The sequence below is a fragment of the Triticum aestivum genome, chromosome 7D, assembly GCF_018294505.1.
Source record: "Triticum aestivum cultivar Chinese Spring chromosome 7D, IWGSC CS RefSeq v2.1, whole genome shotgun sequence".
In the NCBI taxonomy this organism is placed as follows: domain Eukaryota; kingdom Viridiplantae; phylum Streptophyta; class Magnoliopsida; order Poales; family Poaceae; genus Triticum; species Triticum aestivum.
In genome coordinates, this window is record NC_057814.1 from 361,688,666 (window position 1) to 361,760,754 (window position 72,089).

Below are 72,089 nucleotides of genomic sequence, written 5' to 3' on the forward strand. Positions count from 1 at the left end.
TGGCCATGACCTTGTCGTCGCCGCCGGCCGCCCAACCGGCCCCCTCGTATGCCTGGAGGAAGCCTGCCAGATCTTCTGCGCCGTCGTAACGAGGCGGCATCTCCGACCTGAACTTGGGCGGCCACCGTACCTGCCGCAAGGCGGGAGTGAAGGCTTGGAGGCCCGCAAAGCTTCCGTGGGCGCTCGTCGGTCTGGTCAGGGGAGAGGCGGTGCTCGCCATGGCTGCAGGCTGGCGAGGCGAAGCGGGCGAAGAAGCGAAACTTCGACGCACCCCTACCTGGCACGCCAAATGTCGGATTCAGGGTTTCGCAGACCCTTGAGAGGTTGGAACTCTGGGGTGCGTGCGAAGAACTCCCTCTTCCCAGTCTGCCTGCTCAACTATTCCACAGCCTAGCTCGACAAACCCATGGGACAAGGGACACAACAGTTTATCCTGGTTCGGGTCACCTTGCGGTGTAATACCCTACTCTAGTTTTGTGGTGGATTGCCTCGAGGGGCTGAGGATGAACTAGTACAGTGGATGAACAACCTCATGAGGTGAAGTCTTCTTGAGCTTGATGAGCTGGTGAGGTGGTTTGGGAGGAATCGATCCCTCCTCCTCTATGGTGGTGGCTAAGTCCTATTTATAGTGGCCTTGGTCCTCTTCCCAAATGTAGGCGGGAAGGGATCCTACAATGGCCAAATTTGAAGGTGGACAACTAGTACAAGCTATCCTGACAAAAGTAGTCTTCGCCTGCAAAAGGCCCTGGTGGTGAAGCTGATGTGGGCTCCGTGATGACCTCCGTCCTGTCGTCCTGGCGGTCTTGGTCTTGTTGCACCGATATGGAAACCTTTAGTCGATTCCTCCGGACCATGTGCCTGCGCTTGCCTCCTTAGCACCAAAGACGAAACTGGTACACTGCGCCCGCTGGCGCCCGCTTGGCCTTGCTCGTCATGGCTCATGTCATATGAACCTCGCGAGGTGTACCTTGCATAGATATCTCCGCTCCTCGGGAGCCAGCCTAGTGAGGCCGCCCCTCGTGGAGGTCTTGGTGTCGTCCGCCTCGCGAGGCTTGGCCCCTCGTGAAGGTCTTGGGTTGTCGTTGCTGAAGCCGAGCCGTTGCCGGTGCCACGCCGTGGGCCACAGGCAGGCAAGTCTGGGTTCCTTCGAATAACACCGAGACGATGGCCTCGACCGACACCTTCGGGATCTTACGGCGAACTTGCGTGAAGTGTTGTATGTATTTGTGCAAGGTTTCGCCCGGCGGTTGCTTCACGCACCGCAGGTCGCCCACCGCAGGAGCGCGGTCACGAGTGCCCTGGAAGTCGGCGATGGAACACTTGCGAAGCTCATCCTAGGAGGAGATCGACCCCTCCGGGAGGTTGAGGAGCCAGAAGCATGTGCCTTCCTTGAGGGCCATGGGGAACCAGTTGGCCATAACCTTCTCGTCGCCGCTTTTCACTTCGATGCTCAGTGCGTAGAGCTGGAGAAATTCCGCGGGGTCGGGGGTAACATCGTAGCGCGGAGGCAGGTCTGGCTTGAACTTGCCGGGCCAGACGACACGGCGCAGCTCCAGGGTGAAGGCACGACAGCTTGCCAATCTCACAGGCGCAACGCGTACGGTGGGAGCTCGGTCTTGATGTCCACACGCCACAGGCTCCGGCGGCGCGAGGTCTTGGTGCTGGCGCTGGGAGTGCGCGCGCATTGGCCTGTGGTCGCTGCACCACCTGGCAGCTTGCTTCATCCCTTGCCGGCGCGCCGCGCCGTGGGTCACGCGGGGGCGTGTCGGGCCTGGGCTCCAGGTCCACGTCACGCCGAGGGGGCGGAGGAGGCGTGCCGTGGGCCACATCACCCGCCTGGGATGGAGGAGGGAGGAGCGAGCGGGACGGCGCAGGAGCCTCATCGGCGGTGTTGACGAGCTCAGCGATGCGGTCGAGCCACTCATCGTAGAGGTCGTTGGCGGGGAGACAACGCAGGAGCTCACGCGCCATGAGCAACGTAGCCTGCGCGTTCGCCGGCCCACGACGAGCATGGGAGGATGATGCCGTGGCCGGAGTGGGCGATGGAGTTGCGGTGCGGCCATCACGCCGCACAGAAGGTGGCATCGACGAATCCCGCTGCTCACAAGCAATAGGGCCAGTGGCGGCGTTAGCCATGGGGAGGGCAGAACAGTGAGGAGCGCTGTTGCCCGCGGGTGCCGTCTGGGCGACACGAGCAGCCCGGCGCTCGGCCCGGACGCGAGGAACATTGGCCATGGGAGCGAGTTAGCGGAGGCGAAGCGAACGATGGAAGAAGGACTTCGACGCGCCCCTACCTGGCGCGCCAAATGTTGGATTCAGGGCTCCATAGACCCAAGAAGGTTCGAACTCTGGGGCGTGTGCGAAGAACACAACCACTCAAGCCTGCCAACTCGTCGCCCAACAGCCTAGCCCGATTCGCGCTAGCAAGGAAGAAGATGAACACATCAGTTTACCCAGGTTCGGGCCACTTTGCGGTGTAAGACGCTACTCCTGCTTTGTGGTGGATTGGCCTCACGAGGGGCTGAGGATGACCTGGTACAGAGGATGAACTACCTCGCAAGGTTCAGTGCTGAGGGAATGGTCGACCCCCTCTAGGGTGGTGGCTAACCTATATTTATAGTGGCCTCGGCCCTCTTCCCCCAAAGCATAGGCGGGAAGGGATCCCAAAGTGGCCAATTTGAAAGGGGACAAGTACTACATCTTATCCGGACGAAAGGTGGTCTTCGGTTGCAAAGTTTCTAGTCTGACGCAGCAGTGGGCTTGGCGATGACATCCGTCCTGCCGTGCTGGTGGCCTTGGTCTTGCGGCACCGGAATCGAAACCTTTGCCAGATTCCTCGGGAACCCACGCCTGTCCTTGCCTCCTTAGCACCAAAGAGGAAACTGCCTCCTCTGCGCCCGCTGGCGCCCGCCTGTCTTGGTCATCATGCCTCTCGTCATGGCAGCCTCGTGAGGCTGGGTACCTGCATAGAAATCTCCGCTCCTCAGGAGGCCGCCTGGGGAGGCCGCTCCCTCGGGAGGTCTTGGTGTGATCCACCTCGCGAGGCTTCGCCCCTTGCGAGGGTCTTGTCTTGGCAGTTTTGCAGATGGGCTGTACCAGGCCGTCGAAGGAGCCATGCCCTGGGTAGCAGGCAGGCATGTCTGGGTACCCTGGTTCCAGAACACCCACAGTTCTTCTATAGACAGAGAAAATCACATCGCAAATGGAGTAAACTAGCGAACCCGTCGGTGATGATTTCATCAATCGCTGACAATTTTATACCAGTAATTGTTTGCCACAAAACACACGGCTTATTAGCAGCAATCGCCTGTGTTATTATCGGTCTTCTCACACATTTCTGATCATGGACCTATTTGCCACGTATCACACACATCTTGTTCAGTTGAACCGTTTCTACTGTCTTGGCTCAGCGCAAACAGTTCATCCGAGTGAACTGTATGCCCTGTATTGCACACACCTTGATCTGGCTGACCGTTTCCATTGTGTTGCCTAATTACAAACAGTTCATCCGAGTGAACTATATGTCGTATATCGCACACACCCTCATCTGGCTGACCGTTTCTTTTGTTATGCTCGTCGCAAACAGTTCGTATGGACCAACCATATGCCAGATATTGCGCACGCAACTCTGATATGAATTGTGTTTGATGTCTGGACCATCGCAAACAGTTCGTATCATTTTTGACGATTTTCTTACACCACCATTCGCGATTAATGCATCTCACACAGTTTCATCAAAGGGTCTCTGATTGTACTGTCGCATTAGGACCATCCTGTAGTAGTGAATGACAGTACTTGAATTTCAAAACATGTTATCATGAATGGAATAGGTACTGAAAATAGGAAGGCATGACATATTTACATGTATGATCAGCAGGCTAAGCACATGGAATTTCAACAGAGTAGATGCACTGCAGGACATTATATGCATGATGCTACCCATATCACGGGCCAAGTTAGAGAAAGGACCTTGTGGGGTGAATAGGATTCATCATCTTTCCGCAACTCTTCTGAAGAACTACATTTAACTGTTCCATCATACTGGATATCATTGACGACGATTTCGTTGGCCGTTACATTGCTCCACGAGGTTCTTGTGGATTTTTTCCGATATTCAATATCACTATGTGCAATTATATCTAACATGCATGGAAGACAACTAGTAGTGAGATTATGTAATAAGTGTCTCTAGGAGACGACTTAAATAGTACTCCCTCCGTCCGGGTGTATAAGTCATTTGCGTAGTTCTAGGTCATCGATTTGAGGAATTAAATATGTGTTATATGCCATGAAAAGTATATCACTAGATTTCCACGCGGATGTAGTTTCTAAATATATATTTTTTGTCACATATAATACATATTTAGATAGTTAAATTATCGACCTAGAACTACGCGAATGACTTATACACCGGGACGGAGGTAGTATGACTTGACTTAACTAGTAGCAACAGGTCTCAAAAACTAAAGAGAGAACACAAATGATATATGTCGAATATGTATGGTTTGCACTTGAGATTAATTAAAGTGGCACACAAAAGTATTAAAGAAGAACAACACAGGTAATATTAGAAGTGGTATAATCACCAGCCTATGGGATAGCATTCGCAGATGGATGATAACTATGGAACAATGTTAACTCCTCAACAAGTCTCTTATCTAAAGTAAGACTCTTAAGAGATCAACATGAATGTACAGTGAATGGTGATAATCTATTTTCCATGATTAGATGAATAACGAAGCCATAAATGTTGCACACAAGTAAGATCAGGGTACAATGTGTTGGGGAACGTTGCATGGGAAACAAAAAATTTCCTATGCTCACCAAGATTAATCTAGGATATGAACATATACGAGAGGAGAGATTGCATCTACATACCCTTGTCGATCACTAAGCGGTAGCGTTAAGAAACGCGGTTGATGTAGTTGAATGTCTTCGCGGTCCAATCACGATCCATCCACGAACTCCCGATCCAAGCGCCGAGCGGACGGCACCTTGATACGTCTCCATCGCATCTACTTTTCCAAACTCTTTTGCGCTTGTTTTGGACTCTAACTTGCATGATTTGAATGGAACTAACCCGGACTGGCACTGTTTTCAGCAGAATTGCCATGGTATTATTTTTGTGTAGAAATAGAAGTTCTCGGAATGACCTGAAACTTCACGAAGATCAGTTTTGGAATAAATAAAAAATATTGGCGAAACAATCAACCGAAGGGGGCCAACACCCTGGGCACAAGGGTGGAGGGCGCGCCCTCTGTCCTTGTGGGCCCCCTGGACCTTCACCGACCTCAACTCCAACTCCATATATTCACGTTTAGGGAGAAAACAAATCAGAGAGAAGGATTCATCGTGTTTTACGATACGGAGCCGCCGCCAAGCCCTGTTGTTCCTCGGGAGGGTAGATCTGGAGTCCGTTTTGGGCTCTGGAGAGGGGAAATCGTCGCCATCGTCATCATCAACCATCCTCCATCACCAATTTCATGATGCTCATCGCCGTGCGTGAGTAATCCATCGTAGGCTTGCCGGACGGGGATGGGTTGCATGAGATTTACCATGTAATCGAGTTAGTTTTGTTAGGGTTTGATCCCTAGTATCCACTATGTTCTAAGATTGATGTTGCTATGACTTTGCTATGCTTAATGCTTGTCACGAGGGCCCGAGTGCCATGATTTCAGATTTGAACCTATTATGCTTTCATGAATATATTTGTTTTCTTGATCCTATCTTGCAAGTTATAGTCACCTAATACGTGTTATGATCCGGCAACCCCGGAGTGACAATAGTTGGGACACTTCCCGGTAATGACCGTAGTTTGAGGAGTTCATGTATTCACTAAATGCTAATGCTTCCCGATAATGACGGGTAGTAGAGTTAAACTCTCTTTGTAGATTTGATGAAGGTGATATTCCTCATAATAAGTCTAGTCAATGCTTGGATGAGTTTGATAATTTCATTGTTAAACAAGAAAATTTCAATGCTTATGTTAGTACACAATTGAAACGTAATGCTTACATGCTTGACCACTTGGGCGATTATATGAGTAGAACTGTTAATGATCTTAAGCTCATTAGTAAACATGCTTCCATGGTTAGAACTCAAGTAGAACAAGTCTTGAAGGCACAGGATGATTTGCTCAATGATTTGAATAGTAAGAATAATGATAATGCTGTTAGGGTTATGACTAGAGGTGGTAAAATAACCCAGGAACCTTTGTATCCTGAGGGCCATCCTAAGAGGGTTAAGCAAGATTCTCAGAGAATTGATACTGATGCACCTAGTACAAGTAAGAAAAAGAAAAAGAAAACTGATAGGACTTTGCATGCTAATGAACATGCTATAGACACACTTGAGAATTCCAATGATATTTCAATTTCTGATGCTGAGACACAATCTGGTAATGAACATGAACCTAGTGATAATGTCAAGGATGATGTTCATGTTGATGCTCAACCTAGTAATGATAATGATGTAGAGATTGAACCTGCTGTTGATCTTGATAAGAGAGACTTTGTTGCTAGGAAACATGGTAAAGAAAGAGAACCATGGGTTCAGAAACCCATGCCCTTTCCTCCTAAGCCATCCATGAAAAAGGATGATGAGGATTTTGAGCGCTTTGCTGAAATGATTAGACCTATCTTTTTGCGTACGCATTTGACTGATATGCTTAAAATGCCTCCTTATGCTAAGTATATGAAAGATATTGTTACTACTAAAAGAAAGATATCGGAAGCTGAAATTTCCACCATGCTTGCTAATTATACTTTTAATGGTGGAATAGCAAAGAAACTTGGAGATCCAGGTGTACCAACTATACCATGCTCCATTAAAAGAAACTATGTTCAAACTGCTTTATGTGATCTTGGAGCCGGTGTTAGTGTTATGCCTTTCTCTTTGTATCGTAGACTTGAATTGAATAAGTTGACACCTACCGAAATTTCTTTGCAAATGCCTGATAAATCAACTGCTATACCATCGGTATTTGTGAGGATGTGCCTGTTGTGGTTGCAAACGTTACTATCTTAACGGACTTTGTTATTCTTGATATTCCTGAGGATGACGGTATGTCGATCATGCTGGGTAGACCCTTTTTGAATACTGTAGGGGCTGTTATTGATTGCAACAAAGGCAATGTCAGTTTTTGTGTTAATGGTAATGAGCATACGGTACACTTTTCAAAGAAACAACCTCAAGTTCATAGTATCAATTCTATTGGAAAAATTTCAACTATTACTATTGGAGGTTTTGAATTCCCTCTTCCTAAAGTCAAAAAGAAATATGATATTCTTATTGTTGGCGACATGCATATCCCCGTTGAAGTAACCTAGTGTTATTCAAAAATTCTCTGGTTTCATGTCATTTGGAAGAAGTTTGTTAATAAGACTTGATCAACCTTGTTACTGGATTTCTTTTGATGGGCATGAGATGGATGAATTTAGAAGGCACAATTCTCTATACCCATCTTTTACTTTCTGTTATTTAGATTAAATAAAGCAAAAATAGTATTTTCTGTCTGTTTTCTGAATTATCCATGAAATAAAAAATGTCCCAAAAATAAATGTTCTCCAAATGCCCTGAAAATTTAGTATGATTTTTTATAGAATATTTGAGAATTTCTGTCACTAAGAACACACCAGGGGGCCTCATCAGTGGGCCACAAGGATGGAGGGTGCGCCCCCCGACCTTGTTGGCCCCATGTGGCCCCCTCCATTTATTCCAGCACCCATCCACTTCGTCTTCCTCCAGAAAAAATCACTCCATAGCTCAAACTCGTGTTCTTGCTCGTTTTGCTACCATTTTTGATCTCCTTGCTCAAAGCTCCATTCACAAAACTGCTTTGGGGGATTTTTCTTCGGTATGTGACTCCTCCAATGGTCCAATTAGTGTTTGTTCTAGTGCTTTATTTATTTCAAAGTTTTGTTGCTGTGTTGACCTTCTTCTTGAGCTTGCATGTCAAATTTATATGGTCCAAAGTAGTTTTGATGCATGATATAGCCTCTAGGCACTTGTAAGAGTAGTTGCTATCAATTTTGTTGAGTTTGGTTCACTTTTATTTTTGAGTCACTAAAAGTTTCAGAAATTTTCAAAGGAAGGAAATGTTGAGGAGAATGTTGAGAGGTTCCTCAAGCCAGGGTTCGAAGGAAAAAGAAAATGAGGAGAAAGAGAAGCCCAAGTATAATCTTCCTCGCGTCGCGGAGATTCGGCCGTGTGAATGGCCATGTGATGCATTGTTACAGGCGGCCGAAATTTATGATGATTTCTATTATTTGGCTGAGAATGCAATCATCACCGACTTCCTCCTCGGCCAGTGTGATTAGTACATCCTACTCACTAATACTTTCATGCAAAATTTTCATTTTCATGCTAGGAGATCACCACCCATGGTAGACTTCTACTTATATGATGAGTACAAGGAAATGACTCTTTATGACTTTTGTGAGGTTTGTAAATTACCGTATGAGGGTAGCGTCGAAGAACCACGTCCTGGTGATGTGGAAGATTTTATTAATGAAGTTACCATAGGGGAAAGGAGAAGGGTGTCGGAAGCGAGCGTGCTTAGTTTACATTTTCTTGTTTTGCGCTACTACTTATTATTTGCTAGGAGATGTTTAATTGGTCGTGGGGAGAGTGGAGGCCTTAGTGCTCCTGACCTTGCCATTTTGCGCCATGCTTTACTTCGTGATAAAACTTTCAGTTTAGATGCGATGGTTGCTAAATGGTTGAGTTTAAACCGTACAAAGGGTCCAATTTTCGTAGGTATCTTCGCCTCCCTCCTTGCTAGACGCTTCGAGATACCCATTAGGCATTATGAGAAAGAGGAGAAGCTGCTACCTACTATATACTTAGATTATGAAAGCATGGTACCACATAAGTTTATTCGCTATGATGAGGAAAAGAGACTCATTTATATCTTGATATTTAGTGAGGATACTTTTTAGATTATTACCTTGCCTGCACCTACTTTGTTCGATATTCACTCAGGCAGGTACTTCGTTTTGCCCGCGGACATTCACACATACTGGGAGGGGACACGATCCCCAGCTCCTGAGCCAGAGCCGACACCTGATCCATACCAGGAGTCTCTTTATCAGTGGGATCCATAGGAGCTCGCTAACCAGTGGAATCCCCAGGATCTTCCTCAGTACACCGGAGAGGGGTACTTTGATCCATGGGCGTAGACCAACTTAGGCAAAAAGCCTAAGCTTGGGGGAGTGCGTATTTCTCACCGACATTACATTCATGTTCACACACCCATTTCAGTTGTCGGTGTTCATACTTTTTATTTGTATTATCCATGTTAGTTTATTTCTTTTTCCCGATTCCTTCTGGTGTGTTTCGAAAAATCTTAAGAAAAACCAAAAAAATTAGTTGTAGTTAGTTTACTTTATATGCATGCTTAGTTGTAATATTAAAGGAAAACTCAAAAAGATTTCCCGTTCTTCTTTTGCTTGTTGGGAGCTTTCCGTGTAAATAGTTTTTCTCATTCTTGTTTTACCTTCGTCATAAAAACAAAAACTCCAAAAATATTTCAATGTGTTTCTTTGAAATTCTTTTCTTTTCTTTGGGGATCTGCTACCTCTTGAGCACTGTGTTGGTTTTCCCTTGACGAGGAAAGGGTGATGCAGCAAAGTAGCGTAAGTATTTCCCTCGGTTTTTGAGAACCAAGGTATCAATCCAGTAGGAGGCTACGCGCGAGTCCCCCGTACCTACACAAAACAAATAAATCCTCGCAACCAACGCGATAAGGGGTTGTCAATCCCTTCACGGTCACTTACGAGAGTGAGATCTGATAGATATGATAGGATAATATTTTTGGTATTTTTGTGATAAAGATGCAAAGTAAAATAAAAGCAAAGGAAATAACTAAGTGTTGGAAGATTAATATGATGAAGATAGACCCGGGGGCCATATGTTTCACTAGTGGCTTCCCTCAAGAGCATAAGTATTTTACGGTGGGTGAACGAATTACTGTTGAGCAACTGACAGAATTTAGCATAGTTATGAGGATATCTAGGTATGATCATGTATATAGGAATCACGTCCGAAACAAGTAGACCGACTCCTGCCTGCATCTACTACTATTAGTCCACTCATCGACCGCTATCCAGCATGCATCTAGAGTATTAAGTTCATGAAAACAGAGTAATGCCTTAAGCAAGATGACATGATGTAGAGGGATAAATTCATGCAATACGATAAAAAAAACCATCTTGTTATCCTCGATGGCAACAATACAATACGTGCCTTGCTGCCCCTACTTTCACTGGGAAAGGACACTGCAAGATTGAACCAAAGCTAAGCACTTCTCCCATTGCAAGAAAGATCAATCTAGTAGGCCAAACCAAACTGATAATTCGAAGAGACTTGCAAAGATAAGCAATCATACATAAAAGAATTGAGAAGATTCAAATATTGTTCATAGATAAACTTGATTATAAACCCACAATTCATTGGTCTGAACAAACACACCGCAAAAGAAGATTACATCGAATAGATCTCCACGAGAGAGGGGGAGAACATTGTATTGAGATCCAAAAAGAGAGAAGAAGCCATCTAGCTACTAACTATGGACCCCAAGGTTTGAGGTAAACTACTCACACTTCATCTGAGAGGCTATGGTGATGATGTAGAAGCCCTCCGTGATGGATGCCCCCTCCGGCGGAGCTCCAGAACAGGCCCCAAGATGGGATCTCGTAGGTACAGAAGGTTGCGGCGGTGGAATTAGGTTTTTGGCTCCGTATCTGATCGTTTGCGGGTACATAGGTATATATAGGAGGAAGGAGTACGTCGATGGAGCAACAGGGGGCCCACGAGTGTGGAGGGCGCGCTCTGGGGGGTAGGCGCGCCCCCCTACCTCGTGGCCTCCTCTTTTGTTTCTTGACGTAGGGTCCAAGTCTCCTGGATCATATTCTTCCTAAAAATCACGTTCCCGAAGGTTTCATTCCGTCTGGACTCCGTTTGATATTCCTTTTCTATAAAACTCTGAAATAGGCCAAAAACAGCAATTCTGGGCTGGGCCTCTGGTTAAGAGGTTAGTCCCAAAAATAATATAAAAGTGGATAATAAAGCCCAATAATGTCCAAAACAGTAGATAATATATCATGGAGCAATCAAAAATTATAGATACGTTGGAGACGTATCAAGCATCCCCAAGCTTAATTCCTGCTCGTCCTCGAGTAGGTAAATGATAAAAATAGAATTTTTGATGCGGAGTGCTACTTGCCATAATTTCAACGTAATTCTTCTTAATTGTGGTATGAATATTCAGATCCAAAAGATTCAAGACAAAAGTTTAATATTGACATAAAAAATAATAATACTTCAAGCATACTAACAAAGCAATCATGTCTTCTCAAAATAACATGGCCAAAGAAAGTTATCCCTACAAAATCATATAGTCTGGCTATGCTCTATCTTCACCACACAAAGTATTTAAATCATGCACAACCCCAATGACAAGCCAAGCAATTGTTTCATACTTTTGACGTTCTTAAACTTTTTCAATCTTCACGCAATACATGAGCGTGAGCCATGGATATAGCACTATATGTGGAATAGAATGGTGGTTGTGGAGAAGACAAAAAAGGGAGAAGATAGTCTCACTTCAACTAGGCGTATCAACGGGCTATGGAGATGTCCATCAATAGATATCAATGTGAGTGAGTAGGGATTGCCATGCAACGGATGCACTAGAGCTATAAGTATATGAAAGCTCAACAAAAGAAACTAAGTGGGTGTGCATCCAACTCGCTTGCTCACGAAGACCTAGGGCATTTTGAGGAAGCCCATCATTGGAATATACAAACCAAGTTCTATAATGAAAAATTCCCACTAGTATATGAAACTGACAAAATGAGAGACTCTCTATCATGAAGATCATGGTGCTACTTTGAAGCACAAGTGTGGTAAAAGGATAGTAACATTGTCCCTTCTCTCTTTTTCTCTTTTTTTATTTGGGCCTTTTCTCTTTCTTTTTATGGCCTCTTTTTTTTCGTCCGGAGTCTCATCCCGACTTGTGGGGGAATCAGAGTCTCCATCATCCTTTTCCTCACTTGGGACAATGCTCTAAAAATGAAGATCATCACACTTTTATTTTCTTACAACTCAACAATTACAACTCAATACTTAGAACAAAATATGACTCTATATGAATGCCTCCGGCGTTATACCGGGATATGCAATGAATCAAGAGTGACATCTATGAAAGAATTATGAACGGTGGCTTTGCCACAGATACGATGTCAACTACATGATCATGCAAAGAAATATGACAATGATGGAGCGTGTCATAATAAATGGAACGGTGGAAAGTTGCATGGCAATATATCTCGGAATGGCTATGGAAATGCCATGATAGGTAGGTATGGTGGCTGTTTTGAGGAAGGTATATGGTGGGTTTATGATATCGGCAAAAAGTGTGCGGTATTAAAGAGGCTAGCAATGGTGGGAGGAAGAAGGGTGTGTATAATCCATGGACTCAACATTAGTCATAAAGAACTCATATACTTATTGCAAATATCTACAAGTTATCAAAGCAAAGTATTACGCGCATGCTCCTAGGGGATAGATTGGTAGGAAAAGACCATCGCTCGTCCCCGACCGCCACTCAAAAGGAAGACAATCAATAAATAAATCATGCTCCGACTTCATCGAATAACGGTTCACCATACGTGCATGCTACGGGAATCACAAACTTTAACACAAGTATTTCTCAAATTCACAACTACTCCACTAGCATGACTAATATCACCATCTTTATATCTCAAAACAATTATCAAGCATCAAACTTTTCTTAGCATTCAACACACTCATAAGAAAGTTTTTACTAATCTTGAATACCAAGCATATTAGGATTATTTAAGAAAATTACCATGATATTTAAGACTCTCAAAATAATCTAAGTGAATCATGAGAGATCAATAGTTTCTATAAAACAAATCCACCACCATGCTCTAAAAGATATAAGTGAAGTACTAGAGCAAAACTATATAACTCAAAAGATATAAGCAAAGCACACAGAGTATTCTAACAAATTCCAAATCATGTATGGCTCTCTCAAAAGGTGTGTATAGCAAGGATGATTGTGGTAAAATAAAAAGCAAAGACTCAAATCATACAAGACGCTCCAAGCAAAACACATGTCATGTGGTGAATAAAAATATAGCTCCAAGTAAAGTTACCGATGGAAGTAGACGAAAGAGGGGATGCCTTCCGGGGCATCCCCAAGCTTTGGCTTTATGGTGTCCTTAGATTATCTTGGGGGTGCCATGGGCATCCCCAAGCTTAGGCTCTTGCCACTCCTTGTTCCATAATAAATCAAAATCTTTCACCCAAAACTTGAAAACTTCACAACACAAAACTCAACAGAAAATCTCGTGAGCTCCGTTAGCGAAAGAAAACAAAAGACCACTTCAAGGTACTGTAATGAAATCATTCTTTATTTATATTGGTGTTAAACCTACTGTATTCCAACTTCTCTATGGTTTATAAACTATTTTACTAGCCATAGATCCATCAAAATAAGCAAACAACACACGAAAACAGAATCTGTCAAAAACAGAACAGTCTGTAGTAATCTGTAACTAACGCAAACTTATGGAACTCCAAAATATCAGCCCAAATAGGACGACCTAGCCAATTTTTTTATTGATCAGCAGCAATTGGAATCACTATTTTATCACGTTCTGGTAAGTTTTAACAATTATTTTTGTGAACAGAAAGTTTCTGGAAATTTCTGCAAGATCAAGTAACTATCATCCAAGAAGATCCTATAGGTTTAACTTGGCACAAACACTAATTAAAACATAAAAGCACATCTAACCAGAGGCTAGAACAAAGATTTATTCCTAAACAGAAGCAAAAGCAAAAAACTAAAAATAAAATTGGGTTGGCTCCCAACAAGCGCTATCGTTTAACGCCCCTAGCTAGGCATAAAAGCAAGGATAGATCTAGGTATTGCCATCTTTGGTAGGCAATCCATAAGTGGCTCTCATGATAGATTCATATGGTAATTTTATTTTCTTCCTAGGGAAGTGTTCCATGCCTTTCTTTAATGGAAATTGGAATCTAATATCCCCTTCCTTCATATCAATAATTGCACCAATCATTCTAAGGAAAGGTCTACCAAGAATAATAGGACATGAAGGATTGCAATCTATATCAAGAACGATAAAATCTACGGGCACATAATTCCTATTTTCAACAATAAGAACATCATTAATTCTTCCCATAGGTTTCTTAATAGTGGAATCTACAAGGTGCTAGTTTAGAGAGCAATCATCAAAATCACGGAAATCTAGCAAATCGCACAAAGTTTTGGGAATAGTGGAAACACTAGCACCTAAATCACATAAAGCATAGAACTCATGATCCTTAATCTTAATTTTAATAGTAGTCTCCCACTCATGATAAAGTTTTCTAGGAATAGAAACTTCCAACTCAAGCTTTTCTTCATAAGATTGCATCAAGGCATCAACGATATGTTTAGTAAACGCTTTATTTTGACTATAAGCATGAGGAGAATAGCACGGATTTCAACAAGGAAATACAATCTATCAAAGAGCAATTTTCATAATTAAATTCCTTGAAATCCAAAATAGTGGGTTTAGCAACATCTAGGGTTTTGATTTCTTCAATCCCACTTTTATCAATTTTAGCATCAAGATCTAAAAACTCCGAATTTTTTGAACGCCTTCTAGGTAAAGGTGGATCATATTCAGTCCCATCATTATCAAGATTCATATTGCAAAACAAAGATTTATTAGGGGACACATCAATAACTTTTAGATCTTCATCTTTATTTTCATACAAATTTGAAGAACACGCTTTCATAAAGCAATCTTTCTTAGCACGCATCCTAGTGGTTCTTTCTTTGCACTCATCAATGGAAATTCTCTTGGCTTTGAGAGACTCATTGATATCATGCTTATGAGGAATAGATCTAAGTTTTAAAGAATCAACATCAAGAGAAATTCTATCAACGTTCCTAGCCAATTCATCAACTTTAAGTAATTTATCTTCAAGCAAAGCATTGAAATTCTTTTGAGAATTCATAAACTCTTTAACACTAGTCTCAAATTCAGAGGGCATCTTACTAAATTTCCATAAGATTTGTTGTAGGAATTACCATAATTATTAGAGGAATTACTAGGATAAGGCCTAGGATTAAAGCTTCTTCTATACGCGTTGTTACCAAAATTATTCCTACCAACAAAATTCACATCCATAGATTCATTATTATTCTCAATCAAAGTAGACAAAGGCATATCATTAGGATCACAAGAAACACTCTTAGTAGCAAATAATTTCATAAGTTCATCCATCATTCCACTCAAAACATTAATTTCTTCTATCGCATGCACTTTTTTATTAGTAGATCTTTCAGTGTGCCATTGAGAATAATTAACCATAATATTATCGAGGAGTTTAGTAGCTTCTCCTAAAGTGATTTCCATAAAAGTGCCTCCCGCGGCCGAATCTAAAAGATTTCTAGAAGCAAAATTCAATCCGGCATAATTTTTTGTATAATCATCCACAAATTCAAACCATGAGTAGGGTAATTACGTATCATTAATTTCATACTCTCCCAAGCTTGTGCAACATGTTCATGATCAAGTTGCTTAAAATTCATAATATCGTTTCTAAGAGAGATGATCTTAGTGGGAGGAAAATACTTAGAGATAAAAGCATCTTTGCACTTGTTCCAAGAATCAATACTATTTTTAGGCAAAGACAAAAACCAAGCTTTAGCACGATCTCTAAGTGAAAAAGGAAATACCTTCAATTTAACAATATCCTTGTCAACATCTTTCTTCTTTTGCATATCACACAAATCAACGAAGCTATTTAGATGAGTAGCGGCATCTTCACTAGGAAGGCCGGCGAATTGATCTTTCCTGAGAAGATTCAACAAAGTAGCATTGATTTCACAAGATTCAGTATTGGTAAGAGGAGCAATGGGAGTGCTAAGGAAATCATTATTGTTGGTATTGGTAAAGTCACATAATTTGGTATTATCTTGAGCCATCGTGACAAACAAGCAATCCAACACACGAGCAAACAAAAAGCAAGCAAAAAGGAGGCGAACGAAAAAGAGAGGGCGAATAAAACGGCAAGGGTGAAGTGGAGGAGAGGAAAACGAGAGGCAAATGGCAAATAATGTAATGCAGGAGATAAGGGATTGTGATGGGTACTTGGTATGTTGTCTTTTGCGTAGACCTCCCCGGCAACGGCGCCAGAAATCCTTCTTGCTACCTCTTGAGCACTGCGTTGGTTTTCCCTTGAAGAGGAAAGGGTGATGCAGCAAAGTAGCGTAAGTATTTCCCTCAGTTATTGAGAACCAAGGTATCAATCCAGTAGGAGGCTACGCGCGAGTCCCTCGTACCTACACAAAACAAATAAATCCTCGCAACCAACGCGATAAGGGGTTGTCAATCCCTTCACGGTCACTTACGAGAGTGAGATCTGATAGATATGATAGGGTAATATTTTTGGTATTTTTGTGATAAAGATGCAAAGTAAAAGAAAAGCAAAGTAAAAAGCAAAGGAAATAACTAAGTGTTGGAAGATTAATATGATGAAGATAGACCCGGGGGCCATAGGTTTCACTAGTGGCTTCTCTCAAGAGCATAAGTATTTTACGGTGGGTGAAGGAATTATTTTTCTCATGTATATAGGCATCACGTCCGAAACAAGTAGACCGACTCCTGCCTGCATCTACTACTATTACTCCACTCATCGACCGCTATCCAGCATGCATCTAGAGTATTAAGTTCATCAAAACAGAGTAACGCCTTAAGAAAGATGACATGATGTAGAGGGATAAATTCATGCAATATGATAAAAAAAAACCATCTTGTTATCCTCGATGGCAACAATACAATACGTGCCTTGCTGCCCCTACTGTCACTGGGAAAGGACACCGCAAGATTGAACCCAAAGCTAAGCACTTCTCCCATTGCAAGAAAGATCAATCTAGTAGGCCAAACCAAACTGATAATTCAAAGAGACTTGCAAAGATAAGCAATCATACATAAAATAATTCAGAAGATTCAAATATTGTTCATAGATAAACTTGATCAGAAACACACAATTCATCGGTCTCAACAAACACACCGCAAAAGAAGATTACATTGAATAGATCTCCATGAGAGAGGAGGAGAACATTGTATTGAGATCCAAAAAGAGATAAGAAGCCATCTAGCTACTAAGTATGGACCCGAAGGTCTGAGGTAAACTACTCACACTTCATCGGAGAGGCTATGGTGATGATGTAGAAGCCCTCCGTGATGGATGCCCCCTCCGGCGGAGCTCCGGAACAGGCGCCAAGATGGGATCTCGTAGGTACAGAAGGTTGCGGCAGTGGAATTAGGTTTTTGGCTCCGTATATGATCGTTTGGGGGTACGTAGGTATATATAGGAGGAAGGAGTACGTCGGTGGAGCAACAGGGGGGCCACGAGGGTGGAGGGCGCGCCCTTGGGGGGTAGGCGCGCCCCTACCTCGTGGCCTCCTCTTTTGTTTCTTGACGTAGGGTCCAATTCTCCTGGATCATATTCTTCCTAAAAATCACGTTCCCGAAGGTTTCATTCCGTTTGGACTCCGTTTGATATTCCTTTTCTGCGAAACTCTGAAATAGGCAAAAAACAGCAATTTTGGGCTGGGCCTCTGGTTAATAGGTTAGTCCCAAAAATAATATAAAAGTGGATAATAAAGCCCAATAATGTCCAAAATAGTAGATAAGATAGCATGGAGCAATCAAAAATTATAGATATGTTGGAGACGTATCAGGGTCGAGAGGAGAAGACCACAATGAAAATGTTGAGTGGCTCTCATATGCATTTTTGTTGATCTAACAAAGAGCCCGTATTACCTTGTCTTCACCTTGGAATAAATGTTTGCAGATTCTAGCTTAGTCCAATGCACGTGAACTATTATTATTATCCACACCGTTCGGTCGTGCAAGTGAAAGGCAATAATGACGGTATATGATGAAATGATTGAGATGAGGAAAAGCTGGTATGAACTCGACCTATCTTGTTTTTGTAAATATGATAAGTTCATCGTTCCTGATTCAGCCTATTATGAATGAAACATGTTTGCAATGATAATTAGAGATTATAGTTACTCATGCCATGCTTAATTAGCTGGGAGTTTATAATGGTTTACCTTGCATGCCAACATGCTATTAAAATGGTTGTGATGTAGTATAATAGGAGGGTATCCTCCTTTGAATGATTCGAGTGGCTTGATTTTGCGCGTGTTCACACATGTAGTTGAAACAAAATCAACATAGCCTCCACGATATTTGTGTTCATGGTGATTTATATCCTACTCATGCTTGCATTCAATGTTGGTTAATCTCAATGCATGTTTATGACTGTTGTCGCTCTCTAGTTGGTCGCTTCCCAGTCTCTTTCTAGCCTTCACTTGTACTAAGCGGAAATACTGCTTGTGCGTCCGATTCCATAAAACCAAAGTTGTTCCATATGAGTCAACCATACCTACCTACCTATATGCGGTATTTACCTGCCGTTCCAAGTAAATTTTAATGTGACTAACTCTAAACCTTCAAATGATAATATGTTTTGTATGCTTGAATTGCTCATGTAGCAACTAGGGTTGTCAATATCTTCCATGCTAGGTGGGTTATTCTCAAGATGAGTGGACTCCGCTCATCATTCATGAGAAAATGGTTGGTAACCGGGATGCCCAGTCCCATGCTCAAATCAAATTAAAATTTAATTGCGAACAAAACTCCCCCAGGACTGTTGTTAGTTGGACGGTACCCGTTGTTTCAGACCAGCCGTGGAGTGTGCTTGTAGGTGGTGGGGGAGTATAAACTTTACCATTCTGTTTGGGAACCGCCTATAATATATGTATCATGGAAGATATCGAGATCTCTTGGTTGTTATGTTGACAATGAAAGCATGCCGCTCAAAATATTATTTATCTCTGTTTTAAAAACTCGAACTCTGGCACCTCTGCAAATCCCTACTTCCCTCTTCGAAGGGCCTATCTATTTACTTTTATTGCTGAGTCATCACCTAAAAGCACCAGTTAGAGAGCAGCACTTTTATTTCTATGCATTCCTATTAATCTATATTGAGTATGACTGTGACTGGATCTCTTTTACCATGAATTACAATGTCTAGTCAGTCCTTGATCTTCAGGGGTGCTTTGTATTTATGTTTTGCGGTCTCAGAAAGGGTTAGCGAGATACCATCTTGTTATATCATATCATAATTGTTTTGAAAAAGTGTTTTCATCCGAGATATATTATTATTGCTCGCTACTTGACTATGCCATTGATATGAGTAAATGTGAGACATAAATGTTATTATGAATATGGTTAGTTCATAATCTATGCTGAAAACTTGAATGTTGGCTTTACATATTTGCAACAACAAGATCAAACAGAGTTTGTAAAAGTTCTTTGTCGGGGTTTTGGTGCGACATATGCCAATGGGTGGCTTATCATGGTGGGGATAGTAAGACGTCGCCGGTGCCAGGAAGCGGGATGAGGCGTAGACACGTACGCCGGCGAACTTTACCCAGGTTCGGGGCTCTCCTAGGAGATATCACCCCTAGTCCTGCTCTGCGGGGTCTCCGCATGATCACTATGTCAACAAGTAGCTACAAGATGCTCCTTGAGCTATTTGCTAGAGGAGGAAAAAGGGCAAGGCTAGCTCTCTCCTCTCTCTACATGTGTGTGTGTTGCCTAAGGGTCTGAACCCTTTGCATGGGTGCCCTGGGGGGTTTATATAGTCCTACCCCCCAGGGGAACAATGGTCAACTGGCCGGGTGTAGGCCCAGGCCGTTAGTGTCTCTTGTGGCCGGCTTCTCCGCTGGCTGTTGGGGCCTGTCGACTGGTGGGCTCCGCCGGCTATCTTGTATTTGGCCGACAGGCCGCGCCCGCCGCTGGCGGGCCTTGCCGGCTGCTCATCACTGTAGCCATGCTTCTAATGACGCTTGCTTTGTCGGGGAGGGCGTGGCTACAGTCCCGCCGCCTGGCGGACGATCACTGTAGCCATTCCCCATCTCTTCTGGTTAATGGCACACAAACTCCCAGGCAGGGGGAGGGCCGCCCTCTGGGTGCCGACTTCCCCCTGGCCGACTGGCTGAGGTTGGCCGTCTTCTGGCTTCTCACGAGCAGGTAGGGCCCGCCGCCTGCAGGCCGTACCGACAGCCCGTCGTGGGAGTATGGTCCCTTCTGACTTGGGTGACGTCACAGGTGGAGGGGCCACAGTGCCGCGCCGCATAGTAGATCTCCGGCTAGTACGGCGCACTGTGGCCAGGGCTCACCCAGGATTCGAGGGTGGCAGGCTTCGCTGTAGCCACGCCCCGTCTCGTCATGTTTAAGAGGGTGCATAATTTGAGGGCGCCTGGGGCCGCCTGCTAGGAGCCGGCCTCTCTAGAGGCCGCCTGCTAGGAGGCGGTCCGCTTCGTGGCCGTCTTCTGGAGTCCTCTGCCTTCCGGTAGCCGGCCGCGTCTGACAAAGCAGGGTGCCCGATTCGTGGCCGTCTTCGTGGCCGTCTTCCGGTAACGAGAAGGCGGCAACTAAACTCAGAGGCTTGCGGGGCCCAGTCGGTCCCGATGTCTTGAAATGTCATGGGGGGCAGATGAGGCTACCCATGGCCAATAACTCCGACAGTAGTCCCCGAAGCTGGTGGGGTGCCGCGGCTGACAAAGCAGGGTGCCCTGCAGCTTCCTACTCTGAGTAGTCTTGTTTGCTTGTCTTGTCCGTCTTCTGGTACGCCGACTGCTAGGAGTCGGATGCAGCAGACGGCCGCTTGATGAATTTTGAACCGCCAAGGCGGGAACCAGGTGGCGCTAGCTAGGCATCTAGGCTTGTCGCCCGCCGTTCGCATGCCACACAGCGTCAGCCTGCCAGGCCGGCCTGCTGGCGCACGTTCATGACGGGACGTGCTGCAGGCTGGGCCCGCCACTACCAGGCCTCGGTGCGCGCGCGGATCTGCTGCGGCCGAGGCGGGGCGTTTGGGATCTCACGCGCCATTACCACGCGTATTTACTTCGCGGTAAATGCGGGGTCATGGGGACGTGGGCGCAGTTAATCCCACGACCCCACGCCCCGCCCCCTCGGCTTCGCAGCGAGGGGCTATAAATCGAGGGAGGAGGGGAGTGGGAATGGCTCGCACACTCTCCTCTCCCTTGCCTCCTCTTGCTTCCGCCTCTTCTTCGCCGCCGCCGCACTCGCTCTTCGTCGAAGTACCGCCTCGGCTCGCCGTCGCCTTCGAGCTTCTCCTTTCCAAGCCCTCTCTCCGCTTCGCCGCGGGCTCGCGCGCTCGTCACCGCCGTCGGCCTCTCCGTCGAGCTCGGGCCGTCATGGAGCGCTCCAGCGACTGGAACGGCTCCAACGTCCATGAAGATCATCTCACCTTCCTTCGCGACACGCGGCGGCTGCCCGGCGCCAGAGGAAGGCGAGCCCGTCATCTTCCGCTCGCACTTCCTTCATGGCTTCGGCCTGCCGGTGAGCGGCTTCCTCCGCTCGTTCCTGGCCTTCTACCATCTCCAGCCGCACTACCTCATACCGAACACGGTGGTGCTGCTGTCGGCCTTCATCACCCTCTGCGAGGGGTACGTCGGTATCCTCCCCACCCTTGAGCTTTGGGGGGGCTTTCTTCTACACCAAGCTTGGCACCTCCGCGAGGGAGGAGGCGGCTCAGTGTGGGGCTTTCATTGCCGTGCGGCGCCCGAGTGCTCGAAACGCCTTCCCAGCCATCAAGCTGATACAGTCGGTCAAGCTGTGGCAGGAGTCGTACTTCTACGTGAAGAACGTCAACCCGGCCATTGACTTCATCAACCTGCAAGAGTACGTGGCCGGTCCGCCTACCGAGCCCCGCACCAACTAGGGCTTCAACTCGAAGCCGCTGTCGCCCGACGCCTCCGCCGCCATCGCCCGCCTCAAAGTGATGAAGGAGTCGGAGGGCCTCAAGGCATCCGACTTGCTGCTCGCCTTCGTGGTGCGCCGAGTCCTCCCGCTCCAAGGCCGGCCGCACATCATAAGCCAGATAAGTGGGCATCGCGACCTGTGCCGGATGTGCACCAAGGAGATGTCGACTGCCGAGGTGGCCTACCTGGTGAATGATATTGTCAACCTCAAGCTCGAGCCGAAGGGTTAGCGGTTCAGCAAGCGGCCGTACTACCGCGCAGATCCGCCGCCTATGGTAAGCTCTTGATTCTTTTCTTTTTCCTCTTGCCGGGTTCTCTCTTGTCGGCTTCTCTCTTGCCGGCTTTTCTCATGCCAGCTGACCAGCTCGACCATGACGTAGGTCCTCCCCCTCCAGCCGGAGGCCAACGCCGACTTCATGCAGGAACGGGATGCTAGCAACGTAGGGGACCCCGACTTGGGGGTGGCCGCCCTAGAGGACGACGCCACAGGCGGCGGTGGTGGAGCAGGCGGCTCCGCAGGAGGGGGAGGCATGGAGGACTGGTCGGATGACGACGAGGAGGGGGAAGAGGAGGAGGAGGTGCCTTGCCGTCCGCCGCCTGCCGACAGGGCGGGCCCGAGCTCTTCGGCTGCGCCGACCGCACCAGGAAGCGGGTCGAAATGCCGAGGCGTGCTGCTATTCGGCAGCCATCCCAAGAAACCCAAGCACTCGGCCGCCGCGACCAAGAATATGGCCGCTGCGACCAAGCGACGCGAGGCCGCCGCGAAGGCGGCCAAGTTCCAGAAGGCCCCCAAGCAGCCTCCAATGTTGCGGCATAAGTCTTCAACCTTTCTTGTGACTTCTTTCATTCTTTTTGTCTTGACGACTCCTTCTGAATCTTCTTTCTACTTTTTAATTTTGAGCAGGGCCTCGCTCTCTCTTGAGCGGTCAACATCCGCCACATAGACCTGGCCGCCGATCTCCGGGAGGCGCAGGAGAGGAACGCACAGGAGGTGCGGGAGGAGAAAGAAGCCGCCGCCAAGCAGGCGGCGCAAGCGGACGCGGACGCCGCGGCTAAGGCCCAAGACGATGTCGCGGCCAAGGAAAGGGCGGAGGATGCCACGCGCCGGCAGATCCAGTAGCTCATCACTCCCCTGCGCTCTGCGCCACCAGCGCCAGAGTTCTTGGCGCCGGCTGGGGGAGCCCGCGACGAGCAGCCGGTCAGGGAGAGGGAAGGCGGCGACGTCCTCTTGCTAGAGATGGAGGTGCCTCCGCGACCGCCGACTGCGGATGCGCAGGGCAGCCAGCCGGCCGCCCCATTGGTGACGTCAGCCGGAGGTGAGCTGGTGGTGGGTTCGGCTCCCATGGCCCGCACTCCAGTGCGCCGCCGTATGGAGAAGGCGGCATCGGCGCCGAGGTCGGTGAAGGTCAGGAGCGCCAGCTCGTCTGCCCCTGAAGCCGAAGCCACCAGCGCCGTGCCAGCAAAGTGGGTACACGGGGGCGGGACGAGCGCCTTGATCAAGGCGGCACAAGATGTCAGAGCCAAAGCCAAAGCCGATTTCAGAGCCAAAGCCAAAGCCGATTTCAGAGCCAAAGCCGCCGCCCTTTCGTAGTGCATGAAGGCATTCGTGAAGACGCGGGCCATCGTCTAGGTAAGTAACTTGCTTCTTGCTTTTGATTTCTGTAATCTTCGGTGGGGGCGCGCCAGCGCACCCACTGGGTGTAGTCCCCGAGTTCTGGGCCAGCTGCTGAGCAGGCGCCCTGGAACTTCATAGTGGGTTCTGAGTTCTGGCTCACTTCTTTTTCTATTGCTTTGTTGCAGGATTATCACAACATCCGCGCGGCCACTTCCAACGCCAATATCCGGGAGATAGACCGACGGACCGCCGACTTGGCGGAAAGCCGGAGTAAGCGCTTCATCTTTTCTCTCTGTGGGGCCGCGTCAGCACACCCGGGGGCTGTAGTCCCCGAGATGCGAGCCAACTGCTGAGAAGTCGGGTCAGATCTTCCGGTAATTATTTTTCTTTTGTTGCTGATATCTTTTCTTCCTTGTTCCTTCAGAGGCCAACGCCGCCTTGCAGCAGCAACTGGGCGAAGCTAACACCATGGTGCGTGCCAAGGAGGACGAGTGCAGCAAGGCAGCCCAGGAGCGCGACCGCCTGGCCAAGGAACTGAAGGACCAAGTGGAACTTCATAAGGCGGCCCTGAAGCAGGCGGCAGACAACGAAGCCAGGCTCCTTGCTGAGTTTGAGACCGAGCGCACAGGTTGGGCTGAGACGAAGGTGGCGCTGACTGCCGGTTATGGCAGGATCAAAGACATAGTCGACGATGAGCTTTCTTCTCTTTCTCTCAGCTGTCGGCTGTTAAGTGAGCCGACCTCTAGCTTCTGATTTCTGATTTATTGCTTTGCTTGCGCAGACTTCTTCCCCGGCAATTCTGTTGCCGCCAACCAGGCCATTGTGGCTCGTCGCGAGGAATGAAGGGCGGAAGGCGCGAAGATCTCTGCCGACGCACCACAGACCCTTGGCGAGCAGCTCCTTAGCATTCAGGCTCGTCTTCGGCCGGACAACCGGATGCTCCGCCGGCTGCAGCGTGCTGGGGCTCAGGCGATTTCGGCCCTCTGGCTGGACAGGCAAGCTCCACGCGCCCCCAGTCGGACCGCCGACTGGTTGGAAGTGCCCGCCGGCTGGCTTGAGGCGTGGAAGGGCTCTGCAGCCCGAGCAGGAGCGTGGCAGGCCTTGGAGTTTGCCAAGGCGTGGTATCCTGGGCTAGATCTAGCCCAGTTGGCCACGTTTTGGCAGGAGGCCAGTGCCAAATTAGTGGTGGTGGAGCGCGACCTCACTCTTCGCGCGGCCGCGATCGCAGAGTACACCAACACCGGTGTCTTTGTCCTTGAGCTGAACGAGAATGGCGCCGAGGCGCCGCCGGAGTGGTTCGGACTGAACCCGGATGATGGTGAAGACTCGGCAGATGTCATCGACTCCAGCGACGAAGGGGAAGACGAGGAAGACGAGGATGATGAAGATGACACGCCGGAGGTCGGAGCGGATGACCAGCCTCAGCGCGACCGCGCCACCAGCAACGAGCCGCGTGCAAGCTCGCCGACTGTTGTTGAGGGCAACCAAACCGAGACTCACCAGCCAGCCACTCCACCAGCCGGCGCCCCCGACTCGACCAACCTGCGAGACTCGCCTGCTGCTCCTTTGGTCTAGGCCGCCAACTTATCATAGCTTTTCCTGCTTAGTAGTCTTCTCAACAAACTTTTGTTAAATTTGCACAATTCCACCCGCGGGGTGTATTCAAACTATGTTGAATGTTGGCCGAGGGCCTTTTGGTCTGTAAATTATTTCCCGCACAAGCAGTGCTTTTGCCGAGTTCCGACTTTCCTTGCTTTTTTGTTCCTTGGCTTTTTCCTTTGTCGCCCTCCCTTGGTTGCCTACTTGCCAGCCGGACAGCCGCTTTGCGGACTGTGGCCTGGAAAAGTACTTCACCATTTTGGGAGGAGAAGTACTTTGGTCGATTGGAATGTTGCAAGCTAAGTGGGAAGCCGGCCGGTCGGTGAGGCGATGGGCCGGCTTGTCCTATGTCAATGTTTTGGTCCTTTCTTGCCTCTACCTCTTGCCAAGCGAACAGTCGCTCTGCAAGCTATGGCTTGTGGCAAGAGGGGGCTTAGGTGCCGGCACATTACTTGTTCGACTGTAGGAAATACTGACATAGTACAAGGCGGCGAGCCCCCGGGCCGACTGGTCGAACCCGGTTTCAGGCGGAAGGAAGAAATAACACATTCATAGGCATAATACTTAATATATAGATAAAAAGGGGCAGTCCCTGAGTGCTCCTCGAGGGACCTGAAGTCTTCATACTTAATACAAAAGGTAGCGTGGTACATACTGCATCAACTGTAAAATCTTCGAAGGAGATTTGCATGCCATGGACGCTCTGTTTCCTTGCCGGAGTCATCTCTTTTGCGCGCCCTGGGCTTCTGGGCATCGATCAGGTAGTAGGAGTTGTTGCCCAAGGCTTTGCTGATGATGAAAGGGCCTTCCCAAGGGGCCGAGAGCTTGTGCTGGCCGGCTGTTCGCTCGATCAGCCTGAGCACAAGGTCTCCCTCTTGGAAGGATCTTGGCTTGACCTTCCGGCAGTGGTAGCGGCATAGACTCTGCTGGTAGATGGTGGACCGGCTGAGTGCCAATAGCCGGCCCTCTTCCAGCAGATCGACGCCATCTTCTCGTGCTTCCTTTGCCTCCGCCTCCGTCTACATTGTGACGCGAGGTGAATTGAACTCGATGTCAGTTGGGATGACAACCTCAGCACCATATACAAGGAAGAAGGGTGTGAAGCCGGTTGACTTGTTCGGAGTGGTGCACAGACTCCAGAGGACGGCCGGCAGCTCGTCGAGCCAGCAGCCGGCCAAACACTCCAGAGGCTCGACCAGTCGGGGCTTGATTCCGGACAAAATGAGGCCGTTTGCTCGCTCAACCTGGCCATTTGACTGTGGGTGGGAAACGGATGCTAAGTCCAGTCGGATGCCCTGTGTTGCACAGAAACGGGCCAAGGAGACTTTGGCAAAATTCGTGCCATTGTCGGTGATGATGCTGTGCAGTACGCCGTACTGAGTGGTGATGTCTGCGATGAAAGTCACAGTAGTCGGACCGTTCAGCTTCTTGATTGGCTTTACTTATATCCACTTGGTGAATTTGTCCACGGCGACAAGCAGAAGAGTCATGCCGCCGCGTGCTGTCTTGAACGGTCCCACCATGTCCAGTCCCCAGACGGCCGAAGGCCAGGCAAGGGGAATGGTCTTGAGTGCAGAAGCCGGCAGATGTTGCTTTGAACTGAACTTCTGACACCCCTTGCATTTCTTGACCAATTCTTTGGTGTCTTCTAGAGCAGTCGGCCAGAAGAAACCATGGCGAAAAGCTTTGGCCACAAGTGATCTTGAGGCCGCGTGGTGGCCACACTAGCCTTGGTGGATATCCTTGAGGATTGCTTGGCCCATCTCCAGCTCTACGCAGTGCTGGTACACACCAGTGACACTGCGCCTCACGAGTTCCCTGTTGACGATTGTGTATGCTGCTGCCCGACGTTGCACCTGTCGGGCCGAGATCTCATCGGCTGGTAGCGCTTTGTTCACCAAAAACTTGAGAATGGGCTGAGCCCATGATGGTGCTGTGATTTCCTCCACTGTCAGTACTGCCACTTGTATTGGGGTGGCTGGGTTGGGCGGTGGCGGGTTAGAGTCGGCCATCGCTTGCTGTGTCGTTGAAGTCCCCGAGCCGACTGCTGCAGTCCCCGAGCCAACTGCTGAAGTCCCCGGGCCGGGTGCGACTGCTGCAGTCCCCAAGCCGCCAGCCGAAGTCCCCGAGCCGACTACTGTGGCCTTCAAGTCGGATCCGACTGTTTTAGGAGCAGCCGGCACCAAGATAGAATCTGATTCTGGCGAAGGCTTGATGGACAGCTTGAGGAGGCGCTGGAGAGACACGCCGGCTGGTATGGCTTGCCGGGTGGAGCCAATTCGTGCCAAGGCATCTACTTGCTTGTTGTCGTTTCGTGGCATGTGAAGGAACTCGCACCCTTCAAAGTATCTGCTGAGTTTCTGGACGAGGAAGCGGTAGCTTGCCATGTTTGCATCCTTGGCATCCCAGTCACCAGACGACTGTTGGACCACCAAGTCAGAGTCACCGTACCACAGAATCCGGCGAATGCCGAGCTCTTTGGCAAGCCGGAGTCCGTGTACTAGTGCCTCATACTCGGCCACATTGTTGGAGGCGGCAAAATGGATTTGCAATGTGTATCTGAGCTTGTCGCCTTTGGGAGAGGTAAGGACGATGCCGGCTCCCAAACCGGTGCGCATCTTCAAACCATCAAAATGCATCCGCCAATGGGTGGAGTCCGGCGCTGGCGGTAGGTACTGGGTCTCGGCCCAGTCAACAAGGAAGTCGGCCAGCGCTTGGGAATTGATGGTGGTGCGAGGCTGGTAGAAGATGGTGTAGGGGGCCAAGTCGATGACCCATTTGGCCACTCGGCCCGAAGCATCTCGGCTGCCTATGATCTCAGCAAGCGGGGCGGTGCAAACAACCGTGATGGGGTGCTCTTGAAAATATGGTTTTAACTTCTTGGCGGTAAAGCGCACGCCGTAGCACATCTTCTGGTAGTGGGGGTAGTTTTGCTTGGAAGCCGATAGCACTTCACTCAAATAATACACCAGTCTCTGGACCGGCAGAACCTTGCCGTCTTCCTTGCATTCAACAACTATGACTGTGCTGACCACCCGGCTGGTGGCGGCAATGTAAAGGAGCATGGGCTCTTTAGCAGCCGGCGCGGCCAGGACAGGCGGCGTGGTCAACATCTTCTTGAGCTGGAGAAAGGCCTCATACGCCTTGTCATTCCACTCGAAGTGAGTGGTTTTCTTCAAGAGTTGGTACAGGGGAAGGGCCTTCTCGCCTAGCCGGCTGATGAACCGGCTGATGGATGCCAAGCAGCCGGTGAACTTCTGGATGTCTCTCAGTTGGGTAGGCTTCTCCATCCTCTCGATGGCCTTGATCTTCACAGGGTTGCACTCAATGCCGCATTCTAAGACCAGGAAGCCAAGGAGCTGGTCGGCTGGTACTCCGAACATGCACTTCTCTGTGTTGAGCTTGATCTGAAATCGGTGCAGATTTTCAAAAGTCTCCTTGAGATATTCTAGGAGGGTCCCACGCTTCTCCGTCTTCACCACAACATCATCCACATAGACATGGGCGTTTCGGCCGAGTTGCTTGAGGAGGCACTTTTGCATGCAACGTTGAAACATAGCGCCGGCATTCCTCAAGCCAAACGTCATCGTCAAGTAGCAGAAGGCTCCAAATGGCGTGATGAAAGAGGTCTTCAGCCTATCAGCCGGGTTCAACTTGATCTGGTGGTACCCTGAATATGCATCCAAAAAACTCAACAGCTCGCATCCGGCTGTGGAGTCTATCACTTGATCGATCCGTGGCAAAGCAAATGGATCTTTGGGGCAAGCTTTGTTGAGGCTGGTATAATCAATACACATGCGCCACTTGTTGTTCTTCTTCCGTACAAGGACTGGGTTGGCTAGCCAATCTGGATAGAATACTTCCATAATGAAGCCGGCTGCTAGGAGTCGGGCTATCTCTTCACCAACAATTCTTCTCTTCTCTTCCGACAAGCAGCGGAGGGGTTGCTTGACCGGCTTGGCGTCAAGTCGGACGTGTAGCTTGTGCTCGGCGAGATCCGTCGGAACACCCGGCATGTCCTTAGGAGACCATGCAAAGATGTCCCGATTCTCACGAAGGAAATCGATGAGCTCGCTTTCCTATTTGCTGTCGAGGTTTGCACCTATGACAGCGTACCTCTCCGGGCGCTCTGGATCCAGCGGTATCTTGTTTGTTTCCTTGGCCGGTTTGAAGGAACCTTCAGCTTCTGACTCCTTGGGATTAGGGGACATGTCCGGCTGCTTGCCGGCCATGGCCACAACCTGACTTCTGGCAGCAATCACAAGGGACTCGTCCAGCCGGCTGCTGGCAGCTACACAGGCGGACGACTTCTTGTAATCTCCAGAGATGGTGATAATCCCTTTGGTGCTTGGCATCTTCATCTTGAAGTAAGCATAATGTGGTACCGCCATGAACTTGGTCAAGGCGGGTCGGCCAAGCAGTGCATGGCGAGGGCTCTCAAGGTCAACTACTTCAAACCAGATAGGCTCTCGGCGGAAATGATCCTTGTCTCCAAAGAGGACATCTATCTTGATCTTGCTGATTGGTGAGTGTGAAAGGCCAGGAACTATGCCATGGAAGACAGTCCGACTGGGCTGGAGCTGCTTTGTCTTGATGCTTAACTTCTCCATGGTGTCGCGGTACAGGATGTTGATGCTGCTGCCGCCATCTATCAGGACTCGAGAGAAACGAGCTTCTCGTCTTTCTGTGGCAAAGGTGGCATCCAACATCAGAGCGTAAGAACCCGGAGAAGGCATCACTTTCGGGTGGTTGACTCGGCTCCTATTGATCGGCTTCTCCGACCAGTGCATGAACTCTGGGGTTTCAGTAGCTACTGCATTCACTTCTCGGGATTGCTGGCATCGGCTGTGCTTGTCTTCAGCCACACTAGTGAAGATCACATAGGCTCCTTGTTCTTCTGGGTACTCATCTTGAATGGTTGCGACTGGCCAAGCCGCCTGCTGCAGAGGAGGAAGCGGCGGCGGTTGGCCAGCAGGCGGAGGAGGCAGTAATCCTTCGCCCTTGGCGATTCGGGTGAGCCAGTGACACTTCCGGGTGGTGTGGTTGGACGGCTTCGCGCCACTGTGGAACTTGCAGGGTGCATCAAGGGTTTCCTCATAGGAGAAGGCGGGTAAGCAATTTGGCTTGCCACCCTTCTGACGCTTGGGAGCAGGCTGCCCTTCCGGCTACTGGTCTTCGACTGTTGCCACCTGCCGGCTGGTGGAAGCCCGCTGTGGCGCCTTGTGTTTGTTGTCGCTCTGCTGCTACCGCCGACTGGTGTCACCAGCTGGAGTCCGAGGGGCCTGAGGAGCCACTTTGCCGGATACATCAACTTGAATCTCCGTCTTCATGGAGGAGTCGGTCGTGGCGTACTTGTCCGCTATGATCAGCAGCTCGTCAAGGGTCGCCGGCTCGTCGCAGAGAAGTCGGTGTTTGAGCAGGGTGCCTTCTCTGTAGCCGGCGGTGAAGTACTCAATGGCCTGCACCTCGTGCACGCCTTCGCAAGAGTTGTGCAACTCAGCCCAACGCGTGAGGTAGTCGCGAGTCGATTTTGTGGGACCTTGGACGCACAAGGAGAGTTGGCGAGGCTTGGGAGGCCGCTTGTACGTGCTGGTGAAGTTGCGGACGAAGGCTTCAGTGAAATCTACCTAGCTGTTGATGTTGCGGAGCTTCAGGCTATTCAGCCATGTCCGGGCAGTGCCCTGGAGCATGAGCGGGACATACTCCACGGCAACGCGCTTGTTGCCGTTTGCTATGCTGACGGCCGTGGAGTAGTCGACCAACCACTCTTCCGGCTTCATGGAGCCGGTGTACTTGGGCGTGTCTCTTGGGAGCGTGAACCCTTTGGGGAAGGGCTCATCGCAGATGCGGGGGCCGAAACAAGGCGGACCCAGCGCGTCTTCTTCTTCTAGCGCCAGGGATCGATTGAGGTGGTCGATCCAGTGGCGGGCATCATTCTCTCTGATTCCTTCTCGCGGGCCAAGCCAGCCACTGAGACTCGAATGATCAACAGGCGGCAGGGAGGCGCGCCTTTCTCTGCGCGGGGGAGGCTGGTAGTCGCCTGGTCGTTCCACCGCTCGAGGGCGGCCGTCTTGATCGCGATCGATGGTGATGTGCGTCCGGCTGCGGCTTGCAGCCGGCTCCTTGTCTTGTCGTCCGCGGGCACCGCCAGTCAGCGTCCGGGATGTCGCGCCGTGCTCTCAGCAAGGAGGCGGGTCGTCTTTCCGCCGGTTGGGTGCCTCGGCACGGCAGCCGGCTTCCTGCTGCTCGGCAGCCGCGTCAATGAGCCGTTGGACGCACTCCGTTATGTGGCGACGCTCGTCGCCCTCGAGGTTGTCTAGCTCGTCCACTACCGCTTGAGCAGCTCGTATGTTCTCCATGGGCGTGGCGTAGACAGGGCAGTCCGCCCCAAACATGCTGGCGATGGTCTTGCCGCGTTGTGGGACCGTGCCGATGCGGCTGGGCCCGCCAAGAGCCGGCATGCCGCCGACAGCGTTCTCCATCTCGCGCTGGTAAGCCTCTGAGAGGCATCTCATGTTGGCTAGCTTCTTGGCGTTCTCGATGAGCTGGACGCGGCGAGCCTCCAGCGTCTTGGCATCGGCGTCTGCTGCAATGGGCCCAGACAGGTCTCGTAGCGCCGCCTCGAGCGGATCTCAGGCATTGTCATCGGAAGCTCCATCGTGGCTGATCACGATCACCTCCGTGACGGTGCTGCCGCCGCTGTTGGCGCGAGGGAGAGGGTCATCGATGACCACCATGTTGGTGGGGAACGCGTCGAGGGATGCCGTGTCGGAGTCGACGAGCATCGGATTGGTGGAGTCGATCGACTCCAAGTTAGAAGCCGGCTCGTTGGCAATGTGGAGCTGGTCGAGGAGGCTGGCGATGTGGCTCTCGAGGCCTTTTGTGCCTGCATCGGACGCAGGCTCGTCGGAGAGGCGGATCTCGCGAACAAGGTCAGCGAGGCAGCTCGCCGCGCAGGCGACCTCCGTGCCATGCAGCGCGTCAGCGCAAACACCATCTGGCGTGCCAGGCTAGCTGCGCTCGGAGGGAAGGAAGAGGGTTCCCATCCAGAACAGATCTCCGGACCACTGTGCACCTAGCCCCATGGTGGGCGCCAAATGTCGGGGTTTCGGTGCGACATGGGCCAACGGGTGGCTTATCATGGTGGGGGATAGTAAGACGTCGCCGGTGCCAGGAAGCGGGATGAGGCGTAGACACGTACGCCGGTGAACTTTATACAGGTTCGGGGCTCTCCTAGGAGATAACACCCCTAGTCTTGCTCTGCGGGGTCTCCGCATCATCACTATGTCAACAAGTAGCTACAAGATGCTCCTTGAGTTGTTTGGTAGAGGAGGAAGAAGGGCAAGGCTAGCTCTCTCCTCTCTCTACGTGTGTGTGTGTTGCCTAAGGGTCTGAACCCTTTGCATGGGTGCCCTGGGTGTTTATATAGGCCTACCCCCCGGGGTACAATTGTAAACTCGCCGGGTGTAGGCCCAGGCCGTTAGTGTCTCTTGTGGCTGGCTTCTCCGCTGGCTGCTGGGGCCCGCCGACTGGTGGGCCTCGCCGGCTGTCTTGTACTTGGCCGACAGGCCGCGCCCGTCGCTGGCAGGCATTGCCAGCTACTGATCACTGTAGGCGTGCTTCTAATGACGCTTTCTTTGTCGGGGAGGGCATGGCTACAGTCCCGCCGCCTGGCGGGCGATCACTGTAGCCATTCCCCATCTCTTCTGGTTAATGGCGCATAAACTCCCAGGCAGGGGGAGGGCCGCCCTCTGGGTGCCGACTTCCCCCCTGGCCGACTGGTTGAGGCTGGCCATCTTCTGACTTCTCACGGGCAGGTAGGGCCCGCCGCCTGCAGGCCGTACTGACAGCCCGTCATGGGAGCATGGTCCCTTCTGACTTGGGTGACGTCACGGGCAGAGGGGCCACAATACCGCGCCGCATAGGAGATCTCCGGCTAGTACGGCGTGCTGTGGCTAGGGCTCACCCGGGATTCGAGGGTGGCAGGCTTTGCTGTAGCCACGCCCCGTCTCGTCGTGTTTAAGAGGGTGCATAATTTGAGGGCGCCTAGGGCCGCCTGCTAGGAGCCGGCCTCTCTAGAGGCCGCCTGCTAGGAGGCGGCCCGCTTCGTGGCCGTCTTCTGGAGTCCTCTGCCTTCTGGTAGCCGGCCGCGTGGGCCAGCCGGCTACGAGAAGGCGGCAACTAAACTCAGAGGCTTGCGGGGCGCAGTCGGCCCCGATGTCTTGAAATGTCATGGGGGCAGATGAGGCTACCCATGGCCAATAACTCCAACATTCTTCTTTATCACTTTCAGTTTGTCAACTGAATTTCTTGAGGACAAGCAATGAGTTAAGCTTGGGGGAGTTGATACGTCTCCATCGTATCTACTTTTCCAAACTATTCTGCCCTTGTTTTGGAGTCTAACTTGTATGCTTTGAATGGAACTAACACGGAGTGACGCTGTTTTCAGCAGAAGTGCCATGGTGTTATTTTTGTGCAGAAATAAAAGTTCTCGGAATGACCTGAAACTTCACGGAGATCAGTTTTGGAATAAATAAAAATATTGGCGAAAGAATCAACCAAAGGGGGCCCACAAGGGTGGAGGGCGCGCCCTCTGTCCTTATGGGCCCCCTGGACCTCCACCGACCTCAACTCCAACTCAATATATTCACGTTCGGGGAGAAAAAAATCAGAGAGAAGTATTCATCGCATTTTACGATACGGAGCCGCCGCCAAGCCCTGTTCTTCCTCGGGAGGGCAGATCTGGAGTCCATTTTGGGCTCGGGAGAGGGGAAATCGTCACCAATTTCATAATGCTCACCGCCTTGCGTGATTAATCCCATCGTAGGCTTGTTGGAAGGTGATGGGTTGGATGAGATTTACCATGTAATCGAGTTAGTTTTCTTAGGGTTTGATCCCTAGTATCCACTATGTTCTAAGATTGATGTTGCTATGACTTTGCTATGCTTAATGCTTGTCACTAGGGCCCGAGTGCCATGATTTCATATCTGAACCTATTATGTTTTCATGAATATATTTGTGTTCTTGATCCTATCTTGCAAGTTATAGTCACCTACTACATGTTATGATCCGGCAACCACGGAGTGACAATAGTCGGGACACATCCCGGTGATGACCGTAGTTTGAGGAGTTCATGTATTGACTAAGTGCTAATGCTTTTGTCCGGTACTCTATTAAAGGAGGCCTTAATATCCCTTAGTTTCCAATAGGACCCCACGGCCACGAGATGGTAGGACAAAAGATGTCATGTAAGTTCTTTTCCATAAGCACGTATGACTATATTCAGAATACATGCTTACATTATATTAATGAATTGGAGCTAGTTCTGTGTCACCCTATGTTATATATGTTGCATGATGAATGCCATCCGACATAATTATCCATCATTCATCCATTGCCTACGAGCCCGTTTCATATTGATCTTTGCTTTGTTACTATTCCGTTGCCACTATTACGATTGCTAAAAAACTGCTACTGTTACTGTTGCCACTGTTACCGTTACTTCCATACTACTTTGCTACAAAATATTTTTGTGTAGATATTAAGTCTTTCAGGTGTGGTTGAATTGACAACTCAGGTGCTAATACTTGAGAATATTCTTTGGCTCCCTTTGTGTTGAATCAATAAATTTGGGTTGAATACTCTACCCTCGAAAACTATTGCGTTCCCCTATACTTGTGGGTTATCACACCTCCGCATTCAGCACACGTACAGCTCGGTGACATCTCCTCCTTCTTCATCCAGCAAGCGAGGGAGGAGAAGTAGATGGGATCTCAACCAGCACGATGGCGTGGTGGAGATGGTGGTGGAGCAATCCCAGCAGGGCTTCGCCAGGCGCCTCCGGAACTTCGAACGAGGAAGAACGGGAGAGAGAGGAGGCCGTAGGGCGTGGGAATTGTTGTGCCCAGCCCCCCACACCCCTCCCCACTATATATAGGGGTGTGGGAGGCCTGCGGGCGCAGCCCTAGCCCCACCTCCAAGGAGGGGAGGCTTCCAAGGGGGAGGATTGCCCTCCAAGTCAAGTGGAGGGCCCTCCCCCTTAGGGTTTCCCTTCCCCTAGGTGCATGGACCTCTTTGGGGCTGGTTGGGCCAGGACGCCCCCTACAGCCCATGCACGCCCTAGGTGCTGGAGGGACCCTTCCGTACTCCTCCAGAACCCTCCGAAACCTTCTAGAACCTTCTTAGGCGTCTTGATCTATCTCTATAGGTCTTGATGCCCAATATGTAAGCAGCTTTACCCAGGTCTTCGTTTGAAAAAACTCCGTTCAAACAACCCTTTATGCTTTCCAAAAATTCTACATCATTTCCGATCAACAATATGTCATCCACATATACTTATCAGAAATGATGTAGTGCTCCCACTCACTTTCTTGTAAATACAAGTTTCTTGCAAACTTTGTATAAACCAAAAAGTTTTGATCACCTCATCAAAGTGTTTATTCCAACTCCGAGATGCTTGCTCTAGTCCATAGAAGGATCGCTGGAGCTTGCACACTTTGTCAGCATTCTCTGGATCGACAAAACCTTCCGGTTGCATCATATACAACTCTTCCTTAAGGAAACTGTTAAGGAACATTGTTTTGACATCCATCTGCCAGATTTCATAATTGGGCAGCTATTGCCAACATGATTCTGACGGACTTAAGCATCGCTACAGGTGAGGAAGTCTCATCATAGTCAACTCCTTGAACTTGTGAAAACCCCTTTGCCACTAGTCGAGCTGTATAGATGGTGACATTACCGTCCACGTCCGTCTTCTTCTTGAAGATCCATTTATTCTGTATGGCCTTTTGCCCTTCAGGTAATACTTCCAAAGTCCATACTTTGTTTTTATACATGGATATCATCTCGGATTTCATGGCCTCTAACCATTTGTCGGAATTCGGGCCCACCATCGCTTCTCCATAGCTTGTAGGTTCATCATTGTCCGACAACATGACCTCTAAGACAGGTTACCGTACAACTTAGGAGCAATATGTATCCTTGTCGACCTACGTGGTTTGATAGTAACTTGATCTGAAACCTCATGATCACTATCATTAGCTTCCTCTTCAACTAACATAGGTGCCATAGAAACATATTTCTGCGCTGCGCTACTCTCTGGTTGAAGTAAAGGTTCAACAACCTCATCAAGTTCTATTTTCCTCCCACTCAATTCTTTTGAGAGAAACTCTTTCTCGAGGAAGGACCCATTCTTAGCGACAAAAACTTTGCCTTTGGAGCTGAGATAGAAGGTATACCCAACCGTCTCTTTTGGGTATCCTATGAAGACGCATTTGTCTGCTTTGGGTTCGAGCTTTTCTGGCTGAAGCCTTTTGACATAAGCATCGCAGCCCCAAACCTTAAGATACGATAACTTAGGTTTCTTGCAAAACCACAATTCATACGGTGTCTTCTCGACGGACTTAGATGCTGCCCTATTTAAAGTGAATGCAGCTGTCCCTAATGCATAACCCCGAAATGATAGTGGCAGATCGGCAAGTGACATCATAGAACGCACCATATCGAATAGGGTACGATTACGACGATCGGACACACCATTACGCTGTGGTGTTCGAGGTGGTGTCAACTATGAAACAATTCCACATTGTTTTAAGTGATTGCCAAACTCATGACTCAGATGCTCTACCCCTCGATTAGATCGTAGGAACTTGATCTTCTTGTTATGATGATTTTAAACTTCACTCTGAAATTGCTTGTACTTTTCAAATGTCTCAGACTTGTGCTTCATTAAGTTAATATACCCATATCTACTCAAATTATCTGTGAAGGTGAGAATGTAACGATATCCACCGCACGCTACAACGCTCATCGGACCACACACATCAGTATGTATGATTTCAACCAAGTCACTTTCCCGTTCCATTGTTCCGGAAAATAGGTTCTTAGTCATCTTGCCCATGAGGCATGGTTCGCATGTGTCAAGTGATTCAAAATCAAGTGACTCCAAAAATCCATCAGCATGGAGTTTCTTCATGCGCTTTACACCAATATGACCTAAGCGGCAATGCCACAAGAAAGTGGTACTATCATTATCAACTCTGCATCTTTTGGCATCAATATTATGAACATGTGTATCTCTAAGATTGAGATTCAATAAACCATTCACATTGGGTGCACGACCATAGAAGGTATTATTCATGTAAACAGAATAACCATTATTCTCTGACTTAAATGAATAACCATATTGCAATAAACACGATCTAATCATGTTCATGCTCAACGGAGACACCAAATAACAATTATCTAGGTTCGACACTAAACCCGAAGGTAGAGGGAGTGTGCGATGGTGATCACATCAACCATGGAAACACTTCCAACACACATCGTCACCTTGCCCTTAGCTAGTCTCCTTTTATTCCGCAGCTTTTGTTTTGAGTTACCAATATTAGCAACTGAACCGGTATCTAATACCCAGGTGCTACTAGGAGTACTAGTAAGGTACACATCAATAACACGTATATCAGATATACTTTTGTTGAAGTTGCCAGCCTTCTTTCTCTACCAAGTATTTGGGGTAGTTCCGCTACCAGCAACCGTTCCCCTTACAATAGAAGCACTTAGTCTCCGGTTTGGGTTCAACCTTGGGTTTCTTCACTTGAGCAGCAACTGTCTTGCCATTCATGAAGTTTCCCTTCTTACCCCGCCCTTCTTGAAACCAGTGGTCTTGTTAACCATCAACACATGATGCTCCTTCTTGATTTCTACCTTTTGCGGCCTTAAGCATCGGGAACAGCTCCGGGATCATCTCCATCCCTTGCATGTTATAGTTCATCACGAAGCTCTCATAGCTTGGTGATGGTGACTGTAGAAATCTGGCAATCACTATCTTATCTGGAAGATTAGCTCCCACTTGATTCAAGCGATTGTAGTACCCAGACATTCTAAGCACATGCTCACTATTTGAGCTATTCTCCTCTATCTCGTAGGCAAAGAACTTGTCAGTGGTCTCATACCTCTCAACACGGGCATGAGCCAAAAATGCCAATTGCAGCTCTTGGAACATCTCACATGTTCCATGGCGTTCGAAACGTCTTTGGAGTCCCGATTCTAAGCCGTAAGCATGGCGCACTAAACTTATCAAGTAGTCATCCGAAAGTGTCTGCTAGATGTTCACAGGATCCACACATGATGCTACAGGGGTTGGCACACCGAGCGGCGCATCAAGGACATAAGCCTTGTGTGCGGTAGTGAGGACAATCCTCAAACTACGGACCTAGTCCGCATAATTGCTTACAATATCTTTCAACTTAGTCTTTCTCTAGGAACGTATTAAAATAGGGAGCTATAGCGCGAGCTATTGATCAACAACATAATTTGCAAATATAACTTAGACTATTGTTCAAGATAATGATTTCAATTAATCATATTACCTAAGAACTCCCACTCAAATCAACATCCCTCCGGTTGTCTGAGTGTAACATGATCCAAATTTACCAACCCAAGTATGATCATCACATGAGATGAGGTGGTTTCAATGGTGAACATCTCCATGTTGATCATATCTACTATATGACTCATGCTCGACCTTTCGGTCTCTTGTGTTCCGAGGCCATGTCTGTACATGCTAGGCTCGTCAAGTTTAACCCAAGTGTTCTGCATGCCTGTTGTATGTGAACGTAGACTCTACCACACCCGACCATCACGTGGTGCTTCAAAACGACGAATTTTCGCAATGGTGCACACTTGGGGACAACACAATTTTATCTTGAAATATTAGTGAGGGATCACCTTATAATGCTACCATCATCCTAAGCAAAATAAGATGCATAAAAGGATTAACATCACATGCAAATCATAAGTGACATGATATGGCCATCATTTTGTGCTTTTGATCTCCATCTCCAAAGCACTGGCATGATCTCTATCGTCACCGGCATGACACCATGATCTCCATCATCATGTCACCATCGGGGTTGTCACACCAACCATGCTTCCACAACTATTGCTACCGCTTAGCGATAAAGTAAAGCATTACATAGCGCTTAATGATTGACACACAGGTCATACAAAAATTCAAGATAACCCTATGGCTCCCGCCGGTTGCCTTATTCATCGAAATGCAAGTCGTGATAACCTATACAAACATGATCATCTCATACATCAAATATATCTCATCATGTCTTTGGCCATATCATATCACAACATACCCTACAAAAACAAGTTAGACGTCCTCTAATTTTTGTTGCACGTTTTACGTGGCTGCTATCGGTATCTAGCAAGAACAATTCTTACCTACGCAAAGCCACAATGGTGATATGAAAATTGCTATTCAACCTTCTAAAAGGACCGCCTTTGTCGAATCCAATTCAACTAAGGTGGGAGGGACAGACACCCGCCAGCCATCTTTATGAAATCTAGTTGCATATCAGTCGATGGAACCGGTCTCATGTACGTGGACATGTAAGGTTGGTCCAGGCCACATCATCCCACAATACCGTTGACTCAAAATAAGACTAAGGAAGGAAGCAATCTGAATATCAATTCCCACAAACTCCTTTGTGTTCTACTCGTGATGTCATCTACACATAGACCTAGCTCATGATGCCACTGCTGGGGAACGTTTCATGGGAAACAAAAAATTTCCTACGCTCACCAAGATCAATCTAGGAGATGAACATCTACGAGAGGAGAGATTGCATCTACATACCCTTGAAGATCGCTAAGCGGAAGTGTTAAGAAACGTGCTTGATGTAGTCGAACGTCTTCGCAATTCAATCACGATCCGTCCACGAACTCCCGATCCAAGCGCCGAACGGACGGCACCTCCGCGTTCAGCACACGTACGACGCGATGACGTCTCCTCCTTCTTGATCTAGCAAGCGAGGGATAAGAAATAGATGGGATCTCAACCAGCACGACAGCGTGGTGGAGATGGTGGTGGAGCAAGCCCGGCAGGGCTTCGCCAAGCGCCTCCAGAACTACGAACGAGGAAGAACGGGAGAGAGAGAGGAGGCCGTAGGGCGTGGGAATTGTTGTGCCCAGCCCCCCATGCCCCTCCCCACTATATATAGGGGTGTGGGAGGCCTGGGGGCTCAGCCCTAGCCCCTCCTCCAAGGAGGGGAGGCTTCCAAGGGGGGAGTGCCCTCCATGTCAAGTGGAGGGCCCTCCCCCTTAGGGTTTCCCTTCCCCTAGGGGCATGGCCCTCTCTGGGGCTGGTGCCCCTGGCCCAATAAGGCTTGAACGCCCCCCTACACCCCATGCACGCCCTAGGTGCTGGATGCACCCTTCCGGACTCCTCCAGAACCCTCCGAAACCTTCTAGAACCTTCCAGAACCTTCCGGAAGCTTCCCCGTACAATACCGGTAAAATCAAAAACTTTTCTGGTAGCCAAAATATGACTTCCCATATATAAATCTTTACCTACGGACCATTCCGGAGCTCGTCGTGATGTCTGGGATCTCATCCGTGACTCTGAACAACATTCAGTCACCAACGTGAATATCCCAATACTACTCTAGCGTCACGGAATGTTAAGCATGCGGACCCTATGGGTTCGAGAATCATGTGGACATGACCGAGGCACCTCTCCGGTCAATAAACAATAGCGGGACCATATTGGTTCCCACATATTCCACGAAGATCTTTATCTGTCGAACCATGATGCCAAGGATTCAATGAATCCAGTACGCAGTTCCCTTTATCTAGCAGTATGTTACTTGCCCGAGATTTGATCGTCGGTATCTTGATACCTAGTTCAATCTCGGTACCGAAAAGTCTCTTTACTCGTTCCATAATACAAGATCCCATGACTAACTCCTTAGTCACATTGCTTGCAAGCCTGTTGTGATGTTGTATTACCGAGTGGGCCCTGAGATACCTCTCCGTCACACGGAGTGACAAATCCCAGTCTTGATCCATGCCAACTCAATAGACACCCTTGGAGATACCTGTAGAGCATATTAATAGTCACCCAGTTATGTTGCGATGTTTCATACACACACGGTATTCCTCCGGTGTCAGGAAGTTGCATGATCTCATGATATTAGGAACAAATACTTGACATGAATAAAGCAGTAGCAATAAACTAATATGATCAAATGCTATGCTTGCGGTTGGGTCTTGTCCATCACATCATTCTCCTAATGATGTGATATCGTTATCAAATGACAACTCATGTCTATGTTTAGCAAACCTTAACCATCTTTGATCAACGAGCTAGTCTAGTAGAGGCTCACTAGGGACACGTTCTTGTCTATGTATCAACACATGTACCTGAGTTTCCGATCAATAAAATTCTAGCATGGATAATAAACTATTGTCATGAACAAGGAAATATGATAGTAACAAATTTAGTATTGCCTCTAGGGCATATTTCCAACACCCTGTGCACCCGGCTTAACCTCTGCATGTACTTCTGCAAACTCTCCCCTTCCTTTTGTGGACGGAGCTGCAAATCGCTGGGCCGCCCTGGTTCTTGATGGCCGCCCGTGAAGGCACCGACTAACTCATTGCACAGGTCAGACCAGGTCCTGATGGAGTTCTCAGGCAATTGCATCAGCCACGACCTCACGTTCGGCTTGAGTGCCAAAGGGAAGTAGTTGGCGAATAGATTTTCATCTCTTCCTCCGGTGGCTTGAACGGCGATGGTATAGATGCTCAAGAACTCTGCCGGGTTCGGTCTTCCATCATACTTTTCTGGTATCTCTAGCTTGAAAACACGGGAAGATGGCCAACGGACTTGCCGCAGATCATGAGTGAAGGCAGGGCACCCAACCTTGAAAGGCAGGTATCTGCCTCCATTGGGCGCAGGTTTTTCGACGTCGGGGCCATTGCGCATGTCAGACTGGCGGGGGGTTTCGCGGCGCCGTTCTATGGTGATGCGCGCATCTTCCCTCTGCCTGTCTTCTAGGACCTGCTGCTTATCTCGATGGGCCTGAGGGTCTGATGAAGCCATTGACACCTCATCGGGCTCTTGGTCGCGTGGCTCTGGCCGCAGCCTCTGTGCTGGCTGCTGCGGAGGGGACTGCACCGTCGGAGTGCCCCCTTCAGCATGGTCAACAGCACGGGCCACTGTTGGTGGTTGCGGGCACCATGGTGGGCCTGCTCGCTGTGATCCTCCCGCCACAGCAAAACCAATCAAACTTTGAATGGTGGCTCTCCACTCATTCATTTGATCGGCTGCTGGCGGGAATCTCAGTAGGAGTTGGGCTCGTGCCATGGCTTCCAAAGCAGTGCTTGGCATGGATGACGATGCAGATCGCAATGTCACTTGACTTCTGACGGGACCGGTAGTGGCAGCGCCGTGCTCTCATCGCCGCGAGCCAGTCGCCATGGCGGTGTGACGACAAAAGGATGTGCTTGGGGGTTGACGACCCCATTTGGCGCTTCGTCTTGATTTCCCTCTCCTGGGGAAGGCGCGTGCCCCATAGCTGCGTCCATAGCAGGAACAACTAGGGGGTTCTGATTCACATCAGAGCGGGCGCCATCGCTGCGGCTGCACCCTCCAGCGAATGGGAGAGGTGGAGACTGAATATTCTCCCGACCCGCGCCTTGTGCAAAATGGCCGTCGGGTCTATGCTGATGCTGCCCTCCTCCAGCGTCTTCCACTCCTACTTTGGCCGCAGGGGGAACGATGATAGCGCCGCCTGCGCCAGTCATGTACCCCGCGACGTCCACATCCCCTGATGCCACCGCAGCTCCCATGGTATCAGTGGCTGCATTCGAGGGGGTTATGACACTTCTATGACAATAATTGTGACAAAACCGAGTATCATAAATGTGGTGGGCTCCTACTTCTATGACAAAAAATCATGACAGAAAATGCGCTTTTAGTCCTGGGCGAGCCGGAGACGCACCTGCTTGACATTCTTGGGCCGTCCATGACGGAAAAAATCATGGTAGAAGTGAGGGCGAGGAAAATTTCGGGGAGTTCCTGGTTATGGTGGGTGGTCGGGGCCGAGCGATGCACACAGGGATTGCGCGTTTCTCTCGTAGACATACACACATGGGTGCGAGGCATTGGGCTCTAAATGAACCCGAGCCAGGCGTTCGCTTACCGAACCCGAGCGAGTGCACAGGCTACATGTCACCGAACCCGAGCGAACGATCGATCCCTGGATGTTAACTGAACCCGATCGAGCGATTCCTTCGCTACTGCTGCTAACTGAAGCCGATCGAACCTGCTGCCTCTTGATGAATAGTGACCGTTGTTGGGGGTTGGATGAACAGTTCCCAATGGGTGTTGGATGAATAGGACCCCGTGGTAGTAGTAGGCCGTTGCCGCTGGATGAACAGGACCCCGATCGAGAGGAGACTGCCACACCCGAGCCAGCTGGGGGTGGATGAACAGGACCCTGTGGAGGGCTGGTTGAATAGTAGCCGGTGGAGGGTGGAATGAACAGGACCCCATGGAGGGCTGGTTGAACAGTAGCTGGTGGAGGGCTGGTTGAACATTAGCCGGTGAAGGCTGGATGAACAGGACCCCGTGGATGAACAGTAGCTGGTGGAGGCTTGAGGAAGTCGACGGTGGATGAACAGTAGCAGGTGGAGGCAGGAGGAAGTCGACGGTGGATGAACAGTAGCCCGTGGAGCCTGGAGCGAGGCAGTAGACGATGGATGAACAGTAGGCCGTGGAGTCCCGTTTGCAGTACGCCACACCCCTCCCGATGAACAGGACCCCGTTTTGACCGTAGGCGCCACAACACAAGTCTGTTTCCTCTGTTTTGCGGTACGCCACACCCCTCCCGATCAACAACACCCCATTTCGATCGTAGGAGCTTGAACACAAGTCTGTTTCCTCCATTTAGTTGTACACCAGACCCCTCCCGATGAACAGAAGGCCGTTTCCTCCATTCTACGGTACACCAGACCCCGTTTCGGCAGTTCCGTCCAAGCCAACTGGCTCCCGTTGAACATGATGCATTCCGACCCAGTCTGTTGCCTCCCGATGAACATGACACTGTTTCTCTGTTCCGACCTAGCCGGTTGGCTGCCGATGAACAGGACGCCATTGTTGCCGTTTGTTGCCTCTCCATGTACACGTGCCCTGGCCGTACGTGTGCGTGAGTTGCTAGGCATTCGAGACCCCGCCCGTATGTACGAACATGGCCGTATTTTTTTGCATCTGGTTGTACATACGGGTACACGGTTTAGACTGGACTGCCTGAATTATTACGTCGGGGGCTCTACTACTACACATGCCGCTGCTTGCTCGGCCACGGTTCATCGTTGCAGAGAGACCGGTCGACCAGTATGTACGTACACGTGCGCGACCAGACAGAAAACACTATGTATGCTTCGACCGGGTGGGTTCCAACTGTCAAGGAGGATAAGGACACACTTCCTTGCGTGCGAAGATATAGCTGGTGGGTCCCAGGTGTCAGGGGAAGAATCATTTCTTTCCCGTAATATGGACGCACTTCCTTGCGTGCGAAGATGTAGCTAGTGGGTCCATCTGTCAGCCTCACCGTAGAGTCATCTTCCGATGGCTATCGTTCATCGACCACGCCGCGTGGACAACACCCAGGCGGTGGACGATGTCGAGGACTAGGAAGGGAATGACGCGGAGCCAGGGAAGATGAGGCAGGTGGATGCCCACTTGGAGGGGAGTACGAGGGTCCACTGGTTCGGCTGCGGTGTGGGCTGCCGTCACCGGAGAATAACAGGAGGTGTTGGTGAGCAGAGGAATGGCCTGGACGGCGATGGGACTAGGGTGGGCCGGTGAGTCCTGCGCGGCAGCACAGCCGGCCACGAGAGGTGGTAGCAGGTGGTACCATAGGCGGTGGTTTGGGCGGCTGAAGCAAGAATGTCCGAGATTGAAGAAGAAGCATGACATCCGTTGGATGGACATCCAACGGTCACTTCTGCTAGAACCGTGTGTTGACTATAATTTGACAAAGCCTTGTCTACGCGTCAACTTAGTGGGCCCACAAGCGTGTGGCAGAGAACATATAGCCCATTTGCGATTTGTAAGAATGAACAACCCATTTTTGAATTCTAATGGAATTTACTACAACCCATTTAAAGTTTGTTAAAATTACAACCCATTTTCTAGCTAGGACAATGATTAACAATTTCAACCAACCGCTCAAAATAGAATTCAATAAAATTTCCCACATTTTGATGGGATCCGAAATATTTTTATCCAGAAATTTCGAGTCACCTTAAATATAATTTCAAAATAAATTTGTATTACGTAAAAATCCAGCGAAATATTGTGCACACAACAAGTAATGAAATTAAAATTTTCAAAATCAAATAATAATATTTGTTTTAACTAATCACGTTTTTGGTGCATATTTTTATAGTTACAACCCAGTTTTTATAATTACATCCAATTTATTATTTCTTAAAGCCCATTTTCTTGTTAAGCCGAATGCATCCCTCCTAGGAAAAATTTGCAGCCCAGTCGGGCGGAGAATAACAAGTTGACATGGGCTAGGTATTCCTAAAAAAATGTATAGCCGGGCTAGCCATTTTAGCTTGAAAAAAATTAATATCTGGGCTGGATATTTGGTCGACATAAAATAATATCCTGGGCTAAACGAGCCATAGCCCGCCCAATGTATACCCTGCTCATCTGAACAACAACAAAAACATCGCTCAAGAAAAACTCTACTCACACCTTAAAAACACAAATACTGCTCGATTTGCTGGGTCCCAGCTGTCGGTCGCTCCTTGTGCAATTCTCTCGTTTATTGACTATATAGGTTGACTATGGTGTGGGACCGTGATGTCAGGAAACCAGGAGGAAGCAAAAAGATATAGTTTGTATATAATAAGGAGGCACTTGCGTACGTGCGGCTATTGCCCTGGTGGGTCCCCACTGTAATCCTCTCCAATTAAAGTCAACTCCTGATTCCTCATGTTCGTTGACCATGTTGAAAATGCAAGACGGCGGCACCACCGCGAGTGCAACAACTCGAAGGACGACGGAGAGGGCCCTACGGGCCCTACGGATGGTCTGATATAGCACCCGCTTCTCATTCGGGAAGCCAGGATCATAGGGCCACATGTCCGCGACGGCATTATCGTTCGCTTGTTCACTGGCGATTCGTCCTTCTGCGAGCCGGTGCTCGTTGAGGAGACGGAGGTCGCAACACAGGTCCTCATGCGCTGGTAGCTCTTCCGCCATTAGGGCGTCGAAGTGCGGCCGCACCTGCTCTATGGTAAACACGGCATGAACCGGCTTGGGTGGTGGCGTCGGCTCCTGGTCGAAAGGCACGTTCATCGTTTGATTGTCGTTGCTCAACTCGGCGAGCTTGTTGGCAAGCCAGCATGTCCAGCTGCTGGACCAGATAGCTGCCAAGCACGAGTATGACCGCCCTGGCCCACCCAGACCTCCTCCCTCGCCCGTGCGTGCTTTTCACCCGAAACGGTCAGCGCCGCCGGCGCCGCTTCCCGGTGCAGGTGATTGCTCCACATTCAACCGACACAAGTGCCGTCCGTCCGTCCGTCTGCCACCCACATTAATGATACACGATTGCCGAGACGGCTACTTCGGCGCCACCCATTTGTCCATCTGTCACATCCCTAGTTCTGGTATGACCTAGACTAGCTAGTCATGTGTGCATCATGTTTAAATTTCATTTAAATTTGAAATGGGGATTTGTGAAACCCTCAGAAATCATTTCTGGTAATAACCCAGATAAAAATTGCTCCAAAAGGGTCCAAGAAAATGTTCATGTTCCTTTATGAAAATATTGGTCAGAGGTGAAATTCAAACAAATATTTTTAGGAGCTCATAAATATTTATTTTGGCCATTTGGAATTAATGCATAATTATTTGCTTTGGATATATATTTGTTATATATATAATATATGTCCAAAAATTCTGTTAATTGGTGAGGAGTTTTGGAGCAATCCAACAAGTTCCTACAAAAATTTACAGAAGTAAATAAAATGATTTAGTGTTTAAAACTAAATCAAAGCAAATTACAGAAAACAAAAATAGAAAAGAATCTTACCTGGCGGCCTAGCACTGTGCAGCCCAGCGGCCCAGCCGACTCGCAGCTCAAGTCGTCGTCCTCCTGGCGCCAGCAGGACGAGAGGCACGCGCTCGCCGCCCACGCGCATGGGCGCCACGCCACCTGCCTGCGTGTTCCCCCTCGTCGCCCTGGGTGCGCTGCGCGACGCCACGCGCCGCCCCGCACCTCTCTCACTCTCTCCCATGGGCATCCCCTCCTCTGCCGCTCTCTCTCTCACCGCCCGAGCGCCACTGTCGCCGCCGCTCGCCGTTGCCGCGCCCACCGCCACGGCTTCGCCTCTCCGACAAGCTCAGAAGCTTCGCCGCGTCTCCCTCGTCCTCTCCGTCGAGCCACGCACCTCCGGACGGCCCGCATCGCCGCCACCAACGTCGTCTTCACCTCTGGCCACCCGAGATCGCCGACGACATTCCGGCCACACCAGTGCTTCCCCGAGCTCGCGCACGATGCCGTCGAGATCGCCGTGAGCTCTCCTCTGCTTCCGCGCTCAATTTCGTGTCGTAGCCACGCTAGCCGCCGGACCCGAGCGTCCGCGCCACTGTGGTACCTCCCCGTCGTGGCCAGAGCCATCGTCGCCCGCGCATGCACCTGCCACCGCGCTCAGCAGCCTCCCAGAAGGCCAACACCGCCGCCCGCAGCTCCTGCCGTGCCCTGCAGCACCCGCGCGCACCCGGCCGAACTCCGGCCGCCGCCTCGAGCTCGTTTCCGATGAGCTTCGGCCACCCCCGCCTCTCCCACTTGCTCCAGATGATGTGGACGAGCGCTGGCTCCTCGCCCGTGGTCTCCGCCGCGCATTTGGTTGCCGGAGCGACGAACCCGATGCGCTCGCCCACGCCGGCGACTAATCGCCGGTCAAACCGGGTCAACCCCGCTAACTAACCCCCCTAAGACACTGACATGTGGGGCCCGGCCCTGCTAATTTTTAGCTTAGGATTAGTTTGACAATTAATTAACTCTGTTAATTAACGATGACACTGATGTGTGGACCCCACAAGTCAGGTTTGACCTGGCAGCCATGGTTGACTCGCTGACGTCATGCCTCTGTAATGCTGATGCAGTTATTCATTTTCTGTTATTAAAATAAATCAGGAAATTCCAGAAAATTAGTAAAACTTCTAAAATTCACAGAAATTCAACCGTAGCTCAGATTGAAATAAGTTATATATGAAAAATCATCAGAAAAATTCAATCTTTGGTTATACCTGCTGTATAAGTGAAAACACATTAATGCCATTTATAAAGGCTTATTTTGGAGTTGCATTTGAATCTTTGGTTCAAATGGACTTCAACCAAATGAATGCTAGATGCATTAGCTCAAACAACATCACAGCTACATGCCATGTTCATGCATCATATTGCTGCATATGATTGTGTATTGATTGTCGACACCGTTCCTTCTCGATAGCTCCTGCTCCGGAGAGTGTTCCAGAGTACCTGTCTGTGGAGCAGTGCCCCCCTGTTGATCTACCAGGCAAGCAAACCCCCCTTGTTCATTCCGATACAATCCCACTCTCTCACTCCTGCTCTCTTTTATTGCATTAGGACAACAACGATTCAACTACTACTTTATGCTGCGGTAGTTGAACCCATTCCTCTACATGACCTTTCATTGCCATAGTAAATAGTTGAAACCCACTAGCATGTGTAGGAGCTGATTGAGCCATGTTGTGTTCCTACCATGCCATGCCTGCTATTGCTTAGAGTTGTGTCAGGTCTGATTCATTGGGAATGAATTGGAGTGTTACGATATGTTCTATGTAGGGGAATGCAGCAGAAAACAAAAAATTTCCGACCTACGCACCAGCCCAGGACCACTATGGAGACTGCATACATGGTTTGATCTTTTTCGTTACCGACTCGTAACGCAGCGGGAAGTAGAGTCGATGACGATCGGCGTTGCAGATCCCTGCAGCTAGGATTTACAACCTCCCAACCGCGAGGATGTATACCCTCATCTGCTCCTCAGACAGCCCTTCGGGAGGCGGTCGAACAGCCCCCCGGACGGTGTCGCGGACAGCCCTTCGGGAGGACCTCGAAACTCGAACGGTCACTCGGACAGCCCTTCGGGAGGACCTTCGAAACTCGGACGGTCACATGGACAGCCCTTCGGGAGGCACTCATGAACTAAGACCGAAACTACGATCTCTCTACAGAGTTGCACACATACGGTGTCATCTATCCGGCAGGGCTTCGCCGTCCAGAACTAGTTCCTGCCGGAACCCAGACAGCCTTTCGGCTCTACGAAACTATTTCGCGGGGAGGGAGAGAGAAGCCAGATCATTGCATGGCACTTGTATGTGAGAAGGGATGAGGTTTGGGCTGCCCACTCCTCCTCTATTTATAGGAAAGCCAAGGGGTAGGGATGGCTCACAAAAACCAAAAATGCCCGTGCAAATGTCACACATGAAGGGCATAATGGGGAGTGAAGTGGAGCTCCATGGAGCCCCACACATGTGGCCGGCCAACCCCCTTGGGGGACCCCCATGAGGAGCATGCTTGGCCCCCAAGCCCTTCTAGAAGCCTTTTGGAGATATCCCAAAAGGTGACTCACCATATAATATCCCAAAAAGCACTTTCACTATTCACGACGACATTTTTCAGCGTCTGTTCGAACTGAAAATATTTATGTGGGCTTAGAACATTTCCAGTACCCACCAAAATTATTTTCAACGCGTTTCGAAACAATTCCGGTTTAGTGATTTTCATCTGCGAAAAGCATCTGAAGTGGCTCCGGCAGCTCCGGAACATTTCCGGTTTTTATCTCAGAAAATTCCAAAAAGCTTCCAGAATGATTCTGGCATCCTCCAAGAATTATCAGGCATGTGCCGAAACCAATTTGACTTAATGGTGTATCCCGAAACAACTTTTCGGTATCATCGAAACTTATCCGATGACCTCTCTCTGCGGTACGATTCCGCTGTCCGAAACTTTTCGGTGTCCGAAACTTTTTCGGTGATTTTCTCTCAGACTCCCTGTCTAGTATTCAGCAGATAGATGACCCTTAAGCGTGTGACCCTATAGGTTCGGTGAAGTATAGACATGACCTGGAACCCCTTCAGATCAATGATCAACATCGGAGCCGTGGACACCCATATTGACCCCTATACCCACACGAATGAATATTCGAGTGAACCTCCAGTTGCAGTGAGCTATTCCTGTTGCTTCACGATATGTCACAAACACCCGAGGTGAGATTTATTGCATGCCCATGGACGAAAAATTTGCCCACCATGCAAGTTACCTCGTTACCGGTTTTGTTCTCTTTTCTCGTTTTCGTGTTCCGGCATCCCAGTGATCAAATCACATTGTGTCTGGCCAAACGATGATGGATACCGTAATACCGAGAGGGCCCGAGAATATCTCTCCATCGTCGGAGGAGCAAATCCCTATCTTGAGCTATCAAGTTACTTGACACACTTTTCCATGAACCCGTAAGCCGCCATAATAGCCACCCATTTACGGATGACGTTTAACAAACCCCAAAGTTCATGAAGCAAGCATGAAGAAACTCGATACTCTCATGGTCTAAGGAATCATGCAAGAACCATCTCTGTGTTATGTACCATTAACTTGTGACGAATGAATCTCTTAGCATAACATCATGCCGGGTCGATTCAACACAAATGTTCTCTTAACATTGTGCCCTCAAGGTTGCTGACATAGACATGCCCATGATCAGGAAAACGTAACCATCATGCAACACTTGAGCTAGTCTTAGAGGCCAGACTAGGAATACATTTTACCGTTTATTATTCCACACGTGCATATGAGTCTTCCTCCGAGCCTCGTGGTTATTGCAGACTCGAGAACCATAGCAGTTATAGCATGGAACATAAACATAATTATGAACTCGGAGATAAATAATATCATTTATTATTGCCTCTAGGGCATATCTCCTACAGACTCCCACTTGCACTAGAGTCAATAATCTAGCTTATGCTAATGCACTTCACACCTGTGGCACACCGGTGTAACTATGCTTCGCTTGTGGTATAGCCTAATGTCCAACGGATCTGACGACTTCAGTTCCGTGTGTATCTTTGCACGTCCTCGCATTTTCACGTTTTCACAAAATTCATATTTTGTGTGGACTTGGCTTTGTATGTATGTGAATCACAGGTCGAACCTGGATTCCTCAGACTGAGTTATGGAGCAACTACCTGCAGTAGTGTCCCATTGTCAAAAGCCATCTTGGAACTATACTAAGTTCATGAATGAACTATATGATTCAACATCTTCTTTGTCGCTTCTAAAGCGTCAACATACTTAGCCCTTGTTATAGAATTCGCCACAGTAACTAGTTTGAACAAATTCCAACTAAATGTGCCACACATTGTGTGTTACACAAAACCCTTAATTTAAATCGAAAATCGCATGGAGAAAAGATGAAGACTGTATCGATGTAACATTTTACAACGAACTCTTCATGATCTCTGCTTGCGAGAAAACCATGTCATCAGTACTTACTCTAGTACTCTGTGACATCTTTCACTGTTGTCCCATGATCAGTAATTTGATCACTTTGGTATCCATACTCGCAACACCTTGGGAGTATCGGACATATCTGGTTGTTTTACATACCATGGAATACATGATTAATCAAAACACAAAAGTGTGTGGAATCTACATCATGTGTTTTACTCATCAGTGTTTTGGGACACCGAGTCTTGCAAAAACTCTTTCCATGTGACTTTGGCAAGAATCACTCCTTGGCGTTTTAAATAATAAAAGGTTTTAGCATCTTGTCAATATGTATTCATTGCTTAGCCCCATAAGGTAAATCTATCTCCATAGATCATCATGCCTAATATTGAGGCTATTTAGCCTAAGCACTTCATCGAAAAACTATTTTCAAATGAAGTCCTAATTCGTGTCAAGAAATTTATTTCCAATTACCAATGTGCCAAGCACATAAGGTTTTTAGAAATATTATTACGCTCCCACTTACTTTCTTGAATTACAAGCATCTTCGTTACCCATTGATGAAGTCAAAACCCCTTTGACCATTTCATCAAAACACGAAGATTCCAACTCCATTTTGCTCTCTTCTGTCCATTGCTGGAACTCTGAAGTTTGCATACCTACTAGCATCCTCTGGATCGACAAATTACTTTGGACTATATCATATACAAGTCCTAGCTTTCATTTCCATCAGATGGAAATCCTTTTATCATCCATGTTTCATATCTCATGATTGAAATATGTATTAATTGCTAGTTCAACCCGAACCGACTTTAAGCATCGCTACGGTGAAAACAACCTCATCGTAGTCAACTCTTGAACTTGTTATTTCAACAAGTCAAGCTTTATGGATAAAACATTTTATCCGTATCAGTTTTAAGTTCCATAAATATTCGTTAGACTCTAAGTCTTCCGAAAGGTGTATCAAGGTTTTAATCTTGAATCACTTATATGGAAACTAACTCGGGTTGTATTGGCATTTAGCCAATTCCGGAGTCAGGGCCCATCAACGCTTCCTTGTGTATCGTAGGTATAATGTTGTCTGACAACAATATCTCGTTTGCGCACCTGAGAGGTTTGCACGAGCCTTGCCTACGTGGTTCAGCTGCAAGTTCGACCGAAGTTCATACATTTTATTGTAGAGACTTCCGTATCAGTCGCAGTAGGAAACTCTGGAATCACTTCCAAGGTCTTTCCTTTGATCTGATGACGTAGATACTGTTTATCTCGTCGAGTTGCACTATTCTCCCACTCACCTTTTTGAAAGAACCATTCTCTTTAAAAGCACACCGTTTCGCGGCAAAACTATTTGCCTCGGTATAGTGAGGGAGGAATACCCAACATTTTGGTATAACCTACAAAGTAGCACTTGTCTGATTTGGAATAGGTTCGTAACCTTTTACACAAGCCCCATATTCCAAATGTTAAGAAAAGATATAACATGGTTGGGCGTACCATACCATGGCTTCATTTCCACAGACCCGATGTAGCTCTTTTCAGTGTAAAAGCCGCAGTCTCTAAAGCATCACTTTAAAAGGATAAAGGCAAATTTATTTATGTCATCTTTGACCTTACCATGTCATAAATGGTTTGATTACATCTCCACGGACTTTCCACTCACAGTGGTGTTCCGGGAGGTGCAACTTTATGAAAACCCCTTTCACAACTCATCAGACATTCGCTAAACATGTAACTCAAATATTCCTTTGTGCAATCAAATTGCAGAAACATAATTTTCTTGTTACAATAACTTCTACTTCATTTTTGAGAACCTTTCGAACGATTTCAAAAGATCCAGACTTATGTCTCATCAAGTAAATATCCATATATCTACTTGAGTCATTTCTGAAGATAAATAAATCCACCACTAACAACACTTATCGGACTACACACATCAAATGTATGATCACTAATAAGTTTGTTGTTCGTTCCTTATGGCCTGTGAACGGTATTTTAGTCACTTCACTTTTCGGAGGAAAGTTGCAAGTGTCAGATGATTCAAAATCAAAAAGACTTCAAAATCCATCATAATGGAATTTTCCATGCGGGTTTCTCCAATGTGACCAAATGTAGTGCCACACTTGTGTGGTATTCTTTTAGTCTTGCGACATTTAGCGTCAGTGTTATGGATGTATCATATTACCCTCAATATTCATAGCATACGTCCCATCGATGATGGAAGTATGGCCCTTATGTTATTCATAATACTTAACAACAATTGTTGTTTTTATGAACAACTCTTTTGCAACAAACATTGTGCAATGGGCTAGAGTGTATGAAACTCTAAAAATGAATTATGAAAGTAAACCCAGAGGTATTGTATTATTATCAATATTCATAACATACATCTCATTCAAAATGAAAGTATGGCCCTTGTGTTATTCATAACATCGAACATAAAAAGTTCTCTTATGAACAACCTTCTTGCAAGATACCTTATGCAATGGGATAGAGTTTGTAAAACTCTAAATGAATTATGAAAATAAATACAGACGGCAATACACCGATGGAAGGTATAGTAACATTTACCATGTTCCCTGTGTATACCTTAACCTCATTTCTAGCTAGTCTTTCAGGCCATAGTAGTTCTTACATCGAGTTGCAACAGAATGCAATCGAGCGGGCATTTTTGTGATGAACTCACAATACCCAAGAATTAGTGATTTAACATGTTTAACCATAATTCGCAAGAACTATATCTTTGACCAGCCTTCTATACATCAAAAACTTGTATGACATTCATACATGAGCTGGATATTCCAGTCTTCTTTCCTTTTGCCTTTATACTTCCAGTAGTTTAACTTTTAGTATTTCTCCTACTCTCAGAAGAAGCACCCAACTTAAGAGTGGCATTAGCCCCGGACTTCCTAGGCGTGTAAGTCATACTAACACCCTTTGGACACTTCCTTTCTCTTTAAGTTGTTGTTTTATTCACCTTTCATTATATGACAGGCGTTCTTCTGGATCCCTTTCCCAACAGTCAAATGCATAGTAAACACTTTTACTAATACTTGCAAACAAACATTGCTTTGTTTGTATCTGAAAATAATTTTCAGTTCCATGAATATCATATAACTATCCCAACTTTCGAAGTTTGGGTTTCATGGAAGCAAACATATTCCACTTGACCGTAACAGAATTCTAGCTTTTCGATCGAAGGACGAGAGTCACATGATCCATAGCATTAGCGGGAGGATATGGAAAGCATGCGATAGGATAATGTCCTTCTCGGCACTTTTGAGGACAATCCTCATATTACGTTACCAATCGTAAAGTTTTAACCAGATATTTAACAGCTATTCAATTTTAATAGGGAAGGTGGAAATGCGAGCCATTATTCTACAACTATTATGCAAGAAACACTTAAACAGTGTTCATCATTAATTGCACTGAGAATTAAACATGTTAATTCAACGGTGCGCTCCCACTCAAATCAATATCTCTCATAATTTATTTAGAGTGATTCAAGATCCATATTTCTATTCGATGCCATTGACGGTTTCATCACTGATGACACGAATTTCAATCGGTAGGCCAACTTGCCGATCACATCTCTATGTGATTCTTGTTCATCTTTCGATGGGCGTGTTCCGAGCTCAGGACTCTCCTGCCTGAACGTCAAAGACAACCCAGTGATCTTGCTGCGAGGTCTGACCTTACCCGCCTCATTCCTCTCGATTCGTTCGTGCTCATGTGTACATGGCGCACCCCGAAAAGATACGAATTTCAGACGGTGCTACACTTGGGTGAACACTAACTACTTTGATGTTTTAAGTGAGAGATCACCCTAATAAAAAGCGACTACCGCGCAATCAAGAAGGGTGCATCATAAGGGATAAACATCTCAGGAAATTCATAATAGCATGATATGGTATAGCGCTTTCTAACGGAGAAGTCTTTCATTTCTTCGTCTTTGGCATTCGCGTCAGTGTTCACCTTCGCGAAGATTGCCACCACCTTGTCGATGCACCAGATAATATTGCTATCTCTATAGCTAACAAAATAATGCATTACAACAAGGTTGACACGCAGGTCATTAAAGTGCAATCATATGGCTCCAGCCATCATGCCGAATCATGACACGCAGGTCATGCTAATCAAATTACACCATATAGTCATCTCATACATAATCGAATTAGTATGAGCACTGCTATATGACATCACATGCACATCCTGCAAAACCAAGTTAGACGCCTCTAATCGGTTTATGCAAAATTTATTTTACGTGGCTTCTAAGGTTTTGACTTAAACCGCAGCTACCAACATTTTATCATCAAGTATGATTATTCAGGTTGCTAGATTAACATCTCGGGGTGTATGAAACACGGGATAATTAAATCTCGATCCCCATACTAAACTTCGTCATACGCATGACCCCCGTGCAGATCATATCTGCAATGCCCTTTCATCTGCGAATTTCATCTTTCTTTTTACTACGGCAGAACCCAAAGAACTGATAGCACTTCCATGATCAATCAGGACGGATTGCCAGAACTTTGTCAAATTCCACCATGCTGTCTCGAGATTGAGCAAACGCAAATTCTAGGGAAGCAACAAGAACCTCGGGTAACAGATTTCATCTGTCACCCGCATAAATAATTTTCAGCAATAGATCTCATCTACTACCTAATTATATTATGCAATACCCATACATCTCCATGTATTCTAGATCGAAACCTGCATCTACGCATAGCACGGCTCTTGATGCCACTGTAGGGGAACGTAGCAGAAAACAAAAAAATTCCAACCTATGCACCAGCCCAGGACCACTATGGAGACTGCATACATGGTTTGATCTTTTTCGTTACCGACTCGTAGCGCAGCGGGAAGTAGAGTCGATGACGATCGGCGGTGCAGATCCCCGCAGCTAGGATTTACAACCTCACAACCGCGAGGATGTATACCCTCATCTGCTCCTCAGACAGCCCTCCGGGAGGCGGTCGAACAGCCCCCCGGACGGTGTCGCGGACAGCCCTTCGGGAGGACCTTCGAAACTCGAACGGTCACTCGGACAGCCCTTCGGGAGGACCTTCGAAACTCGGACGGTCACATGGACAGCCCTTCGGGAGGCACTCACGAACTAAGACCGAAACTACGATCTCTCTACAGAGTTGCACACATACGGTGTCATCTATCCGGCAGGGCTTCGCCGTCCAGAACTAGTTCCTGTCAGAACCCAGACAGCCTTTCGGCTCTACGAAACTATTTCGCGGGGAGGGAGAGAGAAGCCAGATCATTGCATGGCACTTGTATGTGAGAAGGGATGAGGTTTGGGCTGCCCACTCCTCCTCTATTTATAGGAAAGCCAAGGGGTAGGGATGGCTCACAAAAACCCAAAATGCCCATGCAAATGTCACACATGAAGGGCATAATGGGGAGTGAAGTGGAGCTTCATGGAGCCCCACACATGTGGCTGGCCAACCCCCTTGGGGGACCCCCATGAGGAGCATGCTTGGCCCCCAAGCCCTTCTAGAAGCCTTTTGGAGATATCCCAAAAGGTGACTCACCATAAAATATCCCAAAAAGCACTTTCACTATTCACGACGACATTTTTCAGCGTCTGTTCGAACTGAAAATATTTATGTGGGCTTAGAACATTTCCAGTACCCACCAAAATTATTTTCAACGCGTTCCGAAACAATTCCGGTTTAGTGATTTTCATCTGCGAAAAGCATCTGAAGTGGCTCCGGCAGCTCCGGAACATTTCCGGTTTTTATCTCAGAAAATTCCAAAAAGCTTCCAGAATGATTCTGGCATCCTCTAGGAATTATCAGGCATGTGCCGAAACCAATTTGACTTAATGGTGTATCCCGAAACAACTTTTCGGTATCATCGAAACTTATCCGATGACCTCTCTCTGCGGTACGATTCTGCTGTCCGAAACTTTTCGGTGTCCGAAACTTTTTCGGTGATTTTCTCTCAGACTCCTTGTCTAGTATTCAGCAGATAGATGACCCTTAAGCATGTGACCCTATAGGTTCGGTGAAGTATAGACATGACCTGGAACCCCTTCCGATCAATGATCAACATCGGAGCCGTGGACACCCATATTGACCCCTATACCCACACGAATGAATATTCGAGTGAACCTCCAGTTGCAGTGAGCTATTCCTATTGCTTCGCGATATGTCACAAACACCCGAGGTGAGATTTATTGCATGCCCATGGACGAACAATTTGTCCACCATGCAAGTTACCTCGTTACCGGTTTTGTTCTCTTTTCTCGTTTCCGTGTTCCGGCATCCCAGTGATCAAATCACACTGTGTCTAGCCAAACGATGATGGATACCGTAATACCGAGAGGGCCCAAGAATATCTCTCCATCGTCGGAGGAGCAAATCCCAATCTTGAGCTATCAAGTTACTTGACACACTTTTCCATGAACCCGTAAGCCGCCGTAATAGCCACCCATTTACGGATGATGTTTAACAAACCCCAAAGTTCATGAAGCAAGCATGAAGAAACTCGATACTCTCATGGTCTAAGGAATCATGCAAACGTTAACCATCTCTGTGTTATGTACCATTAACTTGTGACGAATGAATCTCTTAGCATAACATCATGCCGGGTCGATTCAACACAAATGTTCTCTTAACATTGTGCCCTCAAGGTTGCTGACATAGACATGCCCATGATCAGGAAAACATAACCATCATGCAACACTTGAGCTAGTCTTAGAGGCCAGACTAGGAATAAATTTTACCGTTTATTATTCCACACGTGCATATGAGTCTTCCTCCGAGCCTCGTGGTTATTGCAGACTCGAGAACCATAGCAGTTATAGCATGGAACATAAACATAATTATGAACTCGGAGATAAATAATATCATTTATTATTGCCTCTAGGGCATATCTCCTACATTCTGGTGCTGAGAGTTAAGTGTGTGAACACGATTTGGTAAAGGAACCGGTAAGAGGCCATGTAGGAGTACATGGTGGGTTGTCTCAGTGGAACCGTCCTTACGCACTGAGTTCTGTGTATGTTGTCCAATGACTAGCTACTACCACACATTGGGGTCCGATAACTAGGCCCCTCTCGACTTATTAACCAACTTGATCTCTATCCAGGAGTTGCAACTAGTTTCTGGTGTTTGTAGGTAGTGCTATTTTTCTACCGAGTGGCACCCGGAAGGGTGGGCTTGGGACAGACTAGGCATAGGTGGCACGGTGTACCAAGTGGCACCCGGATGGTGGGCTTGGGAACCCTGCTCACATCGTTTGGGGCCGTGAGCGACACCCCGACCGGATCTCCTTGCGGATGGAACCCGAATCCGCGATAAACCTGGACTAGAGTCTTGTGTGGTTAGTTAAGTCGTGGCCGACACCCTCGCCAGGCTTCCGCTTGAAGGTTGCCGAGATACATGTCGTGTACATGGCGGTAAGTGGCGAGAGCGTGTGTGAAGAAGTACACCCCTGCAGGGTTAACAACGATCTATTCGAATAGCCGCGTCCGCGGATATGGACCTCTTTGGATGCTTACGTGGTACATAGACAACTTGAAGACGGTACTCTAAAATGCTCAAGACAAGTGTGAGTGCTATGGATGGCCTTCTCGTAGGGAGACGGGAATGAATCCATAGTGGTGTATTGATGTGGTGATTAGTGGACTCATGTGCGCTTTCTTAGCTCAAAGAAGTTACTCGTAGTCGTAGAATAGGTTAGCCACTGAGTCAAAGCTGGATTGCTGCAATTGAACCCCACATTGCCTCGTTGATACTAATGCATGTATGATAGGATCTGATGTAAGTCTTGCTGAGTACCTTTGTACCCACGTTGCTTAATTTTTTTTGCAGATGAGACTTCTGTCTCAGTAGTAGTTCTGCATGGACTTCGATGACTAGCTTGTTACCTCAGCTACAATCTTGTACCCTTGGGAGGGTCTTGTAGATAGTCAGGCTTCTCGGCCTTTTTCTTTTGTAGTTGGCTGTACCCAGACATGTAATGCTTCCGTTGCTTGTATGCTCTGAATGATGGGTCATGAGACCCCTGTTTGTATTAAATGCTATGTGGCTCTTCTGGGCCTTTATCTATATGAGTTGTTGAGTTATGTTGTGATGCCATGTTGTACATCACATACTTGCATGTTATGCGTACGTGTAACGTGTATTGCTATGTGTGGGATCCGACAACCTAGTTGTCTATCCTTGGTAGCCTCTCTTATGGGGAAACGTAGTCTGGTGCTTCCACTGAGCCATGGTAGTCTGCTACAGCCCGGTTTACCGGAGTCCTGCTAGCCTAGCACTACTGCTCCGGAACACTTAGACTGGCCGGCATGTGATTCACTTCGTTCCTATGTGTGTCCCTTGGGGGAAATGTCACGCGGTGACATCCGGAGTCCTGTTAGCCTACTACAGCCCGGGTTCCTGGAGTCCTGTTAGCCCAGTTGCTACAGCCCGGATTCACACGCTGCTGACCGACATGCTCGATGTTGTTTCATGTATGCCTGTCCCCGTAAGTTAGTGCCACTATGGGTTCACAACTAGTCATGTCGGCCCGGGTTCTCTGTCATATGGATGCTAGCGACACTATCATATACGTGAGGCAAAAGGCGCAAACGGTCCCGGGCCATGGTTCGGCGACACCCGTGGGAGTACCGTGCGTGAGGCCGCAAAGTGATATGAGGTGTTACATGCTAGATCGGTGTGACTTAGAATCGGGGTCCCGACAGCTTTGGTATCAGAGCCCGACTGCCTGCAGGATTACCAAGCCAAACTGGTCAAAGTTGAGTCTAGAAATTCTTTAGTTATATAGGGGAATTGATTGTGGAAGGGAACGTAAATCTCTTTTACTCCTTATACCTCATGCCCTTCTGATCTGAGTCGTCCTATCTTTCCTACGGGGTTAAGGAACTAGGCTTTCTCTTCCGTCTATCAGGATCATGTGTTACTACTCCGTAGTCTCATAGGATTGGTTGATCAGAGTCATATCCCAATTTTTGAGTACTTCCGGTGTAGTCTGTTTAGTACTATCACAGAACCTTGAGTGATGATGTTGAGTATGGTACTACCCCATTGTTTGCAGGATGTCTCATTTTGAGCATTTTACTGCCGTTATGCTGCCAGAATTGTCCTAGGAATTCAAGAGATACTAATTCGTTGTGCTAAATTCTCCATCCTATAGTTGATGCTGACTCTTCCTTGGTTTCGTTTCTCAGGATGTCGTCAGTTAACCGAAGTTCTATTGCTCGTAGCCTGAACCACGGAGATGGTAGGGATGAGGATCCTCCCGACCAGTCTTCGTTGGCAGAGTTCATGTTAGAGATGGAGAGGAACAAGCGTGAGTCTAACCGATTGTTAGCATGTATCGAGGAGAACACCACACCCCAGTGCAAAGAGTCAGCAACCATCCACGATTTCATTGGTCTGAAACCACCTACCTTCCATCATTACATTGAGCCATTCGTTGCAGATGACTGGCTCCGTAGTATCACTCACAAGCAGCGTTCTGCGAACGTAGCTGAAGGTGACAAGGTCACCTATGCTGCATATCACTTGGAAGGTCCTACTAGTCTTTGGTGGCAGAACTATGAGGCTATGCTTCTAGCTGGCCAGATACCTACCTAGAGAGATTTCACTGAGGTTTTTCGCGAGCATCACATTCCTTTGGCTCTCATTGACCGCAAGAGAGAAGAGTTCTGTAGTTTCACCCAGGGTAAGATGGCTGTTGATGCTTATAGTAGGGAGTTTGAGAACCTCGCCCGCTATGCTACGGAAGAAGTGTCCACGGACGCCAAGAAGCAGGCTAGGTTCCGGAAGGGTCTCAACCCCAAGTTGCGTCGTGATCTCCACTTGCACCATTGCAGTACATTTCAAGCTCTTGTGAACAAGGCCATTAATGCAGAGACAACTCAGCTCACTTACGAGGAGTCTCGTAAGCACACCCATGATTTGTTTTCTTCCTCCGGCTCTAGTTCTCATAAGCGCCGGATTTGGGTTCCGAACTCCGCTCTACCACCCGGTTATACACCGAGGCCATCTTGTGTGGCACCTCACCCAGTTCAGCAGTATGCTCCACCTAGACCTATTGGTAGACCGCTTGTCAATGCGGGTCCACGTCCTACTTCAGGGACTTCCTTCACATGCGAAGAGCCAGGACACTATGCACGTGACTGCTCCCAAACAAACTATGCTCCAGCCCAGCCTGAGAAGTCTGTTGGCCGTGGTAAGCCATCACGCAAGATGATTAGTGTCAAGTCAGCTCCCACTGAACGTGGACGTGTGCATCACGTCTCAGCTAGAGACGCTCATGATGATCCGGATGTCATTCTTGGTACACTCCTTGTCAACTGTCATCCAGCTTCGGTTTTATTCGATACCGGAGCATCTCACTCCTTCATCTCTGAAGGCTATGCTCGTTTGCACGACATGTCATTTTGTGATATGCCAACTCCACTTGAAATCCAAACTCCAGGATCTAGATGGCAAACTACCAGAATAAGCCATGGTAATGAAATCCTTGTTGACAGACATGTATTCCTTGCCTCACTTGTAGCTCTCAAGTCTACAGATATTAAAATCATCTTGGGTATGGACTGGATGAAAGCTCATTACGCCAAGATTGATTGTTACACCAGGTCTGTTCAGCTTGCACACCCATGTGCCAAGATAGTCACTGTCTCCACCAGAGTTGCAAAGCACCAACTCTATTCTCTTAATGCCAACCCTCTCCCAGACCTTGAAGATATCCCGGTAGTCCGTGACTTTCCGGATGTCTTTCCAGAAGAACTGCCAGGTATTCCACCTGACAGAGACGTAGAGTTTGTTATAGATCTTATCCCAGGAACCGCCCCAATTTCTAGGAGACCTTACAAGATGGCACCCTTAGAACTAGCTGAGCTTAAGAAACAACGCGATGAATCCTTGCAAAAGGGTTTCATCCGTCCTAGCTCTTCTCCCTGGGCTTGCCCCGTCCTCTTTGTCAAGAAGAAGGATGGTACGGATCGGATGGTTGTAGATTATTGTCCCGTTAATTTGGTCACGATAAAGAACAAGTATCCGCTCCCCAGGATCAACGACCTGTATGATCAGCTCGCTGGATCCTCAGTCTTTTCCAAGATGGATTTGAGGTTAGGCTACCACCAAATCAAGATCAGAAATGGGGACATTCCTAAGACAGCTTTCGTCACTCGTTATGGCCAGTATGAGTACACCGTCATGTCCTTTGGTCTAACCAATGCTCCAGCTACATTCTCCCGCTTGATGAACTCGATCTTCATGGAGTACTTAGATAAGTTCATCGTGGTTTACCTCGATGATATTCTTATTTACTCGAAGAACGAGGAAGAGCATGCCAAACATCTTAGACTTGTGTTAGAAAAACTCAGAGAGCACCGCCTTTATGTCAAGTTCTCCAAGTGTGAATTTTGGTTGCCAGAAGTGACCTACCTAGGCCACGTGATCTCTGGTAAGGGCATTGCTGTCAATCCAGAGAGATTTCAGGCCGTCCTTCATTGGACTCCACCTGAAACAGTTAAACAAGTTAGGAGTTTCCTTGGTCTAGCCAGTTATTGTCGCCGCTTTGTTGAAAACTTCTCTAAAGTGGCCAAACCACTCACGAAACTTCTTAAGAAAGATAAAAAGTTTGAGTGGTCCCCATAGTGTGAGTACAGTTTCCAGGAACTGAAAAGACGCCTGACTTCTGCTCCCATACTGGTGCCACCGGATTTCACTCAGGACTTTGTCATCTATTGTGATGCCTCACGACAGGGACTAGGTTACATTCTTATGCAGGATCGTCATGTGATTACCTATGCATCTCGACAGTTGCATCCACATGAGGATAATTATCCTACACATGATCTAGAGCTTGCAGCCGTAGTCTATGCACTTAAGACATGGCGACATTACCTTCTTGGTAAACGTTGCGAGATTTACACCGATCACCAGAGTCTCAAGTATATTTTCACCCAACCAGATTTGAACCTTAGGCAAAGACGATGGTTGGAGTTGATCTCATATTACGACTTAGGGATTACCTACACCCCAGGCAAGGGCAATGTCATGGCTGATGCTCTAAGTCGTAAGTCCTATTGCAACAATCTTATGTTGCAGCAGGGCCAACCACTTCTCCATGAGGAATTCTGTAAGCTTAACCTTCACATTGCTCCTCGCGGATTCCTTTCTACCTTGGCGGCGAAACCTACTATTGTGGATCATATCATAGAAGTCCAGAAGCATGATACGGGAATCTCCTGAATCAAGAAAAATATCTCCAAGGGAGTAGCTGGTTGTTTCTCTATGGATGAACGAGGTGTTGTTTACTTTGGGAACTGCTCGGTGGTTCCCAAGAGTCAGCAGATGCAGCAATTGATCCTTAAGGAGGCGCATGAATCCCCTCTCACGATTCATCGCGGTAGTACTAAGATGTCTCAGGACCTACGCCAGAAGTTCTGGTGGACTAGGATGAAGAGAGAAATCACCGACTTCATTGCTAATTGTGACGTTTGTCGTCGCGTTAAGGCAGAGCATCAAAGGCCTGCTCGCACCCTTCAGCCTTTAGCCATTCCTGAGTGGAAATGGGATAAAGTTGGTATGGGCTTCATCACCGACTTTCCCAGGACCAAGAAAGGGAATAACGCTATCTTCGTAGTCGTTGATCGTCTTTCCAAAGTGGCTCATTTCCTACCTATTCGAGAGAGTATCACTGCTAGTCAGCTCGCTGACTTATATATTTCTTGAATAGTGTCACTTCATGGTGTCCCACTAGAGATCAATTCAGACCGTGGTAGTCTTTTCACTTCCCATTTCTGGGAGAGTTTCCAAACTGCCATGGGTACCCATCTTTCCTTCAGTACCGCTTTCCACCCTCAGTCGAGTGGTCAGGTGGAACGGGTCAATCAGATTCTCGAAGACATGCTTAGAGCTTGTGTTATCTCATTCGGTATGGATTGGGAGAAGTGTCTTCCTTTCGCCGAGTTTGCTTATAAAAATAGTTACCAATCCAGTCTCAAGAAAGCGCCATTAGAGATTCTGTATGGACGAAGATGTCGAACACCTTTGAACTAGTCAGAAACCAGTGAAAGACAATTTTTGGACCGGACATGATCCAGGAGGCAGAAGAGCAAGTTCGCATCATTCGTGAGAATTTGAAAACAGCCCAATCTCGTCAAAAGAGCCAGTATGACCGTCGTCATAAGGAAGTGGCTTATGAAGTTGGCGACAAGGCTTACCTTCGGGTTACTCCTTTGAAGGGTACCCATCATTTCGGTATCAAGGGCAAGTCGGCTCCTCGTTACATTGGTCCTTTTCGCATTCTCGCCAAACGAGGAGAGGTTGCCTACAAGTTGGAACTACCCCCACATCTTTCTCGAGTTCATGATGTCTTCCACGTCTCTCAACACAGGCGTTGCTTCTCGGATCCCATCCGTGGAGTGGACCACGAAACGCTTGATCTCCAAGATAACCTCACATATCGAGAGTACCCTGTTCGCATTCTTGATCAAGCAGAGTGTGTTACTTGATGTCAGAACATCAAGTTTCTCAAGGTTCGGTGGTCTCATCATTCTGAGAGAGAAGCTACCTGGGACCGAGAAGATCGTCTTCGACTTGAGTACCCCACCTTCTTTCCATCGACCCCTGAATCTCTGGACGAGATTCTTTCGAGTGGGGGCGAGTTGTCACATCCCTAGTTCTGGTATGACCTAGACTAGCCAGTCATGTGTGCATCATGTTTAAATTTCATTTAAATTTGAAATGGGGATTTGTGAAACCCTCAGAAATCATTTCTGGTAATAACCCAGATAAAAATTGCTCCAAAAGGGTCCAAGAAAATGTTCATGTTGCTCTCTGAAAATATTGGTCAGAGGTAAAATTCAAACAAATATTTTTAGGAGCTCATAAATATTTATTTTGGCCATTTGGAATTAATGCATAATTAATTGCTTTGGATATATATTTGTTATATATATAATATATGTCCAAAAATCTGTTAATTGGTGAGGAGTTTTGGAGCAATCCAACTAGTTACTACAAAAATTTACCGAAGTAAATAAAATGATTTAGTGTTTAAAACTAAATCAAAACAAATTACAGAAAACAAAAATAGAAAAGAATCTTACCTGGCGGCCTAGCACTGTGCAGCCCAGCGGCCCAGCAGGTCGGCCCAGCCGACTGGCAGCGCCAGGAGGACGAGAGGCATGCGCTCCCCGCCCGCACGCCACCTGCCTCTGTGTTCCCCCTCGTCGCCCTGGATGCGCTGCGCGACGCCACGCGCTGCCCCGCACCTCTCTCACTCTCTCCCGTGGGCATCCCCTCCTCTGCTGCTCTCTCTCACCGCCCGAGCGCCACCGTCGCCGCCGCTCGCTGTTGCCGCGCCCACCGCCACGGCCTCGCATCTCCGACAAGCTCAGAAGCTTCGCCACGTTTCCCTCGTCCTCTCCATCGAGCCACAAACCTCCGGACAGCCTGCATCGCCGCCACCAACATCGTCTTCACCTCCGGCCGCCCGAGATCGCCGACGACATTCCGGCCACACAAGTGCGTCCCCGAGCTCGCGCACGATGCCATCGAGACCGCCGTGAGCTCTCCTCCACTTCCCCTCCTTCCACGCGCTCGATTTCATGCCGTAGCCACGCAAGCCGCTGGACCCGAGCGGTCGCGCCACCGTGGTACCTCCCCGTCGTGGGCAGAGCCACCCCAGCCCGCGCATGCACCTGCCACCACGCTCAATAGCCTCCCAGAAAGCCAACACCGTCGCCCGCAGCTCCTGCCGTGCCCTGCAGCACCCGGGCGCACCCGGCCGAACTCCGGCCGCCGCCTCGAGCTCGTTTCCGACGAGCTCCGGCCACCCCCGCCTCTCCCACTTGCTCCAGATGACGCGGACGAGCGCTGGCTCCTCGCCAGTGGTCTCCGCCGCGCATTTAGTCGCCGGAGCGATGAACCCGACGCGCTCGCCCTCGCCGGCGACTAATTGCCGGTCAAACCAGGTCAACCCCGCTAACTAACCCTCCTCTGTGACACTGACATGTGGGGCCCAGCCCTGCTAATTTCTAGTTTAGGATTAGTTTGACAATCAATTAACCCTGACACTGACGTGTGGACCCCACACGTCAGGTTTGACCTGGCAGCCACGATTGACTCGCTCACGTCATGCCTCTGTAATGCTCACGCAGTTATTCATTTTCTGGTATTAAAATAAATCAGGAAATTCTAGAAAATTAGTAAAACTTCTAAAATTCACAGAAATTCAACCGTAGCTCAGATTGAAATAAGTTATATATGAACAATTATCAGAAAAATTCAATCTATCCATCTGTACTAGTTTCATGCATGTCAACCCAAGTTATACCTGCTGTATACGTGAAAACACATGAATGACATTTATAAAGGCTTATTTTGGAGTTGCATTTGAATCTTTGGTTCAAATGGACTTCAATCAAATGAATGCTAGATGCATTAGCTCAAAAAACATCACATCTACATGCCATGTTCATGCATCATATTGTTGCATATGATTGTGTATTGATTGTCGACACTGTTCCTTCTCGATAGGTCCTGCTCCGGAGAGTGTTCCAGAGTACCTGTCTGTGGAGCAGTGCCCCCCTGTTGATCTACCAGGCAAGCAAACCCCCCTTGTTCATTCCGATACAATCCCACTCTCTCGCTCCTGCTCTCTTTTATTGCATTAGGACAACAACGATTCAACTGCTACTTTATGCTGCGGTAGTTGAACCCATTCCTCTGCATGACCTGTCATTGCCACAGTAAATAGTTGAAACCCACTAGCATGTGTAGGAGTTGATTGAGCCATGTTGTGTTCCTACCATGCCATGCCTGCTATTGCTTAGAGTTGTGTCAGGTCTGATTCATTGGGAATGAATTGGAGTGTTACGATATGTTCTGGTGCTGAGAGTTAAGTGTGTGAACATGATTTGGTAAAGGTAGCGGTGAGAGGCCATGTAGGAGTACATGGTGGGTTGTCTCACTGGAACCGTCCTTAAGCACCGAGTTCTCTGTATGTTGTCCAATGACTAGCTACTACCACACATTGGGTTCCGGTAACTCGGCCCGTCTCGACTTATTAACCAACTTGATCTCTGTCCAGGAGTTGCAACTAGTCTCTGGTGTTTGTAGGTAGTGCTATTTTTCTATCGAGTGGCACCCGGCAGGGTGCGCTTGGGACAGACTAGGCACAGGTGGCACGGTGTACCAAGTGGCACCCGAATGGTGGGCTTGGGAACCCTGCTCACATCGTTTGGGGCCGTGAGCGACACCCCGGCCGGATCTCCTTGCGGATGGAACCCGAATAGGCGATAAACCTGGACTAGAGTCTTGTGTGGTTAGTTAGGTCGTGGCTGACACCCTCGCCAGGCTTCCGCTTGAAGGTTGCCGAGATACATGACGTGTACATGGCGGTAAGTAGCGAGAGCGTGTGTAAAGAAGTACACCACTACAGGGTTAACAATGATCTATTCGAATGGTCGCGTCCGCGTATATGGACCTCTTGGATGCTTACGTGGTACATAGACAACTTGAAGTGGGTACTCTAAAATGCTCAAGACAAGTGTGAGTGCTATGGATGGCCTTCTCGTAGGGAGATGGGAATTAATCCATATTGGTGTATTGATGTGGTAATTAGTGGACTCGTGTGCGCTTTGTTACCTCAAAGAAGTTACTCGTAGTCGTAGAATAGGTTAGCCACTGAGTCAAAGCTGGCTTGCTGCAACTGAACCCCACATTGCCTCCTTGATACTAATGCATGTATGATAGGATCTGATGTAAGTCTTGCTGAGTACCTTTGTACTCACGTTGCTTAATTTACGTTTTTTCAGATGAGACATCTATCTCAGTAGTAGTTCTGCATGGACTTCGACGACTAGCTTGTTACCTCAGCTACGATCTTGTACCCTTGGGAGGGTCTTGTAGATAGTTAGGCTTCTCGGCCTTTTTCTTTTGTAGTTGTCTGTACCCAGACATGTAATGCTTCCGTTGCTTGTATGCTCTGAATGATGGGTCATGAGACCCCTGTTTGTATTAAATGCTATGTGGCTCTTCTGGGCCTTTATCTATATGAGTTGTTGAGTTATGTTGTGATGCCATGTTGTACATCACATACTTGCATGTTATGCGTACGTGTAACGTGTATTGCTAGATGTGGGATCTGACAACCTAGTTGTCTATCCTTGGTAGCCTCTCTTATGGGGAAATGTAGTCTGGTTCTTCCACAGAGCCATGGTTGTCCGCTACAGCCCGGTTTACCGGAGTCCTGCTTGCCCAGCACTACTGCTCCGGAACACTTAGACTGGCCGTCATGTGATTCACTTCGTTCCTGTGTCTGTCCCTTCGGGGAAATGTCACGCGGTGACATCCGGAGTCCTGCTAGCCTGCTATAGCCCGGGTTCCCGGAGTCCTATTAGCCCAGTTGCTACAGCCCGGATTCACACGCTGCTGACCGACATGCTCGATGTTGTTTTCATCTATGCTTGTCCCTGTAAGTTAGTGCCACTTTGGGTTCACGACTAGTCATGTCGGGCCGGGTTCTCTGTCATATGGATGCTAGCGACACTATCATATACGTGAGCCAAAAGGCGCAAACGGTCCCGGGCCATGGTAAGGCGACACCCGTGGGAATACCGTGCGTGAGGCCGCAAAGTGATATGAGGTGTTACACGCTAAATCGGTGTGACTTAGAATTGGGGTCTCGACCCCGTCAGCCGCCCACCATTGCTATATAAACTGCTACGCCGCCCATAGCCACAGTCATCCGCCTCCGTTCATTTTCTCCTGTCCAAACAACTCCCACCATGGCTTCCTCACGCTCCAGCGCTCTTCGAGACGGGCGGACGACGGACCAGAAGGAGATGGCAGCCATTGCTGCCGACTAGCTGGCCGGCAGGCAGCCGGAAGACGACGACGTCCCAATGGAGAACGTGGTAGTCGAGGATCCGGGCCAACCCCCTCCTCCGCGCCATCCTCGCCGGTGCATTCCATCATGACCATCGGCAAGGCTCGTGCCCAAGACATGGACATGGTGAGGCAGAAGCGTGAGGAGCAGTTCTGGGAGGCGCAGGCCGCCGCCTCCGACAACCACCATGTCCTCCAGGAGCACCTGCAGGCGGAGGAGCAGATTGCTGCGGAGCGGGCGGAGCAGGTGGCAATGCTCGAGTCGTACCGCTCCGCCTACGAGAGCCGCCTCGCGCGCTGGCGGTACCGTAAGCAGGTGGCGGAGATTGCGGCCGCCTACAAAAAGGGCGATGAAGCGGGCGAGGCGCTGTTTAGCAAGACCGATGACGAGGCGGAGGACAATGCCGGCTCCACCAAGGCCCCGCCCTGCCAACAACGAGGCAGGGGACATCACCGACTCCACCGAGGTCCCGCCCCGTTGGCATCGAGGAGGAGGACTTCGCCTGCTTCGGCGAGGCCCTACTCGGCCGAGGCCCCGCCCCGCCAACAACGAGGCAATGGACATCGCCGGCTCCGCCGATGCCCCGCCCTATCGGCAACGAGGGGGAGGATTTTCCCCTTCTACCGAGGCCCCGCCCCGTCAGCAATGAGACAGAGGACATCACTGGCTTTGTCGCGGCCCCGCCCCACTGCCAACGAGGCCGCGCCGCACAGAAAATGAGGAAGAGTAGAACACGGTAGGTCGCCGCCGCTCGGGTCCAAGTAAGGCCACTGCTGCTACCCTCCGGTTGAAGCCAAGCTTGGCGGGTTGAACAATGACGGCCGATTAGCTTCTTGGCAGTGACATGGAGTCGGAGAGTTGTACTGGAGAATAAGCTTCCGTTTGGCTCAGGTGGACACGGGAAATGGGCGCCGGAGATCATAAATTAGGTTAATTAATTATACCTCCAGCGCACCCCTTTTTAGTTGAAGAATGTATGAAATGTAATGAAATCCGGCATGTTTATATGAAATCGGGCCGTGTATGAATGAATTTAGTTCGATTAGTTTGAATTCTTGCATCACTGGCATTGGATGAACATGCAAAACAATATGTACTAGCATTATTCCTAGGACGCATGGTGATCACCTCATTTACAGCAGTTTCGCACGTACTCCCTCCGGTCCTTTTTAGTCTGCATATAAGTTTTGTCTCGAGTCAAAGTATCTCTACTTTGACAAATCTTATAGAAAAAAGTATCAACATTCATAATGTAAAATCAACATTTTTAGATTCATTATGAAATGTACTTTCATAGTATATATATTTGGTAATGTTGATGTTGACATTTTCTAATATATATTTGGTCAAACTTTGACTTGAAAGAAATCTAATATGCGAAGTAAAAAAGGAATAGAGGGAGTACAAAAAGTTTGAGCAGTTTTTTAGCATGCATGTACACTGCAATCAAACTCTCAGGCCTGGCAATTCATAGAGAACATTCAAAAAAATTGGTGATTATGCATCTTAGGGATTCACATGTCAGAGCCAATATTTACTTCACAACTGAAGAATAAAGAAAAATCGATCGATGCTTCTGACAGCAAAGGGCGTCCCATCCGAACATATCAAACGCGTGTGTTCTTGCTAACATTAATGAGCAAAATTTGACAAAGTTGTCCCATTCCAAAATATCAAATGTGTGTCTTTTTGCGTACATCAATGAGCAAACTTTGACAAGGTTTTCTCATTCCAAAATATCAAATGCCTACGATTGTGGAATGGGAGGGGTTTGTGATCAGTTCGGACATTGACATGGCACCTCATGCTAAATAAACCAGTTGTTATTTTTGTGCAGTTCCACCAAAATCAACCAAATTCACGCGTAGCATGTATGATTTCGCCTTTATGTTACAATGCCTTGAACATATCAGCACCTCCTTTCTTGTAGCTAATTTTTTGGCTAGAGGTGGAAATGAATGATTCGAGAATATTTGACGTATTGTGCATGATGAAGTATAATGGGCACGAACCATGAGAACATTTTGTGCAGTTCCCATTGAAATCAAGCTGAGCACCCCTGTTTGCATAAATACAAAAAAAGTGATTAGTAATGCAAATTGTATTATGAATATATAGTTTACACAGGCACCTACATGGTCCATGTAGAGCACACATTTTAAAAAATGGAAATCACCAGAAAGAATCCTAGAACAACATTGTACTTGCCCATCATAGCAAAAAAGATGGAAATCTATGAGTCCTTCTGAGCTGAAGTTAGTTTGGTCTTGTGGGGAGTAATGTAACCATCCTTCAACTGCTCCCTCTGACAAGAAGATAGACTGGGCTTCTTCATCCTTGCATAATCAGAACTAAGCACTTCACGTACTCCATATTCTTCTTCAGAGGAGGAGAATCCTGTTCTGCAAAGACAAGAGAACAACTAAATGCTAGCATCCCTGTTTTCTCGAAAAAGGAAAGGAAATATTTAAAACAGCCATTACATTAACAAAGGGAGCAACTGATGAAATGTATAGTCACAAAGAGGTGCATCCTCATAGGAAATGATATGATACCAAACACAGTAGCTCAACTTGAACTGTATTATTACTTAATTTTATCAGTGGCTAAACGGTGCATTAATTTATTAGCAGCCTTAGACTAACATGCGAAACAATACCACTCTCTCATGACAGTAGCTAAACCGTAGCACAACACCAATAGAGATGACAAAGCTCAATCATATGGATGAAATCCA